The sequence below is a fragment of the Humulus lupulus genome, chromosome 2 (assembly GCF_963169125.1).
Source record: "Humulus lupulus chromosome 2, drHumLupu1.1, whole genome shotgun sequence".
Lineage (NCBI taxonomy): Eukaryota > Viridiplantae > Streptophyta > Magnoliopsida > Rosales > Cannabaceae > Humulus > Humulus lupulus.
Genome location: NC_084794.1, coordinates 19692122 through 19764210, shown reverse-complemented (window position 1 = coordinate 19764210; position 72089 = coordinate 19692122). Strand labels below are relative to the sequence as shown.

At 37.3% G+C, this 72089-nt stretch overlaps 5 protein-coding genes across 6 annotated transcripts; 1 reads left to right on the top strand and 4 right to left on the bottom strand.

Annotated features, from left to right (window-relative positions):
- Positions 1-1901: 1901 nt before the first annotated feature.
- Positions 1902-4101, bottom strand: LOC133815883 (uncharacterized). The gene is made up of 5 exons (XM_062248660.1): positions 3969-4101; positions 3521-3631; positions 3205-3323; positions 2480-2674; positions 1902-2416 (listed from the first exon to the last, which is right to left on the bottom strand). Exons 3-5 carry the CDS (start codon positions 3295-3297, stop codon positions 2045-2047), a joined length of 660 nt encoding a protein of 219 aa, XP_062104644.1. The 5' UTR covers positions 3298-3323; positions 3521-3631; positions 3969-4101; the 3' UTR covers positions 1902-2044.
- A 10609-nt stretch (positions 4102-14710) lies between these two features.
- Positions 14711-16761, top strand: LOC133817430 (uncharacterized). Its single transcript, XM_062249945.1, has 3 exons — positions 14711-15137; positions 15271-15710; positions 16168-16761. Exons 1-3 carry the CDS (start codon positions 14973-14975, stop codon positions 16601-16603), a joined length of 1041 nt encoding a protein of 346 aa, XP_062105929.1. The 5' UTR covers positions 14711-14972; the 3' UTR covers positions 16604-16761.
- A 354-nt stretch (positions 16762-17115) lies between these two features.
- On the bottom strand, positions 17116-28285 carry LOC133817429 (homeobox-DDT domain protein RLT2). Of its 2 annotated transcripts, none has more exons than XM_062249944.1 (19): positions 27334-28285; positions 26731-27204; positions 25904-25980; positions 24857-25055; positions 24622-24731; positions 24448-24537; positions 24209-24373; positions 23900-24122; positions 23372-23472; positions 22904-22990; positions 22559-22711; positions 22308-22463; positions 21747-21956; positions 20934-21626; positions 20269-20829; positions 19265-19885; positions 19078-19182; positions 18582-18845; positions 17116-18172 (listed from the first exon to the last, which is right to left on the bottom strand). In XM_062249944.1, exons 1-19 carry the CDS (start codon positions 27452-27454, stop codon positions 17324-17326), a joined length of 5259 nt encoding a protein of 1752 aa, XP_062105928.1. In that variant the 5' UTR covers positions 27455-28285; the 3' UTR covers positions 17116-17323. The 2 variants fall into 2 exon arrangements, with proteins under 2 accessions (XP_062105928.1, XP_062105927.1); XM_062249943.1 differs by having other exon boundaries at positions 17116-18175; positions 27334-28280.
- Positions 28286-32698: 4413 nt separating this feature from the next.
- LOC133817431 (protein DMP7) lies at positions 32699-33976 on the bottom strand. Its single transcript, XM_062249946.1, has one exon. The coding sequence runs from the start codon at positions 33694-33696 to the stop codon at positions 33013-33015; it is 684 nt and encodes a 227-aa protein (XP_062105930.1). The 5' UTR covers positions 33697-33976; the 3' UTR covers positions 32699-33012.
- Positions 33977-40523: 6547 nt separating this feature from the next.
- LOC133814003 (prefoldin subunit 6-like) lies at positions 40524-44013 on the bottom strand. The gene is made up of 5 exons (XM_062247027.1): positions 43719-44013; positions 43280-43350; positions 42853-42974; positions 42483-42547; positions 40524-40594 (listed from the first exon to the last, which is right to left on the bottom strand). The coding sequence occupies exons 1-5, from the start codon at positions 44011-44013 to the stop codon at positions 40524-40526; spliced, it is 624 nt and encodes a 207-aa protein (XP_062103011.1).
- Between the last annotated feature and the right edge of the window lie 28076 nt (positions 44014-72089).

Genomic DNA, 72089 nt, shown 5'->3' with positions numbered 1-72089 from the left:
TTCAAACACTTTTTCGCTTTCTCTTGTTATCCTTTTTAGTGTTCGTCGCATTTTCGAATGAAACTTGAGTTTTAGGACTCGGATTCAAGCAAGGATCTAGTTATAGCAATTCTAGGGAAGATTAGAAGCTTATTAATCGGAGGATTTAGCGAGAAACGACTCAATTAGAGGTAATCCAAGCTTTAAGTTTTGAGATTTTGAGTTTCTAAGCTTTGAGTTGGATTTTATGTGTTGATGAGTTGTAGAGTTGTTTGAGCCATGGGTTTTGATGGCTTTGGGTCATTAGAATATTTAGGAACTTTGATTTTGGGATTTGAATATGTTTGGATAGATTTTTGGAGTGATTTAAAATGGGAAAAATGGAGGTTTTTGGCTGAGTTCCAGGTAGGGCCGCGACCTTGTTCTTGGGTGTCGCGGCCTAAGCTTAGTGAAGATGAGAGAAAAGGCTGAAGGGTGTTGGGGCCGCAGCGCGTGGTGCAGTCAATTTGAGGCTGGCGTCTCTGTTTGGAGGCGATACGCGACTCAGAGGTGTGGGGCCACGACGCTTAAGGGCAGATTAGGCCAAAAGTGTGTTTTATTCGTGGGAACTCAAACCTAAGGCCTCGAGATCGTTCCTACTACCCAGTTTAGTAGGATTCGACGTCTCGGAGGTTAGGTCTTGGTCCGGGAACCTTTTGTTACTTATTTTATTGATGGAATTTTATATTTGGTTATAATTAGGTGGCCGATAAGGGGCCTAAGGACCAATCGTTCTCAATGGTCGTTCTTTTATTATTTCACGCTCGAACCAAAGGTAAGAAAAATGCACTCAGTATGTGACATGCATGGTTATTGATGAGGCATGTTGAGTGCTCTATATATGGACATGGATTGTATTGTAAATGCTTAGCAGCTTTGCTTATTTGTGAATGGTACTAACTTATTAGTCATAAATGGCATTGGTGTTAGTATGGGTCGGGAAGTCTTGACTTATTAGTCATGATCGGCAGTAGTACTGAGCACTAGTCGTATGGTATTGGCTTAAGAGTCAAGAGTGACATTAATGTGTTTAACGTAGACCAAAATGATTAGATATAATCAACATGAGCCTTAAATGCTTGATCGACCCAAAGGTCGAAGAAAACTAAAGCGCTGGTCTAGTCTAAAGACTAGTTACTTAAAGCCAGAGCCAAAAGACCCAGGTGACTGTAACGTCACATGGCTTAGGGTACAAAGCCCCAGAGAGTGACTAATTAGTCATTCTAGAGAGATATTTATTAGTCATCTATTCAGAGAGTGACTTATTAGTCATCTATTTCAGAGAACGGCTTAATAGTCATCTAATTAGAGATTGACTTATTAGTCGTCTACCCGGAGAGACTTATTAGTTATCTACCTCATAATGACTTATTACACTACAAGAAAATGGGGTCTTTACCTACCAATTGTAAGTGTAGGTAAAACTAGTCTAATGGTGGGTAATATGGTTTACCTACCAATATTGAATTGGTAGAGATTGGTAGGTAAAAGTTAGTAGGGAAAGAGTCTTTACCTACACTTATTAACACTGATAAGTAAAAGAATCAGCAGACCCCACTAAGTTATAAATCAAATTTATGAGTCATCAGATGACGTGTTTGATGACATGGCATCCTACGTGTATGCTGACATGGTTTTTGTAGTTTTGCGTGTCTGATGACATGGCATCCTGCGTGGCATCATATGTGGCATCCTGCGTGGCATTCTGCGTGGCATCATATGTGGCATCCTACGTGGTATCATTTTATTAGCCCACATAGAATTATTTTATTGGTTTGTTACACAATTTATATTTTTTTCAAATTTAATGGTTATGTGTAAGTAAAAGATAATAACAGTTATTTGTAAATGTTCTATATTAGAAATAAACTAGAAAAAAACCATTCAATAATAAAATGTTTAATGCTAAAATTCTTTATAATGGTCAATACTAAAATAAGTCATAAAGTTATCATTTTAAGGTTACCCCTACAAAAATAAAAAGAACTTCATAAAGTTCATTCCTTAGTAAATTAATGTAAATAAACTAAGAATCATCTTGTGACTCCCGAACTGAAATAGATGGCGACTCTCTTAAATTTGCATCTGAAGCTTGGTCTGTTGGAGGTGGTGGAGGCGGTGCCATCAAATTGTTATGACGAAGTATATCCACAACCACACTAAGTTGTTCGTTAGTAGCATTAAGGAGGGAAGTTGTATCATTAAGTCGTTCAACTAACTCTTCATAAGTTGGTTGATTACCCACAATATTTTCACGATGTGAAGTAGAAGTTGTGACACTAGGAGACCGCCCCCGCCCTCGCAAGTATACCAAATCACGTCCAAGTACACGCTCCATAATCTCTTTATCAGACAGTTCTTCTGGAGGATGTTGACCCCTTAACTCCATCATTTTATCCTAATAATATATTTAATTAATTATTAGTCAGAAATATAATAAATAAAAATTTAAACTACTTACATATAATGGCCCGAGCTCTATTCCAGTCCATCCTTTCTCAGCATCATAATGCTTTAGACGCCATGTCTCAATTTGACCGGTAGGAGAAGTTAACACCATTCCACGTCGAATGTGATGTCGTGGTGTGGAGACTGAACCATTTTTCGACTCCCATTTTCTCTTTGATCGATTGGTAGTATTCTTTAATGCTCTTTCCTGAAGAAATAAATCCAAATAAAATTTATTAGAAAAAATTTTGCACAACCTTTTCTTTTGAACAACACAATGTCTATTTATTACAAACTTTATTGAACAGTTTAACACTAAAATTTGTAAATCAAATACAAAACAAAATACTAGAAAGAGTAGATGATGCCAAAACAATAACATTAGCTTTCATTTTTTCATTCAAACATTTAACCAAACACCTTAACTACATCAACTACATAGTCAGAAAAAACTTCATTCCCACAACCAAAATGAAATAAACACAACAACTGATTGGGTATCACAGTCAAAGAAAGATAGAAATTTCAACAAAAAGGTCATCTATAGCCAATACAATATTTCAAAATTAAGCAGTATTTCGACATTTGTGGACAATCATGGAAACATACAACAATATAAATTCAATAAAACAAAAAAAATAGCAAAAAGCTAGATGTTAAGAACAATAGTAATATGTAAATAGTATGTTGGGTCTCTTGTTCCTATCATAATAGCAATATTATGATAAAAAATGTTACCTTAAATTCAAGAGAACACCATCGATCACACAAAATCATCCAATCTTCTTGATGTTCTTCTTTTAAGTCTGGATGATGTTTGCTCTTGGCCATCTCAAGATCATTTTCTCCTCCAATTTCTTTGAAATATAAGTGCAGCTTGTTAATAAGCAAAGCATGTTAAGTTGATTTAAATAGCAACTAAAAATGACTAAAGTTGATTTACATATTGAGAACAGTGCCAAGCATATTTATATCTTGTAAGAAAAAATCTCAAATTAAAAATAAGAATACATCTGCTATTTTCAAAATTTACTCTTTAAGAAGATAAATTTACCTTGTACCAAGTTAATATCGATGGATCAGCATCTGGAGTTAAATCAGTCCACCCTGCCTTTTCATTTTCTTCTGCAGCATATATCTTCAAGAATTCTCCCTTGTGCCCAACCTAGAACCATGTTAAACAATATGAAATCCACTTTAAATCCCAACCTTAAATATATCAAATAATGATAACTTATTAAAGGGTGTCTAGAATTTTTGCCCAAAAAAAATCAAATACAATTTTTTTTCATCTTTTTTGAAACAAAACATCGACTTGTACTGAGAGATGTCTACTAGATACCATTATCTACCTGAATAAAAAGTGAATTTAGGTGCAACACCATTTAACTGACTAACAAAGCATGCAAAATGGAGAAAACAAAAATATATTAGAGGGAGCCAACAACTTTTACTTTCACAACCAACACAAAGGAAATGAAACCTTGAAATTGAATACACACCTGGTAGGTCCATAAAGACTTTGAGAGGTCTATATCCCCATTTTGAAATCCAGTAAGTTTAACTTGCCATCTAAACCCTGCTCCGTCTTTCTCCAAGAATGCACCATAATTCTGTATCATAGATTAGATGCACCATATGAATATATGATAACAAGTGACAATAAAATGTCATATGTACTTGGAACTTCTATAAAGAGTACCATTATGCAGTATTAAGTCATCATCTGATTAGGGTTGAAAGCCCCATAACGATTTATTGATATTGTATATATGCAGTATTAAGTTTTATTGTTGAGTCTTGGCTCACGGGTGCTATGTGGTGCAGGTAAAGGGAAAGAAAAGCTCACCCAGCATTGAATGGAGAGCTTAAGTGGCAATATGTACATATGCGGCCGCTTGACCACCACGGCTAAGGTGTTTCTCAAAGGAACTAGGGGTTAACCATATTTTTGTCACTTAGGTCGGCGGGTTGTAACTTTTACACTGTAATGACCATTTTGGATTGTAAATAACTTTGTAAACACTTTTATGGGCCCATGTACGGTTTAATGTATTAAATAAAATATATCCATTCCTTTTTTATCAAGATTTTCACCCTGACCTATTAATGACACCTAGATGCACGTTTATAATCAAATAACTCGTTTAGAGAGTTAAACATTGTTCAAAGGCCACAGTAACGGTCCTGGAGTAACTCGGGCGTTGCAACTTGGTATCAGAGCCTTTACCCAGCCGGAAGTATGGCCAACAGGGACGTCAGACTCCTAGGGAGGGTGATTATGACAGTCAAAATCCCATCGCATGGGGAAGGTCAAGTGTGATGATTCTAAGTCTGTGTAGGTATGAGACTACACAGTTGAAGTTGACTTAACTGGAATGATGGGTACTACCTATGCCAACAAGATGTATCTTATTTTCAGTAGCCCATCACTTGAGAACTACAAAGTTATGAGGGAGTCATGATGGGTGACCTCCTAGGAAGTTTTCCCAGAAAGCGTGCGAGTGAGGACAAAGCACGCTGGAAAGACTCGTGTTGGCTTTGTAGGGCTAGTCATCATTCCAGGAAGCAAGCATAGTGACGTGGGGCGTTACATTAGCGTAGGAGAAGTCATCCATGTGCTATACCCTATTTAGGAGTAGGTAGTAATTTTGTAAAAAAAAATTTGATACAGTATATAAGTTAAAAATCTCGTGTACCTATATAAATGTTATTATTTTACAGTTTAAGTGTATATAAGAAGAAATCCCTTTAATAAATGAGATACTTGTTGTACCCATCCCCGTTGAGTTTGTCCCATCTAGGGGTGCACACGGGTCAGGTTTTCGGGTTTCGGGTACGGGTTTTGCGGGTTTCGGATTGGGAAATGGGGTGTTGAACCCACTCCGAATTTTTCAATTTTTTTGGGTAATTTTGGGTTTCGAATTTGGTTGGGTTGGGTTTCGGGTGGGATTGGGTTGAAAATGGATATTGGTAAAAAAAAATTCAAAAATACCAATTTTTTGACACTTTTTTTTTTTTTTTTACTTTTCACATGTTTTTTTTTAACTTTGTTGTTAGTTTTGTTCAATTGATTTTTTACAAATTGGATGTTGGTAAATTTTTTTGAAATGATAAGGGGTTAGGGTTTTTTTGTCATCAAATTTGAATTAAAATTAAAATAATTTCTTTTATTTGTTCGAGTTCGGGTTATACCCAAACCTGTGTATGTGTATGTACTAAACCCGTACCCGACCCAAACATACTCAAGTTCAGGTCTAATCCGACCCAAAATATTAAGGGTTTTTTTTGTTGCGGGTCGGGCGGGTTTTCGGGTTTTACCAGTCAAACTTCACCCCTAGTCCCATCCCATTCTGTTTATTGAAGAAAATTTGAGATATTGGGCCTTTAATGACAACATGCTTATAAAATATATTTTTATTTTAAAACATTTAGTTTTTTATATTTTTAGAAAAAATTTCAATAAAAATACCAATACCACTTAAAGATACATTTAATTTTAAAGAAGGAACAAAAAATACATTGGTAATTAAATATTAAAATATATATTGGAAATTTGATGAGAATTCCATTCTAGTGCAATTTACATGAATATTCAAGAAATTTAAAAAAAAATCATCTAAATTACATTAGAATGAAATTTCCATTGAATTTTCATCTTACTTGCATTACAATAAACTTTTTATCCAATTGCATCAAAAATTGACAAAAAAATTTTTTATCACAAAATAAATATATTTATGCTTTAAATTTATACACATCACTATATATTATTTACCTATGTTTTTTTAGTTTTTGTTATTTTAAGACCAATAAAATAATATTTTTTTTTTAGGTTTAATAGACTTAAATTTTGAGTTTTTAAGTGAATAATTAAATTTTTTGTTATTTTGCTGGAAATATTTTTTTTTTTCTAAAATTGATGAAATAGTAGTGAAAAGTTTAGGGTTTTAAGTTGTGAGTTGTGAGAGAAAAAGAGAATGAACTAAAAATAGAAAAAGTGAGTGAACATTATGTGAGTAATACTTTAGTCCAGATTTTATTTACAAACGTACTTTTTTTTAATTGGTTTTTTTTTTAAATTAAATGGGGTATTTTAAAATGCTCAAATTTCACTTGTAATACTCCAAAAAAAATCAGTTTTATATTGGATTCATGACTCACTTTTTTTATGATGTGTTATTTACGATGGGAAATTTCACTTTTTATACATACTAATATGTACAATTACAAAAAAATCTTAGCACTATTAACTTTTTCAAATTGATGCTAAACTTTTCCCTCATACCCAAAATACCCTTCTCATTTTTCCACACCCAAAAAATTCAACCTCAGCCTTCTCTCTCTATACACTCTCGGTTTCTCTCTCTCATTCTCACAAAAATCCCCAAAAAATCGTTGAACCCCCACCTCCGTCGAGCCCCCATCTCCGTCGAGCCCACATCTCCGTCGAGTTTTCGAGCCCCCACCTTCTCCGTCGAACCCCCACCTTCTCCCATTTCTCCGTCGATCTCGAGACCCACAGCGAACTCCCATTTTTCTGTCAAACCTGAGACCCACGAAGCATATTTCCTTCAAAGTTTCAAAAACAAAGGTAAAATCTTGAACCCAAGTCTTGTTGAATCTGTGATTTGTGGAATGGGTTCATCGATTTTGTGGGAAATTTTTTATGGGTTTGAACCAGTGGCTCGATAGGTTCGATAGAAGCTCGATTAATCTATGGAAATTATGAAACTAGCTCGATATGCTCGATTATGGTTCGATAGTAGGCTCGATAGGGTAGTTTGAACAGTTCGATGGTGGATCGATAGGAGCTTGATGGATAAAGCTCGATTGATCTATGTCAATATATGAAACTAACTTGATAGGCTCGATTATGGTTCGATAGTAGGCTCAATAGGGCAGTTTGAACGGCTCGATGGTGGATCGATAGGAGCTCGATGGATCTGTGGTATTATATTACAAGGGCTCGATAGGTTCGATAATGGTTCGACATTAGACTAGACTGTAGCTCGATGGTTATTTATGTAGACAGATTTTACTTAGCTCGATAGGCTCGACACTAGCTCAATAGGCTCGATAGATTTATGTTGTTGATATTTCTCGATGGAACTCGATAGTTTCTCGATAGTTGCTCGATAGGGTATGTTGCAGCTCGATTATAACTCGATAGAGCTCGATGACAACTTATTTCAATGTTTTTATGAAAAAAAAATTATTCTGTTTTCTTACCAAATTTTTTTCATATGTTGTTACAGATGCCTAAGTTGCTTATTCCGTTCAGTGATCACTTTCCTGGTCGAGTGACATATCGGGGTAGTAGTACTTTAAATCACATTAAGACCAGGTTTTTGGAGCTCGGGCTGCTTGAAAGGGCTAAGGAATCCCCTTTCAAGCAGTTCTTTTTGGCTTCAGAGTTTAATTTATCCAGAGTCTTGGTGCATCAACTGTTGCTGAGGAAAATTGCCAGCAACAACGAAGACGAGGTGCATTTTTTCTTGGGGTCGAAGTCTTGTAGATTCGGCATGGGAGAGTTTGCCCTGGTGACGGGGTTGGATTTCAGTACCTTCCCGTCACCAGAAGAGTTGGAAGGGCGTAATCTCAGCGACCGGTTGATAAAGGAGTATTTCAACGATGCTGAGAAAGTAAAGCTCTCATAGGTGGACCATGCTTTCAAGACTTGTATGGTTGTGGAAGATGTGTACAAGCTTGGTCTATGTCTGTTTGTTGAGGGGGTTTTGAATGCCATTGAGGGCAAGTTGCACATTTGGCGAGATATTCTAAAAATTGTTGAGAATGTGGAGTACTTCTTCAGCTATCCATGGGGGAAGTACTCTTATAGGAGGCTATTGCATTCTTGTAAGAATGACATGGTGAAGCAAAAGGCCAACTATGATGCCAAGAAGGATGCCAAGGTGCAGCAAGAGTCCAAGTACAGTATGTATGGTTATGCCCCGGCCTTACAGTACTGGGCATATGAGGCTATCCAGCAGCTTGCGTTGGAGCTTGTTGTGAGCTCGGGAAACATGTTCCTGAGGATGCTTAGTTGGTCGCATCGGAGGAACAAGGTAATCACCAAGTCCGTCATCGCACCAATATTATTGAAGAAGAATGTAAGTTATGTTTTTTTTTATCTATATGCTTATTTTTTATCATTATTTGAGTTAACCAAATGTTTTATGTTGTTTGCAGTTAATTGTTCTTCTGATGTTGAAGCATCGGCAACAGAAAAGACTATTACTTGTCTTTAACTGAGGGAGATCTTCCTCTTTATCCCGGGCTTGGCCAGGATCCCTCGGAGACTGATGAGGAGGAGGATGCGACTTTTGAGAAAATCGCGGAGATAGTTTCTCAAGCAGCCAAGGCAGCCAAGATATTTGTTGATGCTGCCCCGGGGGAGGAGGTTGTAGGTCCCACCACTCCTATTGCCCCAGCCTCAGCCCCAGCCTCAGCCTTTGCCCCAACATCAGCCCCAGCCTCAGCCCCAACACCAACCCCAACACCAGCCTCAGCCCCTAAGCTCGTCGACTTGATTGAGCGGTTGGATAGAGTCGAGGGTCGGCAGGAGACCCTCCTGAAGAACCAATCAGTGATCTTGGACGTAGTCAGTCAGATCCTGACATTTATTAAGGAGAAATCGAGGGGCTCCAATGAAGATTCAGACTCAGAGTCATTGGATATTCCTCTAGACTATGTTGATGATCCAACCACGCCTCCTACCATCATTGTGACACCTTATGTTGGGACTCCGGGAGTCGTTATTGTCAACCCTGAGGATGTTGCTGGGGTTCAGTTTCAGAGGGCTAGACGCCAAAGACGCAAGCCAGATTGGTTTGAGGACTACACCGATCCCATAAGGAAAAGACCTTGTACTGATGCAGCTGCACCAGTAGAGGAGGCTACACAAGAGGCTACACAGGTGCTGGACCCTCTCAAGAAGCCATATCCCAAACAGTATAGGGCAATGTGCAAGTGGCTACTTGGAGACATGCCCAACAAGACCCCACGGGATGTAAAGACTGGGAGTCATGGTCCAGCGTAGTTTCTGACGTTGAAGACACCCCAGTCATGGCTCAATGATGGGGTAAGCCATTTATACCTAATTATGGAATGTTTTCAATTTTACATGTTTTGTTTTTACTGACTCGATATGAGCTCGATGATAGCTCGATATGAGTTTGATAGGAGTTTGATGGGAGTTTACAGGATCGATGTGAGCTCGATAGGAGTTCGATAGGGATGTTAAAATAGGGTTTTTCTTTACTGTTTCAGATTGGCTTGATGTGAGCTTGATGGAGCTCGATAGGAGTTCGATAAGGATGTTAAAATAGGGTTGTTCTTTACTGTTTCAGATTGGCTCGATGTGAGCTCGATGGAGCTCGATAGGAGTTCGATAGGGATGTTAAAATAGGTGAGCTCGATGGAGCTCGATAGGAGTTCGATAGAGATGTTAAAATAGGGTTGTTCTTTACTGTTTCAGATTGGCTCGATGTGAGCTCGATGGAGCTCGATAGGAATTCTATAGGGATGTTAAAATAGGGTTGTTCTTTACTGTTTCAGATTGGCTCGATGTGAGCTCGATAGTAGTTCGATGTGAGCTTGATAGGGATGTTAAAATAGGGTTGTTCTTTACTGTTTCAGATTGGCTCGATGTGAGCTCGATGGAGCTCGACAACAGCAATTTATGATGGTCTTTGCTAATTTTTTTATCGTACTCTCTTTGTAGCATATTGATGCGTCAGAACACATGCTTCGTATGCGTCGCAAGTATTTTCCCAATATATATCGACAGAATGCAGTTGTGATGAACAGTTATTTCTCACAAGTGATACTTGCCCGATACGATCAGTACAAGAAAATAGTCGACAAAACAAAGTATACTTGGGATGCTGACGTTATGTCCATGTTGATCGGCATCGAGCAGCAGTTTCTGGCATCTTGGGGAGGAGTTGAGGATGTATATTGGTGCCAGAACTATGGACAACAACATTGGTTTGCCATTGAGGCTTCCATTTCTAGTTGGACTCTGACTGTTTACGATTTGGACAACTCGGTGATTAGTGACGCAAAGCTTGAGGATATTATGAGTCCATGGTGCTTTTTACTTCCTTCTCTGTTAATGCAGAGTAAACTGTTTACTGATAGCTTGATGTTGAAGATTCCATCAGCAGGAAAGAGGCCGCATCAGTTCACATGGCGTCGCAAACAGAAACACGAGCTCCCTCAGTCAAAGAGAAGGTAACAAACATCATCTTCATACTAATTTTGTTTCTAACTAAAATTATAGTAATGTGCACTTAATATTTACTTTTTTTTTACAGTGGGGATTGTGGTGTGTATGCTGTCAAGCATATTGAGCATCTAATGGTCGGTCTTCCATTGGAAACTATCTGCGATGAAAATATGGAGGTGTTCAGGAACAAGTGGACCACAGACTTGTGGTATCAAAATTTGTTACCTTGATGATTGTATATATACAGGGTCTTTACATGTACAGTTTCTTGTTCACATTTTTTTATAACTTTCATGGGCTGTTATCGAGCTAATATCAAGCTATATCGAACTATTATCGAATTATCAAAATTTGTTACCTTCATGATAATCTTGTATACGGGGTCTTTACATGTACAATTTCGAACTGTTATCATTTTTTTATAACTTTCATGGGCTGTTATCGAGCTAATATCAAGCTATATCGAATTGTTATTGAGCAATATCATTTTCATATCGAACCATTAACATAAATTTTAAGAAAAATCAAATAAAAAGAGTTTATTAATACAACAAGTTCAAATGGGAAAAAAGAGTTTAAAGCCTAGCTTTGCATGTAGCCCTGTTGTGGCCAAGACCACCACACATGCTACACTTTCGCTCTTTGCGAATGATTTCTCCATTCGATGGAGTGCAGTTTGTCTTCCTTCTTCCCACCTTATTCTTCTTCAGTCAACCAACTGGTTGTTTTTCAACGGGAACCCCAACTTGCATTTTCTCTATGTTCTCGGGTAGAACTTCCCAATCATCCTCGTTGCCAGTTGGGTAAATTGTTTCTTTGTAAGACTCCCTCCACATCTCAGTAGTGTAATATGGTGAACACAGTGAGTAAATGTTGACAATGCGCAACATGGCCGCAGCCAAACCATGAACACAAGGGTAACCCATTATTTGAAATTGACCACAAGAGCATGATTTGGTCATCAAATTCACCTCACCATCACCTTCTGGGTCTACCACATGAAATTCAAACTGTCCAAGAGGATGGACTTTCAAGTACCTTGCATCATCCGCAATGTATGAGACATCTTTCTCATATATTGTTGCTAATTTGGATGTGCACTTCTCTACCTCCTCACGACGCACGGCAAACCATGACTGAATTGTGAAACGAATGAATTCCACAAAAGTAGTGACTGGGAAGGTTCTTGCGTCTCTGGTTTTGTTGTTGAAACTTTCAACGTAGTTGCTTGTCATTACATTGTATCGATTCCCAGGAGAGTACGCACGAGTCCACTTATCGAAGTCAATACCCTCGAGATATTGAGCTATGGTAGGATCCATTTGCTTTATATTGTTGAAGAACCTGTGAAATTTTGACTTCCGAAATGCATATGCCGCATTCCACATCTCCTTGTGACAGTGATCGATCTTGAACTTAGCGATTACATTCATACTTATGTGATGGTAGCATGCGCCATGGTAGGCATCAGGGAAGACCAACTCAAGAGCATGAATAATGCTAGCATGCCTGTCTGGTACAAAAGACAGATTATCAACAACTCCAATGGTTTCCTTCAATTTTATCATGAAATACTTCCAAGAAGCCTGATTCTCACTGTCAACAATCGCGAATGCAATTGGATAAATGTGGTTATTCGCATCCAATGCGACAGCACACAACATGTGGCCACCGTACCTTGACTTCAAGAAAGTGTCGTCCACACATATAACAGGACGACATGATGTAAATCCCCTTCTACAAACTCTAAGTGAGAAGAAGCAGTAAAGAAAGCGACCGTCATCTGTGACAATATCAGTTATTGTACCTGGATTCTTTTGCTGCAGCATGTACAGGTAAGAAGGTAACTTGGAGTACGATTCTTCAGGTGTCCCCCTGACATAACCGAGTGCCTTCTCTCTACATCTCCAAGCCTTCATGTAACTCATATCGATCCCAAAATTATTCTTCATATCCTCTTTTATGCTGTTTGGTGGATAGCTAGTGCCATCAGTAGCATATTTGTTCTTGATAAGGTGCCCAATGACAGAAGGTGCTGCTTGACGGTGGTCTTTTTGTCGCAATTCTAGTGAGCAAGTATGTACATTATTATAAACAGTGATCTCAAACATCTCCGATCGCGCTACTTTTTTCCCTCTTATTCTCCAACCACAATCAGGATCCTTGCAGGTGATATACAACACATCAGTACCAGACTTCTTAACCATAAACTCAAAATTATTCTTCATTGCAAAGAGAGCCGCTTTGGTTTTCAATTCCATCTTGTTCTCAAATGTCTTCCCAAGATGTAATTCTCCCAACGCTACACCGGATGAAGGTGATTCAGAACGACTACAAGCCATGATATCTTCTTTTATAAACATGGGAGCACTCCATTTTCTGTGATCTTCTGTTGAACATATTGAAATGTTCCCTGTATAGTTATATTCTGTTCCACCAGGACGACTAGTGCTAGTGCCAGGTGTTCGACGTCCTTGACTTGGTGGGTTTGTCCGTGCAATATGACATATTGGTTGTTCTTGTGCTTGTTCTACTTGCAAATGTTCAGCTACTAGATCATCATCCACTGAATTGTATCCAAAGTCCTCATTGTGTTCAGCTACTGAATCGTCATTCACATAGGGGTTGTACTCATACTGATTGTCCCTCAGGTCACCAATAGGAAATCCTAAAGTCTGGCTGCTCCCTCAAGTCCGGGAGTGGAGTATGGGTCTGCAATGACAATTTTTTTAACAGGAGTGACACACAAGGCCAGCCTTTCTTTAGATGTTACTCCTAAGAATGCACGGATACCAAGATCACTTTCAACATGAACGGGTGTAAACGGTTGGTCGCCGCAAGTGTAAGGAACCTCCAATTTCAACTCATACATCTGTTTATCAACTTTAAGTTCCTTGTGCAATATGTCAAGAAGTTGCAAGTACGTTACAGTATCCTCCATCGGTATCACCATGCATTGAGGGTCCTTGAAAATCCACTTATTCCCTTGTAATTCTCAAACACCATTGTAGGATACAAAAACGTAGACAATAGAGCCTGTGTTGGAAAAAAAAAACATTAACATTGTCAGGAAAACTGTCATTTTTTTTCAGAAATACATTAAAAAAGAACATTATCGAGCTCTTATTGAGTTAGCATCGAGCTACCATTTCTTAAACCGAACATAAAACCTAACCAAACCCACCATCGAACCTTATCGAGCACATATCAAGAAAACCTAAACCTATCGAACTCAAATATTGTAGGGTCCAATCGAACCCTTATCGAGTTTCCATCGAGCACAATCGAGCACTAAAAACCAAACCTATCGAGCTATAATCGAGCTCACATCGAGCTCATACAAGACCTTCTTCTACATATCATCGAGCTCATATCGAACCGTTATCGAGCTATAATCGCGCTCATACAAGACTTTCTTCTACATATCATCGAGCTCATATCGAACCGTTATCGAGCTGCTATCGAACAAAAAAGTTGTAGAAAACACAGATCGCGGAATCTCTCTAAAAATCTCGAAAAATACACCAATATAGGTTCAGATCTGTTCAAAATAGCCAAAAAAAAATGTAAACAAATAATACCCAACACATAAAATGTAAAATCTTATTACCCATGGTTTTTCTCCTCCAAAAATTCTCAAAATAGATGTTGTCTTTGATATTAACGACTTCACAGAGACAATGGAGATGGCTAATAATGATTTTGACAAGAAAATTATACAAATCTGTAGGTTTTATGGATGATTTCGTGAGAATGAGAGAGAGAGAGGGAGGAGAAATGGAAGAGAGAGGAAGAGAAGATTTTATGATTTTTTGATATAGTGGGAGGGGTATTTTGGGTATAAGATGATTGTTTAGTATCAATTTAAAAATATTATTAGTGTTAGTATCTTTTGGTAATATTAGGTATCATAGTGAAATTTCCCAATAACAATTTAGTTTTTTATTTTTATTCATTTGTTGTTGTTGCTTAAAATGAGATGGGAAACCAAAATGAATAGAAAAAAGATGAGTCTGAAATATCTGTTTTTGGCTACTTCTGGAACCTTCTTCAGAATTCTCAAATAATCAAAACCAACCCAAGTATAAATCCCAATCCACCGCTTTCCACCATCCATACACGTATACACAGCAAACCAATCGTTCTGATTCTACTAGATCATCATCATCATCATCAACTTCAAGCTTTGATCTTCCGATCAGGAAACTTCAAGCTTTGAGCTTTCTTAAACTCAGTAGCAGAAGCTAAAGAAAGTAAGGATCGAGAGAAAGAAATGGGAGTGGATTACTATAAGATACTCAACGTTGATAGGAATGCTAGCGATGACGACTTGAAGAAAGCTTATAGGAAACTTGCCATGAAATGGCACCCTGATAAGAACCCAAATAACAAGAAGGAAGCGGAAGCCAAATTCAAGCAAATCTCTGAAGCTTATGAGGTATGTCTTTTTGACCGAAACCCATCTTTCTTTTTCTCTCTAAATCACTGAACTTTGAAGATATGACGCTTAAATTTTTCTGGGTTTCTTTTATTAGCTGTGAAAATTTATGTTTGATTTTCATTTTCTGCAGGTTCTGAGTGATCCCCAGAAAAAAGCGGTGTATGATCAGTACGGTGAAGAGGGGCTTAAGGGTCAAATGCCACCCCCAGACGCCGGAGGACCCGGTGGAGCCACGTTCTTCTCGACCGGTGATGGGCCGACAACGTTTCAATTCAATCCTCGAAATGCAGACGACATTTTTGCCGAGTTTTTCGGGTCCTCGGGACCCTTCGGAGGCTTGGGAGGGATGGGTGGTGGAGGAGGGATGAGGGGTTCAAGGTTTTCAAGTGGGATTTTCAGGGATGACATGTTTGGGTCCTTTGGGGAAGGAGGTGGAGGTGGTTCCATGAACCATGGTGCTCCTAGGAAAGCTTCTCCGATTGAGAATAGGCTGCCTTGTAGCCTTGAAGACCTGTACAAGGGGACTACAAAGAAGATGAAGATCTCCAGAGATATCGTTGATATTAGCGGGTAAGTCTTGACTTTTATATCTTTATGCTTGCTGTTTAATTGAGTTCATTATTCATTAGATCGATGCTGGTTATTGTAGTTTTGATCTTTATAAATTCAATAAGATTATGCAATTTATCATTGATTACGACTAGGCTAACATTTATGATGATATACAATGGATGCTTGGCCTAAAGAGTTCTTTTTTAGGAACTTAAGAGTTATCAAGTACACATATTCTAAAAAGCATTAGTTGCTTTATTGATTCTCATGAGATGTTAATGTTTGTTTGCACTGTCCAAATGCAACAGTTCTATTGGTTGGGATCACTTGTAATTAATACAATGCATATTGAAAGTATTGCTTAACAAAGTTGAATGTTGAGAAAACAAAATTAGCTGTCATTTTGGTTGGTTTTTACTTCATGTCATCAAGTTGATTACTCATTTTGCTGGGTCCTTGTTTCTGGTGGATGTAGGAAGACGATGCAAGTAGAAGAGATACTAACCATAGATGTAAAACCTGGATGGAAGAAGGGAACAAAGATCACTTTTCCTGAGAAAGGAAACGAACAGCCAAACATTGTTCCAGCTGATCTTGTTTTCATAATCGATGAGAAGCCTCATAGTGTGTTCACTCGCGATGGAAATGACTTGCTTGTCACACAGAAGATATCTTTAGCTGAGGCCTTGACTGGTTACACAGTTCATCTAACAACCTTGGACGGAAGAAATTTGACCATTCCAATCAATAATGTGATTCATCCAACTTATGAGGAGGTTGTTCCAAGGGAAGGAATGCCAATGCCAAAAGAACCAACAAAGAAAGGGAACTTGAGAATCAAATTCAACATTAGGTTCCCAGCAAGGTTGTCAGCAGATCAGAAGGCTGGAATCAAAAAACTTCTGAGTTGAGATAGATTATATGATAAGAAATATGCTTCAAGAGAGAGCATTTGTGAATACATAGGCTTCTATTTTGTAACCTATTATTTTTTTTCTTCGCTTTTCTTGTATTCATTTGTAACTTGTTATACGAGTTTTTAAGCTTAAAAAAAATTAGTTCCGAGAAATGTGCTAAATCTACCGGTTTTAGCTTTATGTTTGATTGCAGATGATTAAATGCAGCACTCACAGTACAAAGCTAAAAATATAGATAAGTGTGATAACATTCTTCTCAAGCTTCTAATAACTAAGTTACAGTAACATAAACATCTAGCTATAAAAATAACTCTTCTATAAACATATTTAATTATTTTTTGTTGTCATTTTATTTTTCTTTCTTTCTCTTTCATTTTTTTCATAGAGAATCTGGTATTAAAAAAAATAGAAAATTAGATTTTTGTGAGGTATTTTGAAGGATATAATACAGAAAGTATTGGTTACAGCTAATAATTAGTAAATATGCAATACCTCTCTTCTCCAGATAAAAAAATGCATTGCGTTGCCATTTTGCTTTTCCTTTGGCTGGGCTTTGCATAGCTATTTCATTCGTACCAAAAGACAGATTTGCTTATAAATTACATTATCTGCCACGGGGTTATCCCGCATATATATAAAAATTGCAACATGATTTAGGAGGGGACACCCCCGTACGTCAAAATGTACAACACTGTTTGCAATTTTTGTCTGTTTCTAGTCACTGTAATCTGACGACGTGGATCCCGTTTGTTGATCGATTTCCATGTCTTGCCCGCCTTCCTCCCTGTTTTCCTCTTCATCTGAATCGCCATTTATGAATCTGTCAACATTAAAATCCCCTTGTTCATCTTGTCTGACATCGTACTCATCTTGATCGTCATCCTCATCGTTGTCGTCCTCGTCCTCGTCAACCTCATCACCATTATAATCACTACCGTCCAAGTCACCAGCCCTGTCATTGAAGCCAGTGGCATAGTCATCCATTCCCATTTCATCAAATTCATCTCCTGATCCTTGGCCATTTCCCTCCTCGTACTCTGATCTTTCAGAACTGCTGCTAGCTGGTTCGGCATCTTCCAATTGCAAACCAGTTGTGTCTTCTGTATTCCAATCTTGGACCAGGCTTCTTGGGAACTTCTCATCAATGCTCTCTTCTGGGATATTTTCCCCCGCACCAGTACCAAACATCCTTTTTGCTGGCTTTTGCCTGCTTCTAACAGTGCGCCGACCACGTTTACATCCTCGTCCACGTTGACTACCTTTCCATCTGAGTTTGAGTTCTTGTCCCAATGCCCTATCATTTCTCTTCGCAGATTCACCTCTAGAACCAGTAGCTCTTTTCTGTGATCGACCTCCACGAGTACGAGTCGTAGTCACATGACTACGGCCACGGCCTCTCCCATTTCCACTTCCATTTCCACGGCTGCCTTTTTTGTGACCAGAGTTTTCCAGTCCTACCCCAAGATCAACCCAGCTATCTTTCTTGAGATTATCAGCTTGACATGGAGTTCTGGTTATCCCATCATCAAGGGGATTTTGCATAAATGCATATTTTGCAGACAGCTTCTGAGGAACCAAAAAACAGGATTAGCAACATTATTTTAAATTAGACATCATAATAACTTCTATAACGACTGATAAAAGCCAAAAGCTATCCTGATCAATATACTTAATCTCAAAATAGGTACGTCTTACCAGCTGAATCCAACTAATCTATCAGATACAATGTTATGCTACGAATATTACAACAATAGACTTTTCACATGTAAGCTTTATCTTAAAATCACAATTCCTATATGGGCATCTTATTAATTTATTGATAACATGAGTAACTTATGGCTAACAAAAAGCTACACTGAAACTCGGTCAAGCATCTACCAAGCAGGTAAAAAAAAATTATCCAGTTCCACTTTATAATAAGTTTTTCTTTTTGGCAGTCTGATATTTTCTGAGGCCGTATCAGATAACTTACAATAACATTTCCAGATCCCCTGTCCTTTTGAGAATCCAGTTTCTGTTGCATTATGTAAAAAATGGCTGCATCGAACTCCATGATTCTCAAAGCCACAGCAGCTGTTGTTAGGGGTACCCACGGAAGCACTGTAATTGTTTCAAAACAGGTAGAATTAGGAGCAACGCATCTTCTTGGATTCAAGGAATCCAAAAGTTCATATGTGGTCTCAAACTCTGAGAACAGATGCTCCCTCTTAATGGCACTTTCCAACAATGTGTGAACCTGAAATCAGAGACACATAACCTTGAGGAGGGCAAAGAACAGAAAAATACTTTATACACTATATTAAGTTACTTTAGCATTCTACTTATGTGAAACAAGTGAAGCTTGGAATAAAAAAAGCTCAAAAAGCACCATAAGAGGCACCCAGAAACTCAACAACTTGGGAATATATGGCTATCTTAAGAAGACATGAACATGTTAGAACATTTGATGAAGAGAACCAATAAATCACCTGGAGAAGGTCTTCAGCCGAGGAAGACGCATTTAATTTGGTACTCCATGATTTTCGATGGCTATCAGTCCATAGAGATTGAAGGGCTTCTGGAGGTACAGAGACCTGTGGCATAATGCACATTATGAGCTTGATTTTTGCAAAATAATCTTCAAAACTCGTAAGCAACTAAATTTACAACAATCACCTCTATTAAGGCTAACACTACTTTCAGCAACCTGATCCTCAGGGGAAAAGAAGGGGAACCATTCAAAGTACAGTATTGGTCCAGGTTAAGTTTATCTTCGCATCGAGTGACGTGCTCCGAAAAACTTGTACCGCTTTCCGAGGAAATAAAGGTTCTATGGCAAGAAGGACAATGATTATTTTCCGAAGAATAGACCCCATGACAAGCATCGCATACATCCAGAAGTTGCTTGCACCTTTTCTTCCCATGCTTGATAGCATATAACGCTGAAGAACTTAAGCATTCTTTCCAAATCCACCTCTCTAGATCTTGATATCTCTGAAATGCACCATTTTTCTCATTTTTGTTCCTCCCAAGCTCAATCACAAAAGAAGTAGAACTCTCCGACAAATCAGACTCAGCAAGACACAGAGTACTGCTAGGGCTATCAAAACCATTACTGCAATCAGAGGGAACAGCTGCTGTTTTCGCAGTGTCTTCACTTTGCCTCCCCATGTTAGCATGCAGCATCTTCTTCCTAACAGCTTTCTTGAAAAAGAGCTCAATCCTCAGCAACATCGCGTGCAATTGGGATTCCCTAACCCCACGTACATCCAATGATGCCAGCAGAGCATCAAAACCCTGCAGATAGGCTATAAGAATGCAGAATAGCAAATGCAAAATAAAGAGCGGATACAAGATAAACAGGAAAAAGTTAAAACATCAGATGTATTCTTTTTTAATGACACTTGAAAACAGAGAATGACGAAAAAATAACCCTTCTGCAACTCAAAAAAAAAAATGGAAAGACGTTCAAGCCTTTGTGCTTGAAATTACAAGATAGGAAATAATATATCATATCCTATTGTTTTGTGTGGAAAAATAGATAGAAGAAGCCATACAAGTAAAGCTAACTAGTCAAAATCAATAGAATAAGCATCACAAACAAACACAAAAACAAAAACAAATGAACAAAAAACTCATGAAACACTTGCAAAACATGAAAGATCTCAAGAAGATAGTACCTCTTCAGAATCAATAAGCCTCCAACGCCCATCATGCAACTCGACAAATATCCTGCTACAGCCAGGATCATTTTGAGAAGCAGATGTAATGAACTGCCAGTACCGATTACGTGTACGATCCTGACCAAGTGGCAATGATCTATACACGTACATCTCTTCTGCCTTGTGCCCAATATAAGATTTTAATTGCGATCGAGACCTGTCAGCAGCATATCCTGGTTGCTGAAAAAGGTTATTATCAGGACCAGCACAGACCTCTTGCATTTGCAAGTTTCCTTCAGAAAGAAAACCGCTGACACAAGGATTGTTATTCGATGGATCACCCATCTGCTCCCCCCGAACTGAAAGAACTCCTGTTGTTTCATTGTTTTTGTCATCAACATTGACCAAAGGACTTTGCTTTGCCTCTGCTGAAGAAATTGCAGAATTGAGCTCAAACTTGTTACCGATAAATGATGTGTAAGGCATTCTCAACACATAATCTTCTTTTATACGACGTTTATCTAATTGAACCTCTGCCCACATTTGCTTCTTTAAAGCATTTGCTGCTTCTAATCGCTCCTGAAACAAGCACTCACTTTAAATTACAGCCAGAAGAATCCACTAGGGAATTTTCAAGCTTGACCTCCCAAAGTGTAAGATTATGAAGGAAGAAAAAAGCATACCTCAAGAACAAGACGAACTGAGTTTCCTTCAATTGCCACACCGACTAGTGCAACAAGGGCATTAAGGCGCTCCTCAACACTCAGATCAGAGTATTCTCCTTCCACAAGTCCTTGAACCCACGGCTCACCGGGATTGCTTTCATCAATATCTGGATCTTCGCCACCAAAATTAGGTACATCATTGTTGCTTGCAACAACATTAACAGGTTGGGTCAAGAAAGAAGCACCATCTTCCATCTTTACACAACTTTCAGAGTGTACAGAATCTCCACAAGAATTCTGGAGATCTTTTTTTGGAGTTTCAATTACTTGAACAATTTCTTCTCCATTACCAGAAACAGATACTTCATTTAATTTGTTTACTTCTTGAGATACTAGTGCCTCTTTTTCAGGATTTATTTCAGTACCTAAATCATCAATTTCAGGGTCCTCTCCTCCATCACTTTCAGAATCTTCGTCTCTTTCACCTTCATCAGCATCTTCTCCATCCAAAAACCCATTCTTAAAGACACGTATTCTTTCCCTGGCTGAGGAAAGTATTGCCTCAGCATCAGCTGGGTCCTTCCTGTAGGCAGCACGCACACAATATGTTGAAGGAGCAGTCCTCTCAAAAAGCTTTGTATCCCTAGATAAAGCAGCAGCTATAGAGGCTTCTGGTGTCTTGCTAGTTGTAAGGTCCCGAAGTCCAGATTTCTTAAATCACAATTAATAAATGAGTTTGATGCAAACTAGAATGTGAAGTCAAATGAGAGTTTTATATTGAGCTCCCCTTTTGCACAAAGCAAAAACAAACAATAAACAACACAAAATTACCTGAATCCTGTCTGCAACTTCTAATATAGTAAGACCCTTGTCCCCCTCAAGAGAGAGAACATGAAATGCAGCAAATTTAACAGTTCCAGGAGTCAACCGATGCCTAGATTTACGTGGATTAGAAAATCCCCTCTCTTGCATTTTAGCAAAAGCATTTTCAACAGCTGCTCCACTTCGCAAATTGGAGACTATATCTGCACCATCATTACCCTACAAAAATAAAAAATAAAAATGTGATACAGGGGATCATTTGCAAAAAAAAAAAACACATGACTCATGCTAGTTCCATATTTATTGCTAAATGAAAGCTATCAATAACAAAATATAAGAAGAATACATATTGTATATGGTATTCTAACCCAAGCTACACTTCGGCAGTTACGTTAACCAAAGGAATAAACACTGAACATATTTATCCACAAAAAAAGAAGGGCATGTAAATGAATTTGTTCTGGGGAACATGAAAATAATCATAATAAAATTACTTAAATATCTGAATTAGAAAAAATTATACAACAGCGCTCCTTGAATGTTATAAACAGAGCTAGAGAAAAAGAATACTTCATAGTTGTCACGATGATATGATGATTCGGCATTCCTCTTCTTCAGTTGTGGTCCAAATCCCGCAGATAAAGCAAATTGTCGTAATATTTCAGGCCATGTCAATGGATTTAAGTGGTTTTGCCAGCTTCGAATATCAAAACCCCAAGCATATGCCTGGTCAATAATTCAAAAAGAGAAAAATGGATATCAGATCACCCAAAATAAAAAAACTAAGTAAAACTGCAGCAGTAACAACAGCCTTGGCTTACCCCTTCTACAATTAGTGGATGACCACCTACTGGGTGGGCAGCAGTCGTTTGATTTGCTCCCAGCCCCATAGATGGTGTTCTCGCTACATCTTCAATATCTTTAATAATAGATTTCAGAAGAGAAACGTGTATCTCACTCAACAACCTTGGATCCTGGCATAAAGTCAAGGTAACATAACACCATCAAATTAAAGGAAGAAATTTCACTTTGGTCTAACTTCAAAAATAAATAACTGATAACCCCTTCTAATAAATTATGTAAACAGACACCTACAATCTGTAAGAAAAGAAAAAGTCAACTCAATTGGGAAAAAGAAAATGAGAAAACAGAGTCGCCAAACTTACATAATCATGAAAAGCTTGAACAAATTCATCCAGAGTAAAAGGCCAAAGTCCAAGAACATCTGCAAACGTAATCAAAAACCTCCACACCTAGAATAACTAAAGATCTTAGAAAGATACCTAATGATATAACTTGCACAAATAAACAAGTAAATAAATACTCATTGAAATAATTACTTTCTAGCACAAAATTACTTTTTAAAAAAATCATATAATGCCTTCCATGTAATTGCAATAACTACACACTTCCATACATGTGTATAAATATAATCACAAAATCAGTTCAGAAAAATAATTGGTCTCCTTTCCGTAAACAAACTACTGATACAGTAATACAAAGCCATATCTCGTTGAGAAACAAACCAGATTATCTCGTATTCCAACTAATTGATAATACCATCCTAACCATAACAATAAAAGAGGGGAGGAGGAAACATAAATAACATGGAGAACATAAATTATCTAACTCACCATTAGAAGATTTCCAATGTTGTCCTCAGAATCTGTCCAGGGTTGGACTGCAAAAGGCTTTTTCAAATGCACAGACTTCGGCGGAAAAGCAATTCTCATGTCTGAATAAAAAGATACCATTGGTCAAAGAATATAATTAAATTGCATAGGCCAAGCAAAAATAGATGACGGAAAGGGAAAAAAAAAAAAGAAAAAAGTAGACAAGAGTTGCAACTTCCAAGTAGTCAAATATTAAGAGCAGGCAATAGATTTTTTTTCTTTTTCTTTTTAACAATAATCATGATGTGCATCCAGAGAAGGCTGCGTGGATTGTGGTCAATCCATTAATGATTAGAAAGTTTAATTTTAAAAGAAATAAATATATTAAGAGAAATGAATTTTGTGCTACATAAAAGATCTCAGAAGCCAAACAGTTTCAGTTAGATGTATAATTTTTCATTACAATAGGAAAAACAACAAAATCGAAATTCTTTGCAGCTCAGTAAAAAGTTGCACATGTGGTAAGGTATGCCAAGGAAATATGTGTACCTTTATATAACTCAAGATTCTGTAAAGTTTCATAATCAAGGGAAACTATTGAGGGCAGCCCCTTGCATGATGCAGCTAACTCCATGAGTTCCAAACGTTCATCGTCAATGAGTTCCATTGATTCTTTAGCAATTTTGCGAGCCATTGCTCTCTCATTGGCAGCTTTGAGCCTTGCTGCTTCCCTTTCTCTGCGTAATTCCTCTCTTTGCTTCATTTTCTCTGCCTGAGTACATAGCAAACATAAAACTTACCAACTCATACCAAAAATAAACAAAAGGAGCTGCAATATATTAACATATATATTCATACTCTTAAGGACTCCTTTTGCAAGAATTTCTCTCTCCGCTCCAGTTCACGCCTTTGCTCCCTCTGGTATCTCTCCTCCTCTCGCTGCTTCTCACGCAATAGTCTTTCCTCTTCCTTTCGCCTCTCACGGTCTTGTCTCTCCAATTCTTTCCTTGTTTGCTCCTCTCTCTAAATACAAAAACAATAGGAAAGGTTTAAGACAATGTACAGAATAAAATACAGTACTACAATGCATATCCAACCTTCCGCCTCAAAATATCTTGTTTCTCGAGTTCTTTTCTTATCCTTCTCTCATGAGCTTCAACCTCCCTGGCTACTCTTGCCTCTTCACTCTGCAAGGAGTAAACAAAATAATAAAAATTAATTATCCAGGGTCCAAAGACAAAATATAAATAGTTATATAGTGCAATAAATACCTTGCGCCTCCTGTCATTTCGTAAAGCATCCTCCTCAATGGTAGCTCTCCTCTCAGATGCTATATATGGATTTTCCAATTGACTAATCGGATGAGTACCAAAATAAGCATCTGTAAAAGTATAATAGTATAAATAACTGATCTTCTGTCTAACATTTATACTATCCCAAGACATATGGCAAAATGTGACTCCGTTTGCCTTGCTGGGGCAAAAGATTTCAGAACACTCATCTCACCTTGAAATCCATATCCAGAAGATAAGTGTTCATTGCTAGGCGCATATGGGTGCCCAGCAGATAACAATGAAGTCCTGGTACTAGGCCCTTCAGCAGGCGAACCATAGTGATAAGATGGGGCAAGTCTTTCATATGCCTCAGTCTTAACAGTTGGCTTCTCTGGAATGAACTGGTATTCAAGGAGAGCCCTTCCAGTACCCTAACAACGAATTAAAAACATAAGGCGATTATTTTATAATTATTTTTTGCCCTTTCGTAAAGGGAGAACAAAGTTACATGATATATATAGCTTCATTGAGCGTTAAATACAATATCAACAAAGGGTCGATACAAAAGCTAAAGCAATATGCTGGTAATTTGATAAAGTAAAATCTTTGAGTGGCTAAAACTGATGTATAATGACCCTTGATTTAGGGAAAACAAGATAGAGACAGAAGCAAAGAAGTAGCTTAAAAATTATATTTTCACTTTTTTAGAATTGGGCTCCTCACACAACCCTACAATATTTGAGGAAAAGATAGCATTTGCTATGTTTTTATGTAGGTATCCAAGAGAAACTTGAACCTCAAAATTATGGGAGCCCACAGGCCTGATTGTTCGAGCTACCCCTCGAGTGAAGTAGCTTAACATCAAATGATAAAGTAAAGTTCTAATTAATGTCACATCTTGAATATTTCTTGCAAGGAAGATGGCAAAGAAATTAAGCGAAGATGCAAGTAGCACGGCTTAAAACAAATGTGAAATGGTACATGTAGAATTTTAAATCAAATTGATTGTAATATTCATGCATTCCAAGGAAAACTTGTTTAAATCACAAATATGAATACAATATCATAAGAAAGAAAGAAAGATTTTTTTTATAAAAAAAAAGGACTTCATTCTGGGCAATTGCTGATTACAAATCAGCTAACATCACATGTCAATAGCACAGTCGGTGCATGGGGAAATAAACAATTATTAGGAGGGAGAGAGAGATGTCGATCACAATCAATTGTATCATTCATATCATGCCATGCACTTAAAATAAAGAAATAAAAAGCTTCTAACCTTAATTGATTTAACATCAGAACGTTCATATACTTTAGCATCATAAGGACGACGAGATTGCTTCTGCCCAACCGTTGCTGCTCCAAAAACAAGTTGACAGGTAATAAGCACTCAACCACAATTAAGGTAAGGTTAATATATACATGCAATGTAAGCAAGTGTTAACACTACCGTGCTAATTTAGAAGGCTCTTTTTCTAAAGCTAAAGAAGATAAGAAACAAGATACAATGACGGTTTTAAATGCAGCGAATAACAGAGTAGGAAGGATTAAACAAAATGACCTACAACTAAGAGACATGGTAGGAGAAAAGGGCGAACCACAACACAAAGATGTAACAACCATTTTTCATTAGAGGAAATTTAAAACAGCACATCTATAATTTAAAAGGGAAAAAGCATGTCAGATTCCCTGGAGAACTAAAATACAGAAGTTACACATGGAAGAATTCATATACTTTCCTAATGTCAAAATTACTTGGCTGGTGGTGGTCTACATTACCAAAAAAAAAAGCGCCAAATGCTTATATTTTCTTGAGTTTCTAATTTAGTAAGACACGAGGCTATGCATGATGCACCCAATGTGCTTGGTTCTGCATTTATAATTTGGCTGCACGAGAAACCATTGCAAATTTTTCCTTCCGGATGTAAAAATTGCTAGTGCATTGTTGCTTACTGTCTCCAGAACCATTTTCTTTGATTAAGCCAACACAAAAGACTCCGTAGGATTATCCCGTTAATTATCCTCCCCTAAATTGTTCATCGAACTTCAAAAAATATTCACACTTGAAGCTCGAAATCATATAAGCAACAATACTATAGGAGTTACCAATGGGTGCGCCAAAAGCATCCGGTGGCAATGTATCAAAGTCCATCCCCAGAATTGGCCCATCTTCTCTCAGTGGCTCCCCCAACTGCGCCTCAACAAAAGCAATAGCTCGAAGCTCGGCAATAGTCTGCTGTGATTCATAGTACCTCATTGCCATCACCGGCATTTCACCGCCTCCAGTTCTGGAACCACCCACCCGATGCCGTGGAGCACCTCGCCGAGGCTCAGCAACATGCCGGAATGGACTGTGTCTGGAGCCCGACCCGGAAGCATGTTCATTGCCCAAGTCACCCACCGCCATTTCCTCCCCACCACGGCGAGCAGGTGAGGAGTCCTGCCCCCCCAGCCGCTTAACCGGCGTAGCCTTCTTGTCCTTTAACCTCCTATGGCAAAACCACATCTGCAATTGCCGATCAGAAAGCCCCAGTTTCACTGATAGCTCAGCTCTTAGCGACTCCGACGGGTACGCCTCAGCTAAAAACAAAAAAAACCAACTTAAATTCACTCCACATTTTAACACTCAACTACGAAAAAACACGAAAAATGAAAAGAAAAAAAGATACAGACCCTAAAAACACAGAAATTTTCAGAGAAAAGCAAAACCTGCATAAGTTTTCTCAAGAATCTCCAATTGCGAAGCCGTCTTCATCTTTCGCTTGGTCTTGTTCTCTCCTCCCTCAGGCGGCTTCTTCTTCTCTCCTCCTTCCGAACCAGAAACCTCCATTGCAAATTGCTCAGGAAAATCAAAACCTTCACTTATCTGATCTCAAAAATGAAAAACAAAGCGCCAATCCCTCCTTCACTTCAGAACTAGGGTTCGTTCGCAGTCGTTGCCCCTTTTCGTGCGTTTGACGAGAAAAGCAAAGAAAGTAATAAAGAGACGAACGAATGAATGAAATGAAATTGAATATAAATTCCAAAAATCCAGACTTTCTCTCTCTAACATCAACAACAAAGACTTTTTATCCAAAAAAGAAAACACTCTTTCTCTCTCTACAAAGAATCAAAAATAAAAACATTAAATTGAAGGGAGAGTTTGTGAGTTTGCGTGATTGATTGAGATGTGCGGTGAGATTTGAGATTAATAACAAATAAACCTCAAAGCTTAAACTTAAGAAGAAGAAAAGAAAAGAAAAATAGAAACAAAAGCAGGTGGCGAGTAACGGACTGAGTTGAGTCAGAGAAATCGGTCGTGTTTGATTGAGAAAATAAAATATAAAAGATTGGATTTTGGTTTTGTTTTTGTTTTTGGATTTGGATTTGGATTTGGAATTAATGGAGAACAATAACATCTAGTACTACTACTACTATTACTAGTAGGAACAAATGAAAGAACAGTCTCTCTCTCACTCTTGCCCATTTTTCTTTTCTATTTTTTTTTTAATTTTGAATTTGATAAAATAAATAGAGATGGGGTGATGGTAATAATAAGTTTTGTTTGGTAGAGAAGAAAAGAAAAGAAAAGAAAAGAAAAATGAAAAGGAGTTGGTTTTGGGTATTGTATTGTCAGATATTATGTAGAGATGCCTTTTGAAATTTTGGGATTGTGTGAGAGATGACATAGAAAGAGAGAGAGAGATAATGGTTCTGACTGATTGATTCACAAATGGGCTTTGTGGTTTCAAAGTGCTTAGTTTTTCTTTTTCCTTTCTTTTATATTTATTTAATTTAATTAATATTATATTTTCTCTCTCCTTATCCATTTTTTTATTTATTTAGGTGGAATTAATTAAGACAATAAATCAGCTTCCACTAGCCAAGGAAAGGGTTTTGGGTTAATCTTATACTTCTTTAATAAAAAAATAATAATTATTATTATCTGGAGATATATATATATTCTCTCTCTCTCTGACTCTGTTTCGTTGATTTTGTTTTGATGTCCAAATCCGAAATTTGCTTTCTCGGAGAATTTATTTTATTTCTTTACTGAAAACGCATAGAGCTGATCTGGTCACTTTGCATCCCCACTTGCCTTAAGCGCGCGTAATCATGTACCTTCCTAATAGGAAACAAATTTACTCATTCTTTATGATGGGTTAAGTACGATCAATAAAATAAGGGGCCTCTTTCTTGTGTGGATTTTTTTTTTAAAGGACTGTACTTGGATTAAAACAAATAATTCAATATTTTCCTTTAAAAAAACCAAATGATTCAATAATAGTCGCAATTACGCTCACTAATAGTAACAAATTTTTATAAGAACAAGAAATAATCTCATCCAAATAAGTAGAATTATCAATCTTGGAACTAATGGTATTGTTTCTCTCAAACAAAAAAATATTTCGCGATATCCTACTCTAATGAAATTGATAATTCATTCTCTTTACCTGTTTTATTTGTGTTGTCATTATCGTCGATTATATGTTTTCATCGTTACTTATTAATTATTTTTTATCGTCGATAGTCATCTTATATTGTTATTGTTTGTCATCTCTCACATTAGTAGGTTTTGTACAATAAGCATAAATCTCGCTTCAATCCATTAAATTTGTCTAACTTGATTGAGCCCTACCCTATAACATTCGCATAAAATCAAGCCAATCTAAATTCAGATTTCAAGTTAGCCAAAAACGAACCAATATAATTCAACTAATACTATATCCAAAAATATATATATCATATTTGAAAGGAAAAAAAAACTAATATGTAAATATAGAATAGTTAAAACAAAGCCTAACATAAAACTATTTCATGACAATCGTTCCCTACTATTTCTCACTCACTCCCAGCCATTTTTTTCTCCTTTCATCTTCTTCCTCAATTGGATAAAGAGCTGCCACCATCCACCAACCTACCATGCTCTTCAATCCTTTCCTTATGCACTTACAACTCTTTTCCTCTCTATCGCATCCTCAACTACCTTCTAAATCTCTCTCACTCACTATTATGATTATTATTATAAAGCCTCATCTTCTTTCCTCCTTCTCATAACAACAATACCCATCAAGTCACGATTTTTTTTTATTTGGATTTTTTTTTCTCTTTCTCTTTTTTGGGTATAGTAATAGTTGAGCTATATTTTGTTTTTATGTGTATTATTTGATGAGTTGGTGAGATTGTGTGTAACAAAAAGTGGTTGGTTCTCATGTGAAATGAAGATCAAAGGAAATGGTGAAGAGAGTGTTTTAAAAAAAATGGTAAAACTGAAGTTTGTTGCAATAAAAGGCATTTTTTTCAAATTGTTTTATGAGCCCAATCTCAGCTTAATCCAAAAGTTAATCTCACTCACACAAACTCAACCTGAAATCTGACATGAATCCATAAACAAAATTCGAACAGTTTTGAACGGGTTTTGGTAGCCCATTTCCATAACCTAAATATGAAAAACCTAAAAAATTGAAAACAGGATCCATGTGGGTGAGTTTTTCTACAAATGAAATTTGGCCTCCAATAAATGTGATTTCATTTTATTAAGGATGTTGAGATATACCTCTTACACTAAGGTGCTAAGCATATTTCTATCAATTTACACAATATTATATTTATAAATAACAAATAAATTATACCGTAGGTGAGAAAAGTAAAAAAAATGATATGCCAATAAAATCACTCTAATTAGTATTAATTAATTAGGGAGGAAGAAATATATTTTGGGAATTACTTGTTAGTTTTATAAAGGAAAATGTGCGGCAACACTATTTAAATTTTTGTTACACTTAACTACTTAAACTTTTCTTTTTCTTTTTACGACAAAATTACCCAAGTACCATAAAATACTATTTCTGTTACTACCCAATTTTAACTATGTGTAACTTTGATGATGTAGCATTATTCATATGAGGTGAACCAACGAGGAATTAACACGTGTACACTTAATTAGCTTCTAAGGTATTGTTTGGTTTGAGGAATGAAATAAAATAAAAAAAAATGGCTTGTCCCATTTGCCTATCTCATTCTTGTCCCTCTAATGAATAGTTGACATATGTTTTTTTTTCTTTTTATGCCAATTAATTTTGTTTACTCTGATTAATTCCTCATATTTATCACCTCAAAATTTGAACCTTATTAATTAATTCTTATTACTGTTTTTATATAATTATATGATAATAAAATAATATATATAACAATTAAATTTTTAAAAAGTAGAAATTTAATAAAAAAATATTACATTTTTAATAAAAAATATTACATTTCATCTTAAAAAAATAAAACGGAGAAATCAATTGACATATAAATAGATAGAGTTTTTATAAAATAGTTTGAGCATATATTATTGACATATATTATAAAAGCTTTTATATATTATTTTATAAAATTAAAAGTATATGTCATTTAAAGAAAGTGAATGTAAACTTATTTTATTTTATTGATAAAATTTATGTAAAAAATATAGACGCCTAGGATAACATTTATAATACAAAAAAAAATTGGTTTTAAAAAAATAAAAATTAACATAACAAAGTGAAATGAAAAAATTTCTAGCTGCATTATCAATAATATAGTACTAATTATATATATGTAACACTTATATAATATTTTTTTAATTTTTGTAGCCATAATGATAATATAGAGATTTTATTCATCATGTATAATTTAATTTGACATAAAATATTAAAATTTAATAGTATATTAAAATAGTATTTCTTCAATATTAATTTTTATTTAAATATATTGTTATTTTTTTAAGTGGGTATAAAATGATGAAACTGGAAAGTTGGGAACGATTCACTTTCTTTAAATGACATATACTTTTAATTTTATAAAATAATATATGGAAGCTTTTATAATATATGTCAATAATATATACTCAAACTATTTTATAAAAACTTTATGTATTTATATAAGAGATGTGATGGATAGAGAATTACATGGGACCAATTGATTTCTTTTCATTTTTTTAAGATAAAATGTAATATTTTCTATTAAAAATGTAATATTTTTTATTAAATCTCTACTTTTTAAAAGTTTAATTGTTATATATATATATTATTTTATTATCATATAATTATATAAAAACAGTAGTAAGAATTAATTAATGAGGTTCAAATTTTGAGGAAATAAATATGAAGAGGGTAAACAAAATTAGTTGGGATAAAAAGAAAAAAAAAACATATGTCAACTATTTATTGGAGGGACAAGAATGAAATAGGCAAATGGGGATTGGCGATTTTTTTTCAAATAAACTGCATTTTTATTCCATTCTATTGTTTTGTTGGTAAAATCAAGTGGGAAATGATTTTCAAATAAAAAATCTTATTACACATTTTGATGGAACTATTAATCCACTTAAAATTAGGTGGAAAAGCAATTACATTCCATCTTTTGTGTTACTATATAATTTATATATTATTAAAAAATTATGATTCTTATATTATATTATAATCCTTATTTATTTTTACATCATCCTTATTATATTTGTTATTTTTACATCATTTTTATTATATATTTGAAAATACCTTTTTTATATATTTTGTAGTAAAAAATAGTGTTTATTATGCAGAAATATATTATTTAATTATTTTAAACATTCATCTTAAATTTAGTAGCCATCTTAAAATTTTATATTATTTAAAATATAACACCAATTACAAACTATTAAAATTTAAATATATATCTTACTAAGAGTTAAATTTAATAGAAAATTAGATTTTATGAATTTTTTAATAAAATAAAAATAACTCATTCAATTAAGTACATTTTTTTAAGTATTATTATAATACTTCTTTCTACAAAATATTTATATATAATATATATTATTTATCTATTTAATTTATATATAAGGGTAATTTAATAAAAAAATTGGTTTAGAATAAAATTGATGATTTGATATATAATGAAAGCTAACATTAAAAAATAATGATAATTTGTTTAAAAAATATATTTTATAAGTGTAGATGGTCAAAATAATATATTTTTATTCTATTCCATTTCATATTATACAAATCATAATAATCCTTATAAATAACAACGTCTCCATCAAACAAAAGAATCAAAATTTCTTCCCATTCATATTCATATTCATATTCTCATTATTATTATTATCATTATCATTAACCAATGAAACTTGAGTTAAGCAGACATTGAGTACTTAAAAAAAAAAAAAAAAAAAAAGGTGAAATTTACTAATTTTTCAAAACATTGTCTACTTATGTGGCTAATTCCCCTTTAAAAAATAATACTTAGAATAATTCTGGCCAAAGTTAAGACGGGCTCAGTGAATAATCATAAAATGCAATATCTTTCAAAAGAGATTATCCTAAGTACGCAAAACATTATTAAAAAAAGATAGTCGACATTATAAAATTTTCAACAAATTATACATGAACGAGAAAAAAAAAAAAACTAATGGCGAGACAGAGGAAAGCCAATACCATGGCGCCTACTTGGGAACGCAACAAAGAACAAACTGCACACAACGCCGACCGCCACCGGCACCGCCACAAGAAGCTCCTTAGCCTCCTCCGACGGCGCAGGATAGAAGCACTTGACCACATTCTGGTCAAACGCCGCCACAGCCGAGAAAACCAGCAGCGACGCCAACGCGTGGACGAAATCCATAGCCCTAAGGCGGAACTTGGAGGCTTCCTCCGCCGTAATGACGACCGCATCGGGAGAAGATGAGCCGTCCATGATCCACAACCCTCGGAACGTGGCGAGCCCGTAGCGAACCTTGCCGCGGTGGTCCCTGAAGCTGTCAGTGAAGGAAAGGAGGAAGCAGGAGACGGCGCAACAAGCGAGGAGGCCGAGAGTGATGGTTTGGCTGACGGGGGAGCGGCACTGGCCCCGGTGGGTGATAGCCGGGGAGAGAATCTGGAAAGCGAGGACCGAACCGGTGGGGAGAAGGTTGGCCAAGTGGGCTGTGCCTTTGAAAGTCTTTCTCACGGCCTTTTGCGTCGGAGTTTTCGGCTGTTTCGGTGGTTCTTCTGGAGCTCCATTGCCGGTGATGAGAAGAGGTTGCTGTTGCTCTATGAGGTCTCTGATCGCAGCTCTGCATTCTTCGCTTTCTATCTTTGAAATATTTTCCATCACTAAAATATATGTAAAATAATTAACCCAAGTTTTGATTTATTTATTTTCCCTATATATATTTATTAGGTTTTTTTTTGTGATCTTTATTTGATGTTGTTTTTGGTTTTGGTTCATATATAGGAGCTAGGTGGAGGAGAAATAATATATGCTTTGGAAGTATTGGAAGTGGAAACTGAAATAACAAAAAGAAAAGCGCAGAGCCTCATATTATGTTGAAATTTGTTCTTCCGTTTGGTTTTTGGTGAGAGGGTTTTGTATTAACCTAACCGTTAACCGTTCTTTAATTATAATTATACATATATATAATTAACTTCTTTATTAATAACTGAAAACCAAGTTTATAAAACGAAATGACCAACATCATGAAACTTACTCATTTAAATAAGAGTAAATAGTCTATTATAACGGTTGAATTAATTAATTAGTGGGTGAGGTGGGTGAGACAACATAACATATGATGCTCCTGCTAGTTCATCTGTGATCACATTTTGTCTATGATAAATCGTATTTAGGTCTGAAGAGAATGTTTAAGAAATGATCAACTACTACTAATCATCTTTTTTTCTTTTTCAGATTTTATAAACTAGTGTGATGACATGTTATTAGAAAGTAAAACCGTTGAATCTTTGACCTCCTGAAGGTCAAAAGCAAATTAGTTTACATGAAGAAAGGGTTTTTCTTGAGGAGGAAATTACATTTTATATGGGATTTTTAAAAGAGTGTCTAAAAATATGATTTTTTTTTAAATGAAAAATTAATATATGATTTTTTTTTTTTTTAGAATTTTCACTTTTATAGGTTTATTTTCCTATATTTTTGTATAAAAGTTGGTTTATATTATAGTTTTACTTTTAATCAAGTTCTATTAATTTGGAAATGTATGTTTGTAATTTGATTTTTTTTTTTTTAGCTTATTTGTTTTTTTTATATATATATATATTTTTTTATGAATAAGATCATTGTATTGCTCAAATTATCATGTACAAATACACCAAGAATTCTCAACAAATAAGGAAACCAACTTGGCTCAAAAAACCAACGGCCAAGAACAACACTTAGCTCCTATACAAAACAATCCCCTGTACAACATTCAGCTATAAGCTATAAAGAAACTCTCTATCTTTAATTGAAGCTTTACATGGTAATACACTAATTAATCGCAATTTACACTCACTTTGAATCTTACTCACTGTGTGCTTGATGTGCCAAAGCTTCTGGTTCCATAGAACATCATTCCTTACCCTCCAAATATTATAGACAGTAGCGGCAAGGATGGACAGCAACATGCTCTTGTGTATTCTCGAGAACTTGGCATGAGAAATCCATTTCAGCAGACTAACCAGGTTAGTTGACTGTGCATTCCAGTTGAGCCAACTTTTAATGGCAGTTAGGCATTTCCTGCTATATATACACTTGAAGAAGAGATGCTCGATGTTTTCATTTGCTTCCCCACAAAGCAGACAGGCCTGATCAAGAGTCGGATTGTATTTAACAATTCGATTCTTTGTATGTAATCTCTCCCACATGACTGACCACATAATGAATCTATGTTTAGGAGTAATAAGTCTATCCCAAACAAACTTGCTCCAAAGCACTTTAATTTCAGGAACAACCATCAGCTCTAAACCATTTTTGATGCTATAGTTCTGAGATAAAAAAGATCCAAGCGAAATTTTGGCTTTGAATCTTTCTTTCACAACAACTATACGCTTCCAATACCAACTGCAATCCATAGGTAATTTTTGCGAAATTATTTATAACTAATTTTATATTGAATTTTTCTTTGGTTGTTTTGCAAAAAAAATTTGTAATATGAATTGTGTTTGTTATTTTTTTATTTATTATAAATATTTTTTTTTAGATTGTACGTTTCTTTTTTTAAATAATGGGTAAGGTAATCAGTAACTTGATTGATATTTGACAATTATGTAAAAAAATCATAGAGCTAGGTTAAATAACATTAGGGGTGGCAATTTGGGTCACGACACGATTAAGGTAAATACGAACACGACACGTTTAATAATCGTGTCGTGTTCGTTTTTACCTTAATCGTGTCGTGTCATAATCGTGTTGATCTGTTTAATAATCATGTCATGTCATAATCGTGACACGATAACACGAATAATTTGCATAGGTTTTATGATTTTTTTTCATATAGTTATGATTAATCGTGTCATAATCATGTTATCGTGTTCGTGTCGTGTTGACCTGTTTAATAATCGTGTCGTGTTCGTATTTTTTACACGTTTAATAATCGTGTCGTGTTCGTATTTTTTACACGTTTAATAATCGTGTCGTGTTCGTATTTACCTTAATCGTGTCGTGTCATAATCGTGTTGACACGAATTTGACACGTTTACACGAATTGCCAGCCCTAAATAACATGTATCAAGAGGAGTAATCAGTTACCCTGAGAGGAGTAACTTTCTACCATAAGAGGGGTAATCAGTTACCATAAGAGGGGTGACGGGTTACTCATATCAAATATGAAAAGAAACATCAAATTTGAATGAAAAATAGGAATAACACTTCATTAAAAAAGGAAGAAGAAGTAACTATGATTTTAGTAACATAGGTAAATAGTTGACATAAAGAACCCGGAAATATACACACACATCAGAACGTGAAGGTAACCAATACCCCCAGAAATATACACACAAAGAATGGAAAGGTAACCAATTATCACAAATCTGAAGATAGAAAAAAAAATCATATCCAACCCCTTTCCCTTCTCTCCCATCTTCTTCATATAATTTTTTTTCTAGATTTAAATGTTCCTATCAGGGTAACTGATTACCCATTCACATTTTCATATTTTTATTAGTTTTCTTTCCAAATTTTGGTGTTCCTATAAGGGTTACAGTAAAAATAAAATGCTGAAAAAATTGATTTGAATTCTTTTACATATAGTGGAAAAAACTATAAAAAAAATTACAATAATAAAAGATAATAAATAAAAAATAGTAAAATAATTATGTAATGTTAAAATATATGTGTGAGAAATAGGGGAAAATAGAATGAGAAAATAATAAGTACAAAAAAAAGGAAAAAAAACTTAGGAAAGAAATCTAAAAAAATATGAAAAAAAAAACAAAATAAATGATGAAGGAAAAAAATAGATGAATGAATAAAAATGAAAAGAAGAATACAAAAAATAATGAAAAAATGAAAAGAAGAATACAAAAAATAATGAAAAAATGGAAAGAAAAAAATATGAATGAAAAAATTGGTAGAATAAAAAAAGAAAAAATGGAAGAAGAACAAAAAGAAAGAAAAAAAACCTCATATGTGTGAAAAAAGAAAAAAAATAGAATGAGAAAATAATAAGTACAAAAATTGTTGAAAAACTAGAAGGAAAAAATGAAAAAAAAGGGGAAAAAATATGAAAAAAAAAACAATACAACACAATATAAATGAAAATGAAAGAAAAAAAATAGATAAATGAAGAAGAAGAAGAATGGAAAAATAGAAAGAAAAAAAAAAGATGAAGAAAAAAATTGGTAGAAAAAAAAATAAAAAGGAAAAAATGGAAGAAAAAATAAGTAAGGAAAAAATGGAAGAAAAAAAAACTGAAAAAATAATTACAAAATGACGAAAAAAATAAAATAAAATACCTTCAAAATCAAAGAAAAATAACTATGACAAAAATGTGGCATTTTTATATTTTAGTTAGCTACTAATTGTGTTTCACATATTTTAATTTTTTCTTTAATAAATTTTCCAATACAAATTAAAAAAAGTATAATTCCTAAATTTTTACACATTGATAATATAAAATCCATATCATTTTTTAAAAAATTCATTCTTAATGGCACCCCAAAATCTAGGCCTAGGAGTAACATTTACCTAATTTTTAGTGCAATTTACAAATATACATTTTTTAAAATTAAAATAAAACATACATACCTATGATAAAAAAAATTTACAAAAATTCGAAATTGTTTTAATACTTAAGAAAATCAACTAGGAAAAAAAGTTTGAATTTCAAATGTCATTTGAATAAAAATGATATTAACAGAAAAAATTAAAAAAATAATAAAAATGAAGATTTAAGGTGAGAATGAATGACATGCCCGCATCTGACCATGGTGAAAAATGACTCATTTCCTTAGAGCACTCCCAATTGGTGCTCTAACTTCATCATTTAAAATACCTCTAAAAAACACACATTTTTCTATTTTACTTCTAAGTTTTACATTTCACCAAACATCAGATTCTATATTTTTTCTCTATATCATTTAAATATTATATTTTCAAACATTTTTTATTCATTTCAAATATTTTCTATAACTATCAATAATATCCTTATATATTTTAATGTTTACAATATCTACCCATATGTAATATCAGGTAATTATATTATAATTTAAATTTATCCAAATTTACAAGATAAACTAAAATATCAATTAATCTAAAAAAAATTACAACTAAGAAATTTTATTATTCTCGTATTTATTGGAAATATTTAAATATAATATAATATTATGAAGATATTCTTTGGTATATTCTATGGATATTCTTCTTTGATATATATATATATATAATATTTTGAAGATATTTTTTGGTATATTCTATGGATATTCTTCTTTGATAATTGTGAGAGAATATTCTTAGCATATTCTTCAGTATATACTAAGAATATTCTTTTGATTTTCTCAAAACTTCAACTATAAATAATATCATTCTTTTACAAAATTTTACAATCACTTTCATTTCTTTCTTTACACACTTTTTATTTTTCTTGTTCTTGTATAGTTCCTATGGATCCTGACTTTGAGATATTTGACTCTTCGCCATCTGAGGAGAAGGAGTTAATTTTAGCTCTTGCTATTAAAGAAGAACGCTTGGGTAATGAAAGAGGCTCAACATCACATCGAAGCTCTATTCCCTGTTGTGCATTCATTCGAAGAAATTCGCTTGAAGGCCATCAACGCCTCTTTTCAAGATTATTTTTCTAAGTCCCCAACGTATCCACCGAATTTATTCCGCAGGAGGTTCCGAACGTCATCTTTTCTTGCGTATTCAAGCCGAAGTCGAAGCATATGAACCATATTTCATCCGAAGAAGAGATGCTGCTAAAATTCTGGGTCATTCCTCGCTTCAAAAAATAACTGCTGCAATGAGAATATTAGCTTATGGAGTCTCTGGAGATTTTGTAGATGAATACTTGCGGATTGCAGAAAATACAGCAACTGAGTGTTTGAAAAAATTTGTTAAGGCTATCATTGGCATATTCTCCCATGAATACTTAAGATCCCCAAATGAGAACGATATAGCTAGATTGTGCGCAATTGGAGATAGTCGTGGGTTTCCTGGGATGTTAGGAAGTATTGATTGCATGCATTAGAAATGAAAAAATTATCCAAGTGCTTGGAAAGGAATGTATTGTGGTCATATTCACGAGTCAACTATAATTTTAGAAGCTGTAGCGTCATATGACCTTTGGATATGGCATGCATTTTTTGGATTGCCAGGCTCCCATAATGATATTAATGTCCTAGAACACTCTTCTATTTTTAGATAGCTTGCTGAAGGACATGCTCCAAAGGTCAACTACTCAATAAATGGAAATGACTATTCGATGGGCTACTATCTTGCCGATGGTATATATCCTTCATGGTCGACGTTTTTCAAAACAATTCATGCTCCACATGGCCGTAAAAATAAACATTTTGCAGCAACTCAAGAATCAGCAAGAAAAGATGTAGAACGAGCTTTTGGAGTACTTCAAGCTCGATTTGCTATTGTAAGTGGACCGACACGATTTTATGATTGACAAACACTTAAGGAGATTATGATGGCATGCATTATTTTGCATAATATGATCGTAGAAGACGAGCGGCATACTTATCTTCGAGTAGAAGACTTTTTTTATGAACAAAGCGATGGAATAAGCGAAGAGCCTATGTCCTATGAGCATACAAATGAATTTGTAAACTTCATTCAACGCCATCATCACATTCGAGATCGAGGAATTCATTTTCAACTCCAGTCGTTGAACATTTATGGGAAATATACAGTAAATCTTAAGTACTTGCATTTTATATATTACTATGTTTAGGCTAATATTTGTGTTCTTATTTTGAGGAAGATATAACTTTAGTTTCTTTCTTTTCACTATGTTAAGCCTAATATTGTATTTTTGTTTTGTTTTATTGTATTTCTTTGGAATATAAAATATGTAACCTTATATTCAAGATATTAATCATCAAGTCAACAATATTGCCTTTTACATTAGGAAGCTTTTACAGCCAATATAAACTATTGCAATAAGCATTTTATGCAAAAAAGTTTCTTTCAGGAATAAACATTTTCATCATTCAAGTGTTCTATACAAAAAAGTTATCAAAAGTAACCATCATTGAGCTTTTGTTTTGTACAATACAAATTTCTACATAGAAAAGCTATGGGTAATTTTCTATACAAAAAAAAAAAAAAAAAATGAAGTTATTGGGCTGCTAGTTTATGCATATTTATATGCAGAAAAACTATGATAAAAACTAGTAAAAGAGAATTCCCAAAAGTAGTTGCATTGTTACCTTTCAAGAATACCGAAAATACCAGCCCAAACACCATCTAAATCATGGCTTTCTAGACTTTTGCTTCTCAAGTATTTCCAATTGGAGGCTACGGAAATACTCTTGTTGCGTTGGAGATAAAAGTTGATACATCTACTCTCATAATTTCTAACTCCCTCCTCATGATTTCATTCTCTTCTTTCTGTTTATCCAATTCAAGCATTTCTTTTGCAATGCGGGCATACTCTTTCCTAATTTCTCCATTCTCAGCATTTGATTTGTTTCTCTCCCCTTTTATTTCAATCACTAAATCAGTAAGATTGGAAGAGTTATCCTCTTGCCTCTTTCGCTTCTTTGCAGCCTTCTTTCCAATTGGTCTCTGTAAATTCGCATCTAAAGATGGTGCTGCAGTATCTTCATCTATGAACTCTGGTGCATGACCATCTTGAATTATTGATCTTCTTTTAGCTTTCATACTGCTACCCTCAGCCACAGTTTCTTTCCATTTTGGATGGTGTCGTAGAATAGTCCAACAATGAAGAAAGTTGAATGAAGTGGGATGGATACTTCGGTATAACTCTTTGGCTTTCTCAATCTAAAAAATCAAGTAAAAGAGATGAGAAATATATAATTCAAAGTGTTATAAACAATATAAATTATATTATATTATTCGTGCACCTTATCTTGCTCATTAGCCCCACTTGGAGACCTTCTTTCAATTTGAGCTAAGGCCCCACAAAACTTATTTGTAGCAAGTTAGATAGCAGACCATCTATTTCTAATAGAGCATGAACTATGTTAAGAAGATATAATTTTTTTGTTTTTCTCATAATATTCATGAACTCTAGACCAAAATGAATATTTTGATTGATCAACCCCATTGATTGGGTCCATACTAGTATTCAGCCAAGCTAAAACTAGCAAGTTGTCATTTTCAGTGCTAAAATTTCATTTTCTAGATTTACTTTTTCTACTACTCCCATCTTCTGGATTGGATGGAGTATATTGCGACTCTAAGTCATTCAAAGATGGGAGAGAGTCATTGTAGCTTTTTTCCCCCTCTTGTAATAGTGTAGTGAAGGAATGAACCCCATAGAGTTGTGAGTCCATCCTTCAAAATCTGATAAGAGATAATCATAAATTTCTTCCATATATAATATGTATGTTGCAATGCTTTAAATGCCAACTAATTCTCAATAATTTAAAAGAGAGAAGGGTAATAAATTATAAATAAAAATTATACAACCATTCTCTAATTCCTGACAAAACTAAAGTGGCATCAATCAAACAAAAGTTATACCCAAACCCCAAGGGGTATTAAAAAGAGTAAAAGACTAACAAAATCATTAAAATTTTCACAACTTAAATGTCAATACTTTGCTAATATAACCAATTAACAATTAGATAGAAATGTAAAGGCTAAAAAGTCAAATTTGACTAGTAGAGCAAGGTCCTTGCTTTTTTTCCTCCCTTAAATTAGCATAACTACTTTTTGCTCCATTATGATTTCTCATCAACTGTGTTGGGTCAAGCATGGAAATTTTGTTGAAATTTGAGGAATTATTAGATCAATTTTTGTGGTGGCATGGAATACTCTTTCACGATATGACAATAATGCCATTATTTTAACCTTCAGATCTTTAATGTGCTATATAAGATAAATATTGAGACAATGTTGAAAAGAATTTGCAAGACTTAATATGCTTAAAACCTATTAAATTATTATGAAGCTTAATAAAATTTAATGATGATTTTAACCATATAATTAAAAATTATTTGGAGACACAAAAAGAGCTGGTGGCTTAGCTTTCCAGGCCATTTCGAGGAAGCTAAAAGCTACAAGAATAACTTTTCAGGTAAAGATTTTGTTGAGACTACAGGAATGTTTTCAAATTCTCATTCCCATCCTTATAATACCTCATAACAAATGCACCTTAAGAGTACTAAAGCCTCTGCATACCTAGATACATTCTATTTCAGATCTATGAAAAATAAACCTTGAATGAGAATCAACATATAAATAACCAATACAATCACAGCTAACATAACAGTTCACAATAATAAATCCTTGAAAGCCATACATATATATATATATGATTATATCATCACAACCTATTCATAAATCAATCTACTGGAAAAAAGAAAAATTGCACTACTTAGAATAAGAAGAATGCGAAAAAGTTCAAACTACCCCAAAATCAAACGATTTAAACCCTATTATAAAAAATACCAAATAAGACACATATGAAGTAAGAGAAAGAACACAAACCGCTTCTGTTTTGCTATTTTGCTTCTCTTCTAAATCTTGAAGAGTTCCATCAAGTTGCTTCCTGTTTTGCATAAATATGTGAATTTACCGTCAACAATTTGCAGTGACAACTAGAAGAGATTAAAAAATATAGCATTGAATGCAATTGTACATGGTATGGTATGTTATGTTATGAAACAAACGAAGGAAAAGACCCACTGCTAATATCTCAAACATTTCACCCTAGCAAAGACTTCAACTCAAAAAAGAATGCATGACAACTTAGATATCATATCTTAGTTCCATGACTATGAATTTCATATAGCAAGAGAAAGCTCCAAAGTTTACAATGATCCATATAACAAGAAAAGAGAGGCAGAAACATACAATTCAGCAGAGATGTATTCAATTCTCTTGCGCACATTTGCATTGGCCTCTGCCAATTCTTGCTTTACAAGAACTGGAGCAATCAACTTGTACACATTTGCATCTTCTTTCAAAATGTCTAACTCTTAAACCAAAAATCAAATAAAATCATATTAACAATCAGAAACCACATATAAAAATATACATAAGTGCAAAAGAAAAAAATGATAACAAAACTGGGCATCTTCTTCATTTCTATCCTCAGTAATGGGTATTGAAGAATATGATTATGAAAATCAATATAAAGCACTTCCAACAATGAAATATACCAACAGAACTAAATTGGGTCAAGCTCTAAATATAAAATATCACCTCAAAAACAATTAGTTACACAGGAACCAAACATAAATTTTAAAATAGAAAACGAATTGAAAAGAGTGTAAATGACCTTGAGGACAAGCTCATTCTCGCCAAGCTGAATGGTGTACTTCTTTCTCACTTGGTGATTCTTTGAAATATCTGATATGCACAAGAGAAATACCATTTCAGATCAATATTTGAATGTAATGATCTCCATGTGTTTGTAGAAATGCATGAAAAGAAATTTCTAAGATAATTAGATCTAAAGGTGAAATTTGAAGAGGGTAGAATGGATTTGCCTTTTTTCCTCCCTTAAATCAAGTAGTTCCATGGTCAAATAATCAGTATATATATATATATTATATTTATGCAAGACTTGCAGTATCAAAATAAGAACTTGAGTGTGTCATTTTGTTATCAAATTGAGAGAGAGTGGGCGTGTTTGAGATGCTAAAGTGGTTGGTGTGGGTGTAATGAGGAGAGAAGATAAGCACTGAGAGGAGGGGAGGGGAATAAGGAGCACGAACCAGACAACTTTTGAGCTCCGTCGTGGTCTTTGGCAACCTTGAACACAGAGTGAAGACGAGCACCAACCCTTTGAAAGAGAGAGGTTGAGGACTTGAACTTACCCAAATCAGAAGTGCTAAAATAGTTTCTAGCGCCAATCTTGGAAGAAAACGAGGGAAAAGATTGAGATATGGGAAGAAGTGAAAAATTAATAATATATTCGGTTAAAGGATGAACAGTGTACATTAGATATAGCTTTTTACTGTAGCTGTATCTAAAAATATTTGCAACATGAATCATCCGATGTATACCCATTTTTCTTAGTTTTAGCTATTTTTTTTACAGTTTTTGGTAATATGCTTCACCGGTTGGGAGTGCTCCTATCAGTATACTTCAAATTTTGACACTTTGATATATAAAATGCACTATGATATGTACAAAGATTCCATACCATCATCTCTACTAGTTTGATTAATTACCTATACCTTTTTGTGGTATAATAAATATCCTAATCAATTGATTCACACATATAACTATAAATTAGTGTAATATACTTTCTAGAATATAAATTAGTGTAATCAATTGATTTATTCTAAGCTTTGCTAATACAAAAATGATTACAAGCTAACATTGTTTTAGCTAACATTTATAATAAGTGGAATTTACACTTCCTATGGCTTCTTTTTGCCATTTATTTATTTACTAGATATAAGTAACATGCAATATGCACGTTTGTTTAGTTTTATTTATAAAATTTATTAATTATTTTTATTAAAGTTATATTAATGTCATATAAATTTTGAAATAAATATCAAATTTTAATTAAATAATTTATTTATTTTTGTTTTAGTTTTTGAATTTGAGACTGACAACAAGAGATTATATATTATTTATTTAATGTAATATTAAATATTATACGTGATTTTAAATTTAAGTTTCTTGCTAGTTTTTTTAAAAAAACAATCTGTTGCTAATTCACAGTAGATTATATTATATGTTTAATATGACATTATTCTAATAAGTGAGTTTAAGTTTAATTAAATTTTATTTAAGTTATAAAACGTATGATTTTATTATTTTTAAATAATTATCATTGTAAAATATCTCAAAAATATCATATTTTAATTTGTTTAATTATTTATTATTTAAAAATAATTATCATTGTAAAATATCTTTAAAATATCATATTTTAATTTGTTTAATTATTTATTATTTTTAAATAATTATCATTGTAAAATATCTCAAAAATATTATATTTTAATTTTTTTAATTATTTACTTTATTTTAATTAAGTTTAAGTGTTTACAAACTACCGTTAAATATGAAAATATTCTGTTAAATATAAGAATATTATGTTAAAGTTAACATTAAAAAAATAAAAAAAACCGTTAAAACTAATCATTTCCGTTATCTACACATTTATTATATAGAAGAGATATGGAGTTTGTAATTTGTTATTCTTTCTATCATTTTTTTTAATCTTTTCAAATATATGACTTTTTATTCCCATATAAATAAAGATTTAGAAAATAAGTCATAGTTAGTGACTTATTTAAGTTGTAATATGTTTAATAATACTTTATTTATTGCTATTTCTTCTTAGTGTAAACGCATATTCAAATTATTTTTAAATATTTTTATACTTAACATATTTAGTAAAATTATTTTTCCACAATTTCTGATATTCAGTTTAATGTAATAATTTAATAAATGAAATTTTTTTCATTTTTCTATCATTTTTTTAGTAAAAAAATACATGTTTTTCTCCAAAAAAAAAAAAAGTTCAAACATTTTAATTTGTTATTTTTCCCACTCTTTTCACACTTTTTTAATATCATATTTCTACTAATTAATTCATCATTACATCACACAATTAAAAAAAAAAAAGCATAAATGCAATATTGAGCGCAACAAATTATTTGTTCTGCCATATTGCATTATTTGTAATTATTCTCTAGTAAAATTTCTCAATCACCAAAGTATATTTTATTTTGCAGACACACAATTGAAATCGAAGACTAACATATTATGAAGAACTTTGTATCAAGAGCAGCTCTATACTGCAGTTCCTCAAAAGATATTATTTAATCTACATAACAAAAAAAAAATACTTGAGAAATATAATGAATTTGTGCATTTGGGAAATGCAAAATAATATAGGGCTTTTATTTTACTGGATTGTGTTCACCTTCACCTTCATTCCATTCGTATCACACATATACGTATGGAGACAAGTTTTGAGTAGAAACTTTATTACAAAGTCATTTCTTAAGAAATAAATTACTAATGAAAAAGAGATAGAGCAATACATACATAAAAAATGTGAGACAAACTTAATAATTTAATATTATGACACTGATTTGTATTATTATGTGTGTTACTAAACAGTTGTGAGACCAACTAGTTAAACACAACATTAAAATCACTTAATTAATTGATGTTATTATTTTTATTATCTTGTCACTATAACCAGTTATCACTTTCTCAATTTGACAATGGTAACCAATTATAACATTCTTAGTTTGAGAAGGGTAATGAGTTACAAGTTTGGAACTGAAAGAAAAAAAAAAGTTTTCACAACTTGCAACCAATTACAACTTTCTTTCAAACAAAGAAACGTTGTAACTGGTTATCGTGATGTGCATGCTTAAAATCAACTTAGAAATCAATTGTTAGTCTCAATTATATTAATAAAATTGTAGAATGACTAATACTAATATTGGGTAATATAAAATTAATCAATTACACCATTCTTAGTTTGAGAGTGTTACAGGTTACAAGTCTAGAACAATTTTTTTTTTTTGCAGACTTGTAACTAGTTACAACTCTCAAACAGAGAAACATTGTAATGGGTTACAAGTTATAACTGTTTCTTTGTAATTGGCTACAGTTACGTAATTTCAAGATTTAAACAAAAAAGGACTATTGCATATTTAAATTCAACTCACAAATCTATTGTTTGTCTCAATTATTTTAATAGAATTCTAGAATGACTAATACAATATTAGGTAACATAAAATTAATTAACATTGTGGATGAACTAAAGATCCTATTTAGAAACATTTCCAAAGGAACTACTTCACCACAATCTCCCTTGCTTATGCATCAATGTTAATGAGTTCAAAATTGGTTTGCCAATGAATTAGCTTATTTTTAGATTTCGAGTCCTTTTAGATTGTTATTCTTCTATTTTAATAATATATATGTGAAGAGTATCATTAATTGGTTTTGTTTAACTTAAATGCTTTATATTTTTTATTGCTATATTATTTTTATTGTTTTTCTTTTTAAAAAATACTATATATATATATATAGATGTTTACCGAGTTTTTCGGAAACTATAATTATCAAAGATAAGACGGCAAAAAGAAATGATTTAAAGAGAACCACACAAGGGGTTTTACATGGTTGGGGCGTTAAAGAGTCTTAGTCCATGAGTCTATTGTATTAGAGCTTAGAGAGCTTTAACAATGGAGTTTTCTGCAAGTTTAAGCAGAGTATGTGCTTACAAAAGAAAACTCGGATCCTTTCTACAGTGCACAATTGGTTCTATTTATAGGCAGTTGGATGCACTGGACTTGGGTCGGACTAATCCGGGCCCAATGTGGATATAATTATGATTTGCACTAACGGAGGCTTAATACAAAGGATTCTATCAAATAAAATACACTAATCAGGGCCCATTGGGCCGGCTTGAGCATAACCACGCTATACAATTGACTACAGTACGCAGCTTCAGTCTGGTCCGCATGGGCTTCTAAGGAGATCCTGGGGACAGGATCCGTCAAAGTAGTGGCAGTACTATTCTGAATAACGGTGTATATACCGTATGTAACCTCTTATGCTGATTAGTTGAGGAGACAAAACTCTGTGTTTCTCGGGGTGATGTCAGTGGCGGGGACAGTCTATCATGCCTAACCCATACGCCTTGTTCGGGTTCATTTACCGACATCTCGGTCCATTTACCAGGGCCCTGTTTTGTTTACTAGAGCTCGGGTTCATCCGCTATTATCCTGGTCCATTCTTAGACTTGAGTCCATCACCTTTAATCGCATTCCGGATGAAACATTACGCTGGGTCCGGGAGGACAAATTGGGCCCACGTCATGGTCCCGGTTCCCTCGTGTGGGGGCGCCTAGTGGACAATGCTGGGCTTGTTGGTAATTAGGCCATCCAGACTTATCCCTTCCTTATCCATCAGGCTCAGCCTGGGCCTTGGATCTCTTTAAAATAACCCATGGACCCAGTGTGTCGTGCCATGTGCCCTGGGGGAAAACAGGGATAAATTTACCCCCCCAAGCGTTCATATGTGCTTGTACAATGGGGGATTGCTTCATTTTCTTGGATCAAATTCCGATATCCCGATTCGTTCCCCGGGAGACGGGTCCATTTCCATGGGGGGGCACTTGGTTAAACTCGCATGAAAAGAGTTTGCGCCAATTTCCCTTATCAAATCCCAACAACCCGGTTTGTTTCCCAGAAGGCGGGTTCATTTACTTAAGGGACGTTCGGGCGACCCCTATCCTTTCACATTCATCATGATATACGTACGTGTTTCCCTATAACTGGTGTGTCCTTATTACTCGCGCATGACAGATTTGGCAAGAATCTCTTGATGATCATGTTGATAGCCAAGCATCAACATGATTTCCGAGGCGTCCCGTCTGTACAAGTGATGCTGATAGGGTAATTGAGTGGGTCATTTAATGTTTATGCACCAATTGGGACCGTCGGGTGAGGAAACTTCTAAAATTTCCTATTGTGGATCATTGGATCGGGTGGGTACAAATCGTCCATTGACGAATCCACGATCCGATACTTGAGTGGGCTAATTAAAGACTCTACGCAATCCACGACCGTTAGATGAGGGAAGTTATTCTAAACCGTTGGATCAAGCAGTATGCTTTTTGCCCTATAAATACCCCCAGATTTTCATTTGTCACTTTACACATTTTGAACAATCATAGCTGAGAGAGAGAGAGAGCGTTTTATGTCCGAGTTTGCTGACGAGATTCTCCAATGACTGCTTCACCTCTGTCGCCGCTTCTTCCCAGACCACATCTTTTCCGTGCCACCATTAGACAATCCAATCCCGGTTCAGCCAGTGGACAAGCTCTTGCATCGCCTCTGTTGATTCAAAGTCGAGATCATGCCGACACTATTGCCGGAGACCCCAAGACTTCCAGATCCAGTCCCCCATAGTAAGTTGCTTGGTCCTTTACTCCTTTTTTTTTTTTATTTCCTTTGATACCATAGGATTGTTAGGGTCGGGACCACCGCATTGGGTGGTTATGAGCAAAATAAAGACTTGTAGAATAGACGGTCTAGGTAGTATTTCCAGTAGAGTCGTCCCGGATCCTTTTGGGCGTCCCGGACTTATTCGGGAAAATCGAGAAAAAACCTTTTTCGTAGTTCTCAATCAAGATTCTCGGGATCTCCTTTGATCCCAGATCTGGGTTCGGAGGGGACTTTTCCAAGCAGTTCTAGGAGAAAACCCCCGTACCTTAACCAAACTTTTTGGGTTCTAGTGCTAACTGCTTGGTTTTCTTGTTTCCTTAATTGTTCCCAAATCATCAATCATGAGCGGCGGCATCACCCTTCACTCGGAGGACTATGTACAGTCTGGCCCCATCGCCTGGAAGGGCGCAAACCTCCCAATGGTAACACATGGGAGATGGACGGGGAGAAAAAAGAATTCTAGAACTACCGGATGTTGGACGCTTTGGAGAAGCACTTGGGAGTAGAATCGACTCCCGGACTCTTCTTTAACCAGTTGGCCAGGAGGGAGGAGAAGGCCCACACTAGTGTGGGTGAATTCGGGGCTTGAAGCATAGGCCACATTAGTGCGGGAGCCACTCTCCCGCTTCATGACTACTTCACACGATTCCTTAAGTTTGTGGGGATCGCGTCGTTCCAATTCTTGCCCCAGGCTTACAAGTTGCTCGTGGGGTGGCGCATTTTCTGTGCGTCAAAGGATATCTTGGCGCCTACTCTCGCAAAGGTGTTGTACTTCTACAAACTGGAGCCACGACTTAACGTTAAAGATAAGACCCAAGATAGTTTCTACAGCTGTGACAACTTTCCGACTCCTTATAGTTCTTGGAAGCACCCCCCAGATGTTAGGCACGACTGGTTCATGACATCCGGGTTTCTCTTGGAGAAGAACATCACATTGGGGCTAAACTTCCAGCACATAGGTAAGTTTTTTTCTCCCTAACTCTTTTTCATTTTCCTTTTATTTCATGCTCCTGGAAAACAGGACTGTATGCCCAAACTCTCCTCACCAAGTCCATCCTGAATTGGAAGAAGTATTGCGCCAGCCTGAGTATGGAGGAGCTGGACGTGGGGGACTACATGAACATGGAGAACTTACGGCTGGTTAGAATGCTCGCGACCAACCAGATGATCGTAGCCCTAGCTTCCGGGGGCCGTAGTGCGAGAGAGATCCTGCCCTGAGGGTGGAATTGGCCCTCGTGCATATCGAGGTCGTTGAGGCCGCAGCCCGCACTGATGCGACCAAGAAGAAAAAGAGCAGGCCCGCCAAGCGGAGAGGGCCACATCTGATGTAACGCCCTAAACTCCAGGGACTGTAACGGTGTGCATTTTAAACAATGTTAAACTCGCTAATTGAGTCATTTGGCCATAATCATGTAACTAAGTATGATTAGCGGTTTAGGGTTAAAAAATTTGGTTAAGATATAACGTTTCACTAAAACGTTTACTATATACATTGGAATCCCAAAAATATAATTTAAAGGTTAATTACAAGAGAATATTTACAACCAGCCGACCTAAGCAGCAAAATAGGGTTTAACCCTAGTTCCTCTTTCAACCCTTGGCCGAGGTGGTCGAGCAGCCGCATATGTACACATCGTCACCTAAGCTCTCCAACTCAAGGATGGTCCAGCTTTTTTTTGCCTTTACCTGCACCACATAGCACCCGTGAGCCGAAGCTCAGCAAGAAAACTTAATATGCTCATGAACAGTAATAACATGTTACCAAATCATAATAGGCATGCCTAGCAATAATAACCCTATTCAAGCATTCAAAGCAGTCCAAATAATGATGGTTGTGGGCCATGCCCTCATGTATGGATGACTATCAAGTCAATCCTAAACAGATGAGTGATTAACACTAGAGGTTCTGATAACCATGCTGGGGCTTATAGCCCTAATCAAATGAGTGACTGAGGAGTAAGTCACTTACATGGGTTCTACACCCTTAGATGAGTGACTGATGAGCAAGTCACTAACTCAAACCAAATGAGAGACTAATGAGTGAGTCACTAACATGGGTTCCGCACCCTTAACCATATGACGATGCAGTCACCTGGGCCTTCTGGCCCTGGCTCTGAGTGACTAGTCATGAGCCTAGACAAGCATTTTTAGTTTTCATCGAACTTGAGGTCGGTCAAGAATTAATGCTTATGTCGATTAGATCTGATCTTTTTGGCTTGCGTTAAACACGCTAAAACCGTTCTTGACTCTTAAGCCAATAACATACGACCAGTGCTCAGTACTACTGCCGAACTCTACTAGTAAGTCATAGCTTCACAGTTAATACTGACACCATTGCCGATTCTGACTAATGAGTCAGTGCCATGCACAAGTAAGCAATGCAACTAGACATATATCATATGTCAAATATCCAAATGTAGGGCATTCAACATGCTTACTTAATAGTCGCTAGAATAATTATGATCATGCACAAATGCAGAGACTCAAGCTCTGATCAAACTCATATTCAACATTCATGTCATGCCTTAATCACATGTTTCTCATGCATCACATAATGGGTGCAGTTTTCTTACCTCTGGTTCGAGCGAGAAATACGTTAAGAACGACCCTTGAGAGCGATCAATCCTTTGATTCCTTAGCGGTCACCAAGTCATAACCAAATATAGCCTCCATCAATGAAAATCAACCATAAAAGGTTCTTGACCTAAACCTCACTCCCGGGACCCTGAATAGTACCCAAACGATGAGTGGATTCGATCCCGAGCCTTAGGAATTGAAGCCCCGAGCCAAAAACCCTCAAAAGTGCCCAAAATATGCATCAGGAAAAACAGGGTAGCACTACAACCAGGGAAGTCTGGCCCTGGACAGCGCTATAGCACCCTCCCTTGGGCGCTACAGCGCTAGGACCAGGCTGAAACAACCCTGGTTCTTCCTCCTTTGAGTTTTCCTTTTCCAACTTGAAAAACATGCTTCCAAACTCCATCCAAACCCCCAAATGAACCAAAATATCTACTCTACATGTTCTAGGCATCATAACCTAACCAAACTTTGCCAAAAACCCCATTGAATTCTCAACTTTCAAACCAAAATGCCAACTGAAACTCAATAAGAAAACAGAGCAAGAACTAAATTTTAAATGGCTAGAAACTCACCACAATCTCAGAATCATACCCTCTTCAATGGTAGAACATAACCCTATATCATCAAAGCTTGGTTCCTCAAAAAGAGCTTCACAATTCAAAGAAAGAAAGAGAGAAAATGATGAACGGTTGAAGAAGGAGCTATGCTCTGTTTTGGTTTAGTTCTACAGCCTTAGGTGAAAAGACTAAAATGCCCCCAAGCCTATTTAAAACCCTTAACAGTCACCAAGGGCAAAATCGTCCTTTCCCACCTATCTCATTAATCATAATTAACACCCTCTAATTCTCGTTATTCCTAATATTCTCAAATGCTAATAAATCATATCCCATTACCCTTTAATTCCCGACAATGTTCTAATCCTCAAATTACCCCGAGACTCACCTCGAGCCATGAAATTAACCCCGTTATGACCAAACCGATAACTTGCATTATGAGATCGTCTCATGCCAAAAAGCTCAAAAAAATTCACATATAATGTGGTCTTACTCACGATTCACCAACATGCATGAAAATACACAATTACGCCCTCAACGAGCCAAATTACCAAAATGCCCTTATAATTAAAAATGGACCCATATGCATGCATTTATCATCATATTATAATATAATTCACATAAACATGCATATAATCATTTAATGGCATAATAAAGCAATTATGGCCCTCCTGGCCTCCTAATCAAGGTCCTAAACCTTATTAGGAAATTTGAATCATTACAACTATCCCCTCCTTATAGAAATTTCGTCCTCGAAATTTATCTGAACCACCCGGAATATAAATTCTGCACAACTGATTCCAGTTTCTCAGGTCGTTCCCTCGACCTCACTGTTTCTGTAACATACCTTAACTCAAGGTACAATTTCGTTCCTCAGAACCTCATTCTTTCTGTTAAAATCTGATCTGGCTACTTCTCAAAGGACAACTTAGCCTCAATCTCCAGATTCTCATAATTCAACACATAAGTTTCTTCTAACCCATGTCTTCATCCTGGAAATATAAAATACACTGTGTATAGCTGACAGTGCCAAAGATAAGGCCAATCCAAAGGCAACTTGACCGATCCTATCCAAGATTCAAACAGCCATATTAATCTAGGGCTCAACTTTCCCTTAACTCCTCACCCCTTTCCATGGTGATACTTTAAGGAAGATACAATCTTCTATTTGGAGCTCCATGTTCCGGCTTTTCAATTCAACAAAACTTTCCTATCTATTATGAGAAGCGAGCATCCAAGCTCTAACATTTTCAATAGGATCATTGAGGCTATTATACCAAGCTCAGAATCTAGATATACATCTCACCCATCTCATTCCAATGAATGGGTGATATACACTTTTTACTATACAACGTTTCAGAAGGTGCATCTCCATTACTTGATAACTCTCTCTGATTTACCATCAGTCTGAGGATAATGAACTGTACTAAACTCCAACTGTATATTCATTGCCTTTTGTAATCTTTACAAACCCTAGAAGTAATAATAGAGTCTTCATCTGATAAGATAGACCTTGAATTCAATGAAGGCGTACTATCTCTCTCACATAGAGATTTGAATACTAATTAGTTGTGTTACTTGTCCTTATTGATAGAAGTGAACTTACTTAAAATACTGGTCCATAATGACCCAATCCAATCATGCTAGCCCACTATCTCAGGCAGCCCCACCTCGAAACCCATCGCGATGTTTCCTTATTTCCACTATAGAATATTCAAAAGGCTACAATAGCCTTACTGGTTTCTGATACTTTGTCTTGACCTGTTAACAAGTTAAGAATGTGCCACGTATTCTGTTACGTCCCTCTCCATCCCAGGCTATCAATATAAAGCTTTCAAACTCTGGTACCTTTTCCTGACGCCTGGGTGAAGAGAATAAGAAAGTAGTATGAGATTCATCCAGAATCTCCCATTTAATCCTAGTGTCCATCGAATCCCAAGTCTGATCCTTATATCACAATAAACTCATACCTGACACTGCATAATCCTTAGCTAATCCAGCTGGGACATTCTTCTCAATCTTCCTATCTGTGGTCATGTAGAGTCCCAGAACTTTACTTAGCTAGCTAGATAGTTAGTAGTAGTTATAGTATGATTATTACTGTGAATTTTGGTTCAAGCCGGGACTTAGTTGAACACTCGTAGCAACACTTATAGATTTTATAAGTTTAACCTATAGTTTAAGAATATTAATTATAACATAAGGTTTGATTAATATAGTTAATTATAAAGATGTCATTTATTATACTATAAGGTTTAGATAGAGTTAATAAGAACATGACACTTGTCATGTGCAAGTTTATTTAAGGATTTAATTATAGTTCAAGTAAAAAGAAAGTTCAAGAAAGCTCTAGAATCTTCCAAGGCCATTAAGAGCATGATATTTGTCACAACCTTGTTTATTTGAGGATTTAAGCATTTAATTCAGAAATAGAGGTTTCTAGAAGCTCTAGACCCTTCTAGAACCTGCTGGAATCTCGTATTACTCAGTCAAACTTGTTTTATCATTTCAAATTAAGCTAATAATGTGCAATTACGTGTTTAATATATTCACGTATGCCGATATATCGCAACTAGGAGCCGATATATCGCCACACGGGGAATACAAAAAACAGGTGAACTTCACACAAACGCTTCGACGAACCCTCGGGATATGAGCCCAGGTGATATATCGCCTACAATGGGCGATATATCGACTCTAGGGTTACATTTTCAAATGATTTTGAAATTAAGCTCAATTCAACACTCAACCTCTTGATAAGCCTCGGAACGTTTTGACTGAGTCTTAAGCCTCTGTTGAACGAATATTCAAATATTTTTCAATTAATATCCATTATTTTTATTCAAGCTAAAAGAAGATCTTTCCACGCCTTGAACTCTATAAATAGGACCTAGTACCATTTCTCTCATTCTTCAAGCTGTGTTTAGAGCCTTCAAGTTGCTAGGTTTGCTATAGAGTGATAAACACTTGGGTTGGGGTATAAGCTTTATCATCTTAAGATTTATAAACACTTGTGAAGTAAGATAAATAATGTGTTTTGCAATATCGAGGTGTAGTTCGGTTCTAATACATCCAAAGGTATTCCTAATCTTAAGTTCATTTCTGTATGTTTCTTAGTTTCTTTACTCAAATCCCAACTCGCTGTTTTCCATTCTTGGTTAGGTATTTAAGTTCTTTGAACTTAAGGTTTCTTTTCGGTAAGTTTTATCTTGGTGGTTTAGTTCATTTCTTGATCATCTCTTTCTTTTAGAAATACTCATCTTCTTATTATTGGTTTTAGGAGTGTTCCAAATCCCGTCCTTGTTCTCAAATCCCGGTATTGGTAAGAAAAATAGGATATAATTTATATGTTTATATGATATGTTATGCTATCTTATGTTATGTTATGTTATGTTATGTATAGTATGTTTATAGACCTTGGCCATATGACTTGCTTAGTTAACAAGCCCCAAGTAGTATAATGGCCATTGTAGTAGTATATGTTCATGATATAGTTTATGTGTATGTTTTATGTTTTTAGTAGATTTTCCTTACTGGGCATTAGGCTCATTCCTTTATTTTTATGTATGCAGGAAAATAGTTATGGAGGTGGAAGGATTCTTGGCAGCTTGGGGATTGTGTATTGAGGAAGAATGAATTTGGTGGACTGCGTGAACGATTCGAGGACGATTTTATTTTCAATTTTTTTTTTAATTATGTTTCTATGTATTTTCCGCACTTGGTTTTGTAAACAATTTTAATTAAATTAAAGTTATATTTTATTTTTCAAACAATGGGATCCCATACCCCGAATTTATGAATTTCAACATTTACCTTAGAGTTTTTAATAAAGTTGTGAATGTTTCGTATGTATGTTTTCTTAAGAATAATGTCTATGTATAGTAGTTTTAATGGTTCAAAGTCTTAGAATTAGTTGGGTCATTACAGGTCCACTTAGATGTCTTCCTTTAGATCTTCTCTACAAGAGTAAACTCAAGTATACAGCTGGCCACCTGGCCCACCAGAAACTCTACTCTAGTTTTGGTCATATCCTTTAACCAACATGATGCATAGGCAGTTCCTTTTCCCTGTCACTAAGGTGTCATAACAACCGACAAACTAATTTTGATCTGTAAGAAGACTCAGAACTCTTTCCCAAAGTACATATTGTAACGCCCTAAACTCTAGGGACCGTTACGGTGTGTAATTTGAATAGTGCTAAACTCACTAATCGAGTCATTTAAATATAATCGTGTAACTAAGTATGATTAGCGGTTTAGGATTAAATTTTTTGGTTAAGATATAACATTTTACTAAAACATTTACTGTATATATTGAGATCCCAAAAATATAATTTAAAGGTTAATTATAAGAAAATATTTACAACCAGCCGATCTAAGCGGCAAAATAGGGTTTAACCCTAGTTCCTCTTTCAACCCTTGGTCGTGGCGGTTAAGCAGCCGCATATGTACACATCGTCACCTAAGCTCTCCAACTCAAGGATGGCCCAACTTTATTTTGCCTTTACCTACACCACATAGCACCTGTGAGCCGAAGCCCAGCAAGAAAACTCAATATGCTTATGAACAGTAATAACATGTCATCAAATCATAATGTGCATGCCTAGCAATAATAGCTTTAATCATGCATGCAAACAAGTTCAAATAATGACGGGGGATTCATGATGAGGAATCCTACCCTCCTGAATGGATGACTATCAAGTAAATCCTAATCAGATGAATGATTTAACACTTTGTGGTTCCATTAACCATAATGAGTGACTGACGAGCAAGTCACTACAGGGCTCAGCACCCACAGCCATGTGACTGATGATCATTATAATCATACAGAGCTTATAGCCCTGAACAGATGAGTGAATATCACTTCGAGGTTCTGTTTAACCATAATGAGTGATTGACGAGCAAGTCACTACGGGGCTCAACACCCACAACCATGTGATGGGGTAGTGAGTGACTGATGGGCAGTCACTACGGGCTCAGCACCCATAGCCATGTGACGAAAAAGTCACCTGGGCCTTCTGGCCCTGGCTTTAATCAGATGAGTGACTGATGGGTAAGTCACTACGGGCCCAACACCCATAGCCATGTGATGAAGCAGTCACTTGGGCTTTCTGGCCCTGGCTTTAAGTGACTAACCATAGGCTAGACAAGTGCTTTTAGTTTTCATCGAACTTGAGGTCGGTCTGGAATTAATGCTCATTTTGAGTCATTCAATGCAGATGTCGATTAGATCTATGTTTATCGGCTTGCGTTAAACACGTTAAGACCATTCTTGACTTATTAGTCAATACCAGGTGACCAGTGCTCAGTACTACTGCCGAACTTGACTAATGAGTCACAGCTTCACAGTTAATACTGACACCATTGCCAATTTCGACTATTTAGTCAGTGCCACGCACAAGTAAGCAATGGTACCAGGCATATATCATATGTCAAATATCCAAATGTAGGGCATTCATCATGCTTACTTAACATTTGCTAGCATAATTATGATCATGCACAAACATAGAGACTCAAGCTCTGATCAATCTCATATTCAACATTCATGGCATGCCCTAATCACATGTTTCTCGTGCATCACATGCATCACATACTAGGTGCAGTTTTCTTACCGCTCGTTTGAGCGAGAAATAATAATTGAACGACCCTTGAGAACGATCAATCCTTTGATCCCTTAGTGGTCACTTAGTCATAACCAAATATGGGATTCCATCAATAAAATTAATCAATAAAAGGTTCCCGGACCAAGACCTAGCCTCCGGGACATCGAATCCTACTAAACCTGGTAGTAGAAATGATCCCGAGGCCTAAGGTTTGAGTTCCCATGATCAAAACACATTTCTAGCCAAAAATGCCACTAAGGGCCGCAACCCTACATCCACCATGCTGTGGCCCACCTCCCAAGCAGAAGCAGCCACCCTTCAATCCCCAACACGGGCTGCGACCCTACCTTTCCCATGCCGCAGCTCAACGACCTTCTTGCACCCACCTGCTTCTTCATCAAGCTTGGGCCGCGGCGCTCTAGAACAGAGCCGCGACCCCACCTGAAACCTAGCCAAAAACCCTTGTTTTTCCTCTTCGAACTCAATTTAAAACCTCACTAAAACACTTCCAACATCACAAAGCAAAGGTCCTAACTATTACCACAACTTGTCTGTCATATAACCAACAATACTTAAGCTTTAAACCAATCAAAACCTCATCAAATTTCCATTCCTATGATCAAAACTTCAACCTCAAAACTAACACAAAAAACAGAGTAAGGAACTAGGAAATTTATGGCTGAATCTTACCTTAAGCTCAAGATTAAACCCTATTCAATGGCTGAACACAAGCCTAGAACCTCAAGCATCAATTTCCAAGCTTGAGCCCTCAACTTGAGCTTCAAAATCCAAAGAGAAATGAGGAGAAGAAGATGAACGGGAGAGGAAGAAGAAATGCTATGTTTTCTATACCCCTCTTAGTTTATATATATCCTTTAGGTCCAAAAGACCAAAATGCCCCTAGGCTCATCTTCTTTCCTTAACAGCCCCAAGGGTAAAATTGTCCTTTCCCATCTAATCCCGCTAATCATAATTAACGTCCTCAAATTCCCATTACTCCCAATATTCTTAAATGCCAATAAATCACATCCCATTACCCTTTAATTCCCGGCAATGTTCTAATCACCAAATTACCCCGAGGCTCATCCCAAGCCTCGAAACTAACCCCGTTATGACCAGACCAATAACTTACACTCAAAGATCATCTCATGCCGAATGGCTCGAAAAAATCCACATATAATGTGGTATTATTCATAATTCACCCACATGCATGAAAATGCACAATTACGCCCTCAACGGGCCAAATTACCAAAATGCCCTTATAATTAAAAATGGACCCATATGCATGCATTTATCATCATATCATAATATAATTCACATAAACATTCACATAATCATTTAATAATATAATAAATCAATTATGGCCCTCCTGACCTCCTAATCAAGGTCCTAAACCTTATTAGGGATTTTGGGGTATTACACATATAATATCCTGCCCGTCCAAGGAAACTTTTTCCTTCCAAGGCATTCCTTGACCTTGGAAAATTTCCAACTGAGAGTATACCATAATACCATTGTTCAAGATGATCACAAATCCAATTAGGATAATCTTGAATACTTTGTTCATCTGATTCATAAACACAACTTGGCATTAACCAAATTCTCAAAACATACTCATCACTCCCAGTGCTCTTATCTAATATAACATCAGTCTTTTGCATATCCTTCTCCTTAATCTTTAGCTGGTACTAACCAGATCAAAGATCCACCTTGGAGAATACCACCTTATCTAATAACTGAGTCCTTTAGGTCTTACAACTTTGCTGAAGCCATTCAAAATAGTGCTGTTTACCCAAAAATGGTTATCGATGATGTGGCAAAGATTTATCACATGTGGATTGACATGTGGTGTAATTAAAGGGCAAAGGTGCTGTTCTACTATCAACTAGAAGCACACATCATCGTCAGTGTTAATTTTTGATACGTCCAGGCTGATCGTGAAACCCAATTTATTTCCTTCTTAAGTTGTAATCTAATATTAATTGTATTTGAATATTTCTTCATAATTATCACTGATACGCGATTATTAAGGAAAGATAGGACACGTTAGCATGTGTAACCCTCCTTGAGCCTATAAATATGCATGAAATAGCTCAAGGAAATGACTTTTTTGGGAATTCATTAGCTTTTTTGCTTGATATTGAGAGAGAAAGAGCTACAGTGATTATTCATCATTCTATTGTAATCCATCTAAGGTTTGTGAAACTCAAGAACCCTAGTTCTTTGATCACGACTTTAAGATTCAATAATAACAATATCACTAAGTGGACGTAGGTCATTACCATTCTTTGGGGCCGAACCACTATAATTCCTTGGTGTTTTTTCCTTTTCCATTAGATTATCTTTTCAAGTGTCGTTCCATAATTTGTCGTATATTTAACTCCGTGTCATTGGCCAATTCGAGGGTCAACATTCTGGTGCTCTCGTTGAGAGATTGGGAAAGAACTGTAGAAGAATCTAATGGCGAAAACATCCAAGAAGACTGGACAGGCTGCTGACGCTGCACCATCCCAACCTCCTCCCCTAAATACGGCCGAGAATGAACCACATTTGGAGTTTGAGGAGGAGGAACTGGACTCCGAAACGCTGAGGGCAACGCTAGGAGTGTTGCAGGATGAGTTGGCCAATCTGAGGGCCAATCAGGAGAATGTTGCGGAGACAATGGCACTGCAGCAAATAGAAATAGAATGCCAACATCAGAAGCTAAGTGAGCGACAGGCTGAGATGGATCGTCGGCAGAGGGATGCCATGGCCACCCTTAAAGCAGCCATTCAACTGGCTAGGGGTCAAGCTATACCAACCTCCCAGCCAGAGCAGCCACCAAACGCACCACCTCAAAGAGGTCCTAATCCAAGCCCTCAAAGGCCAGAGCAGCCGCTTATGGCCCAGGATGATGTCCCACCTAGGGATCCTGAGTAGCAACTGCCCTCCCAGGTTGGTCGAGGCAATCCCTAGCGCCCGAGGTAGAATAGGGCTGGGCAACTACCCCGCAGCCCTAGACGCCCAGGGGTTGAAGAGTCGAATCTACCGAGCAGGGGGCAGCGTCCTTCTGCCAACAGGAGGAACTCCGAGACAGGCTCTGCGGTCAGGGGCCCCCCAGGGCATAACAATGCACGGGGACCCACTGACCAACACAGGCCTCCCCCTTATGCTTGGGAAATGCCAGCCCGAGGAGGCAACAAAGTGAATAGCCGGTCACACCATAGTCAGCTACAATTCAGAGATAGCCATGACTACAATGAAGCCGATTCCGGCAGAAGAAATGCTGGTCGGAGAAACGAAGAAAGAGGTGGAGGTGAAAGCCCTCCACTTAGAGAGGAACGACTAGCGAGCCATAACGCTGGGGGGCAGCAAAGACAGCAGAACGTCTTTAGTCGGCTGGGAGCTAGCTAGCAGAGACGAAGAGCCGATGATCTAAGGGACGTACTTAACGATCTCCGTGAAAGGCACGATGAGTATGTTCCCCCGGCACCAGTGGCCCCGGCAATCCCAGAAGTTGTTCAAGCTCAGATCGATGCCCTAAACTAGGCGGTGCAGCAGCTGGTCGGGGGGCGAACATCCCACATTGAGTACGATCGAAGGAGAGGCACCCCCTTCGAACAGAGGATTGTTGTGGCTGAAACCCCCAGTAAATTCAAGATGCCAACACTACCAAATTTTAACGGGTATGGAGACCCGGTATCTCACATTAATAAGTTTGAGATACAAATGGATATACAAAAGGTGTCAGAAGATGCCCGCTGCTGCATCTTCCCTGCAACACTGTCCGACACCGCCCAGGAGTGGTTCTTTAAGTGCCCTCCTGCTAGTATAGTATCATGGGAAATGTTCATAAAGGAGTTCTACGGACAGTTCTATGCGGGTCGCGTGCACCCCACTGAGGCCAATCAGCTGGTCGAGATACGCCAGAAAGAGGGCGAACCCTTGAAGGAGTATGTTCAGCGCTTTATGCGAGCTGCAGCTGGAGCCAAGACTGTGGGCGATGAAGGAAAGATGATGGCCCTAACTGCTGGGGTTAGGCGCCATTCACCCCTCTGGAGTAGCCTTAGAAAGAATGGGGTAAGGAGCACCCAAGAGTTCTTAGATCGAGCTAATCGGTACATCAAGCTCGAAGACGCGATTGCCAACAAAGGGAAATCGCCAACAAAAGACAAGGGGCCCAAGGAAGAACTCGCCAAAGCCGCCAGTGGGTCGGAAAAACCCAATAGCAACGGTAAAGGCAACGGGAATGGCAATGGTAGAAATGGTGGAAAGCGGGCGAACAATGAACCCTCGACCTCTGAGAGTAAGCGCCCCAAAGGCAATTGGTATGAGCCGAGATTCACCAACTACACTGCCCTTGTCGAAAGCCGAGCTGAGGTCTATCAGGCGACCTGCTCAAACGTGCCTTACAAATGACCCGCACCTATAAGGAAAGATATCTACAAGAGAGATACAACAAAGTTCTGTCATTTTCACAACGACGACGGGTACGACACCAACGAGTGTAACCAGCTGAAGGATGAGATTGAGTTCCTGATAAGGCAGGGACATTTAAGAAGATATGTGCGAGCCACAGGAGGTTCTCAGCGAGAGGCTCAAGGTGGCAACGAGCAGGTGCCTGCATGCCAATGCTCGCCACCTTTACAGCCAGCTCCTGTGGCAGGCACTCTACTCACCATCTGCGGAGGCCCGTGTCTTGCAGGATATAGTGGGAAGGCAAGGGAACGATATGCTCGAACCCTGCGCCATGACCAGGACATCGAGATGATGAGTGTCGATTATCGAGCACCAAAAAAGGCTCGTACAGAGGAGGAATTGATAACCTTCTCTGACGACAACGCCCAGCACGTGCGATTCCCACACTCCGATCCGCTGGTTGTGGATGTGCAGATTGCAAACATGATGGTGAATAGGGTATTGGTCGATAAAGGAAGTTCGATCAATATCCTATACAAGTCTTCGCTGGAAAGAATGAAGTTGTCTGTGAAGGACCTGGAGCCATGCAACCAAACCATTTACGGTTTCTTTGGAGAAAGGCTCGCCCCAACAGGGTCAATTAGACTCCCAATTACAGCAGGCACTACACCTGCTAATAGGACATTACTCATTAATTTTATAGTAGTTGATTGTCCTTTGGCATACAACGCTGTAATTGGGAAACCAATTTTGGTCGACCTACGAACCGTCACCTCGATATGGCACCTCGCCATGAAATTCCCAATGGATGCAGGGATAAGTTGCGTATTGGGAAACCAGAGGGAAGCGAGGGAGTGCTACAACGCCTCGATCACTAAGGAGAAGAAGGGTGTATTGAGAGACGCCACCGGAAAGGAGTTGCAAATGGCGACTGATGTTCAGGCCCACTTGGGTGATAGTGTCACCAAATAGGGCGTTGCCCAAAGTGAGGATAGGGACTTAGATCCTCGCTTTGGGGATTTTAAAGAAGAAGTGCGACCCATCGAGGACCTTGAAGAGGTCCAACTCGATGAAGAAAATCCGACCAGAGTTGTGAAAGTCACTAAAAACTTAGAGACAATAACAAGACAAGCATTGGTGGAGTTTTTAAGGAGGAACCAGAAGGTCTTTGCCTGGTCGCACACAGACATGGTTGGGATAGATCCTGCAGTCATCAGCCATGTCCTAAACATCAACAAGAGTTTTCCACCAGTGCAACAAAAAAGAAGGCTGCTCGACAAAGATAGATCAAGGGCCTTAAAAGAAGAAGTCGAGAAGCTGAAGGAGAATGGGTTCATCAGGGTGGCGTTTTATCCATCGTGGGTCTCTAATCCCGTACTAGTGCCCAAGCCGAATGGCAAGTGGCATACATGCGTGGATTTTACAGACCTAAATAAAGCCTACCCTAAAGATTGTTTCCCACTCCCAAGGATCGACCAGCTGGTCGATGCCACTGCAGGACATGAGATCCTCTCATTTATGGATGCGTACTTTGGGTATAATCAAATTAGTATGCATCCCCCTGATGAAGATCACACTAGCTTTTGGACTGATATAGGGCTCTACTGTTACAAAGTGATGCCCTTCGGTTTGAAAAACGCTGGTGCAACTTACCAGCGACTTGTCAACCACATGTTTAAGGAGTTGATCGGCATAAACATGGAGGTCTACGTCGACGACATGCTGGTCAAGTCGAAGAAAGCAGAAGGGCATGTAAGGGATTTGTAGGAGTGCTTCAACGTCTTGAATAAATACCAAATGAAGCTAAATCCCCTTAAATGCTCCTCTGGAGTAGGATCAGGGAAGTTCTTGGGATTTATAGTTAACTCGAGAGGAATTGATGCCAATCCCGAGAAAATTAAAGCCCTGATCGACATGAAATCGTCAATAAAGATTAAGGATGTTCAAAGCTTAACCGAAAGAATTGTTGCTCTTAGTAGATTCATTTCAAAGTCAACAGATAAGTGCGTCCCATTTTTTAATCTACTTAGAGGCAATAAAAAGTTTGAATGGACGGAGGAGTGCAAACAGGCATTTCAAGCACTAAAAATACATATGGCGCAACCACCCATCCTGTCAAAGCCGGTCGATAAAGAAACTTTATTCATCTACCTGGCGATCACGGAATACGCTGCTAGTGCCGTTTTAGTAAGGGAAGAAGAAGGCGTGCAGAAGGTTGTTTACTATGTGAGCAAAAGGCTGATTGGAGCAGAACAGCAGTACCCGCCCATTGAAAAACTAGCCTATTGCCTAGTTTTGGCCTCCCAGAAACTGCGACCTTACTTCCAAGCTCATCCAATTATGGTCTTGATCGACCAGCCTCTTCGACAAGTCTTACAAAAACCAGAGGCTACAGGTAGATTGCTAAAATGGGCAGTCAAACTCGGGAAATTCGACATATCTTGCCGCGAGCAGCGATAAAAGGACAAGCCCTGGCTGACTTCATTGCAGAGTTCACTGAACTTATGAGTAGTGAGCAGATTGAAGAGCCTAACGAGCCTGAATGTCAAAGCCAAACCTCCCACGTGGAAATGATTTACAGACGGTTCTTCTAACGAGTGCCACGCTGGGGCAGGAGTGATATTGTTAACGCCGGAGGGGCATCGATTTCATTGCGTAGTCAGATTTGACATCACTGCTTCTAACAATGAGGCCGAGTATGAAGCACTGCTCGCTGGATTACAGTTAGCCAGGGACATGAATATAAAAGTGCTTGACATCTATAGTGATTCTCAGCTAGTGGTGAATCAGGTCCTGGGAGAGTACCAAGCCCGAGGTTTAAGGATGGTTGCCTACTTGAACAAAACAAAGGATCTATTGACTCAGTTCGACAAATACAGTCTCCAGCAAGTACCTCACGATCAGAATTCTAATGCAGACGCTTTGGCCAAATTAGCAAGTGCGAATGATGCAGATACTCTGAATATAGTGCCGGTTGAGCGGCTAACAATGCCAAGCATCCAAGCAGAAGAGACCGCTATGGTGATCCAGATGACAGATGCATGGATGACACCATATATAGAGTATCTAATGGAAGGCACATTACCAACGGACAGAAACAAAGCTAGGACCCTTCAGCGGCAAGCTGCTAGGTATATCCTGGTCGATGGAATCTTGTACCGAAGGGGATACTCAATGCCACTCCTCAGATGTATTACAAAGGAGAAAGCCAAAGAATTAATGAAAGAGGTACACGAAGGTTTTTGTGGAGACCACGCTGGGGGGCAGAGTTTGTCAAAAAAGATCCTAAGGCAAGGATATTTCTGGCCAACGATGAATGAAGACTCGATGGAATTCGTGCGGAAGTGTGACAAATGCCAGAGATTCTCCAAAATCCCACGAGCAACCCCTAATGAGCTTAAGCAGATGCAAAGCTCATGGCCATTTGCAGTTTGGGGTATCGACCTAATCGGATCTTTGCCCACGAGAAAAGGCGGTGTCAAATATGCTATGGTTGCCGTCGACTACTTCACCAAATGGGCCGAAGCTGAACTGCTTGCAACCATAACGACCAAGAAAGTGCTGGATTTCGTGATCAAAAACATCATTTGTCGCTATGGATTTCCAAGGAAGATCGTCTCAGATAACGACCCCAGTTTGACAGTGATTTATTCACGGACTTCTGCGAGCGGCATGGTATTATTAAGAGCTTCTCTTCAGTTGCCCATCCCCAAGCAAATGGACAAGTTGAAGCAGTCAACAAAACATTGAAGGATACACTGAAGAAAATATGCTCCAATGGAGAGCCAAGGCACCCTGCAAGACCAAAAGATGATAAGGCAACTGCCTTAGAGGAAAAAACAAACATGTGATGCATAATGAGCAAGAGATGCAAATGGCAAGGCTAACTTCCCATGAGAGCCATCCCCAGCGAACACTCCATCACGTTCTCCGGGCTCCTTGTCTCGATCGCCCGCAAGTCCCTCTCGGCGGCATTGTAGTAATGGACCATGGTGTAGCTCGCCATCTCGTAGACCGTCCTCCGAAAGACGTCGGGGATCTTCTCCAGAGCCTGGGGGTTCACCGGGACGCGCACCTCGGGGGTGGTGGTTGACAAGGTCCCGGGGGGCACCTCCGTTGCCCGAGCAGGGTTGGGAACTCGCGGGGGAGGAGGAGGCATCTTCATTACAGGAGGGGGCGGAGGCACTTTCTCCTGAGCTGCCGGAGCCTGGTTTTTCCCCTTTGCAGGGGACTTAGAGGTACTCCCGATGGCCTTCTTCGCCAGCCGGAGCTTTTTCACCATGAGCCCGGAGGCCCCAGAGGAAGGGTTCCCTCAAGGGAACATAGCTCGCAGATCGTTGCTCCCGGGCTGAGACATATCCTCTGGCAAAACAAAGAAAGTATTAATATACAAGTAGAAATATTTATGCAAGACAACAAAAGTTGGAGGGAAAAAAGATCTCAAGTATATATTGAAAGGGATCCTACCCTCCGAGCTAGAGGAGGAATCTATGGTCACGACCACCGGCCCCGGAGCTGCAGCGGGGGAATCTAGGATAATGACTTCACAAGCTGGAAGAGGCTCTGGGTCCGAATCTGGCTCGGGACTAGACTCTTCTACGTATTGCCTAAGACCCGGAGCTACTATACCCTCCCGAAGGGAGGGCCACGACTGAAGATTGGTCCCATACTCCTAAAAAAAACCGACCTAGGGCGGCTACTTTCATAATCCAGCACGAGCTGGTCGACGCATTGGAGTAAGGTTACGTCGCGGTCTGGGTCACTTCGATGGCGATGAACAGGCTGGCTGGGATTGAACCTAGCTAACCGAAGGTCTACAGTGGCACTATCTAAGTCCCTAAACATATAAGGATTACCTTGCCCGGAGGGACCGGCTGCTGCTCCGGACCGGGCCCTCTCCACTTCTGTTTCTTGGGCGACCTCCAGCGCCCGCTTCCGCCTCATGAGGGGCACCTCGTCCTCCTTGTCCTCTTCGTCTCCCACGACCTCCTCCTTGGGGATGGGAACCATCTTGCGAGCTGGAGGGAGGCCCCACGGTCTCCTCAAGGCTAGAGTCTGGCCTGGGGAGATTAGCTTGCACGCCAGCATCGTCTCGTCTAATACGAGCTGGCGATAGTCCTTTTCGTTGGAGGGCAGCCCTGCCAGTGTTTCGTATTCACCCCCGAGGGTCACAGACTTGGCCGTCCTTGCGAAAATGGCTGCATGATTGTTTCTAAGTCAGTAACTAATAAAGGAAGCTAATCAATAATCAACTTACGAGCTAAGAGCAAATGGTACTTACGAGGGCGGTTGAAATAGTGATATTCGCAATTGCGAAACCCCTTGGACATGAAGAACTGGTCTTTAAAGTCATTAGGGTGGCTGGGCAGCTCGATGACCGCAGCCGTGTTTGGAAAATGGGTCAGATAGTAGAACCCGTCGCCTCGCCCCCTCTGCTCTGGGCTGGCCTTGAGGCAGAAAAAGTAAAGGATGTCCGCAGGCGTGGGGACCTCCCATTCCTGCTTCAGGAATAAATATCTCAATCCCGCTAGCAAATGGTAGGAGTTAGGGGGGAGCTGGAAAGGAGCCAGCTTCACGTAGTTGAGAAAATTCGCGAAGTACTGGTCAAGCGGAAGGAAGGCCCCAGCCTTGAAGTGCTCGTCGCTCCAGGCCGCATATTTCTCATCAAGTGGCGCACAGCTCTGCTCGCCTTCTAGGGGAGGTCGAGTGTTTAAGGCACCCCTCCCAATCTCAATATTGTGGGAAAGGAATATCTTATTCACTTTCCCCTGGTTGGTGATCTTCGAGACGATCCTCTCGGCCTCGAAGAAAGTGTCGGATCCCACCTCGATCTCCTGCTCCACGGCCAGACCGAAAACGGGGATTGGAGAGTCCATGACCACCTCATTTCCTTTGGCTTGCTGAGAAGACGAGCTGCCAGCGGTCTTCTTAGGGGCGTTCTTCTTTGGTCCCATCTGGTGGCCTAGCAAACAAAAGAAGAAAATTTAGAAAAGGTGACCTAAGCATAAGAAAGAATCTGACGTGAAGTGTTTCCTTTACACAGGCTGAGGTAATCTCAGCCCGTGGAAACTGAGACCACGCGGTTCTATGAACACGCGCCTGTGCTCCCAACGGATCCCTGATTACTCGGAATCCATGTGTCAGGAGGGTTAGGATAAAAGTTTTCCTTGGAAGGAAAGTTTCAGTAGGCAAACAGTGCAAAACCGCCTGTGAAGCGTGTCCCCTAAGCTACCCGGTTTTGCACCCTAAAAGCTGGTTATTTCAAACAGGCCTACAAAATTTCTACCTAGGAAATTTCCCCAGAAAGTGTACCCTTTGAGTTGTATTCCTAAATGGTTTTTCTACGGTCGATACCCTGGAATAAAAACCTACGCCTATCATACCCACAATAACCAGCAGGATACTGCATGCGGCTACAAAAACAATTTACCTAAGCAACAGTGAAAAGGAAATTTAAAGCATGCATAAGCGGAGAACTTACAGAAGGTTTTACTGTGAGGAGGCTAAAAGGGTCGTCTGGGTTGGAGTCTTGTTGAAACTGTTGGTGCCAAATCCACAAAGGAGCTCTCGCGCCTGAACTTCTGGAACGCTGGGAACAGTAGCTGGAAGAAAGGGAGGGTTTTTTGAGGCTGAGAAGGAAGAAGAAAATAAGAAAATTTCCAAATGAATGGGTGGCCCATGCGTAAGGTGGCCACCCCTTTTATATACGTAAGAGGCCAAGTGAGGAGGACCGTTGGATTGCCTTGATGTAGGATTCGAGGATCACTACTCGAAAGGCAAAACGACGGCCGGGTATAGGCTAGGCCATTTAATGCGGTTCTCGAAAGACGTACTGTCAATAACCACGATGCTCCACGTATTCGATGCCTATGTAATGGGCGTGATGTGAAGAGTCCACAAGGAAGCCTAAAAGCTCCCACTGTTATATTATTTTATAATATAATGTAAAATTATATTATATTATAATGTAATGTTTTAGATTAAATAAATGTGACAAAGCGTATCACATATTGTAACATATAATAGAGAGTTACAATATTTAGATATATGAGATATATCCAAATAATGTAACATATTTGGTGTTACAAATTTGTAACTTCCAAATATTACCCTTTATTGTGTAAATTGTTGTTACACAATATTGAGATGAATTTCATAAAGCCATATGTGATATGGCTGTTAGAGATATGATTTTAATCCCAATAATGTGTTTTGGGAGTTACAAAATCATTTGGGAGGGTTTGGAAACGTTTGGAAAAACAACACATTTTTTGTGCTGAATTTGGTCAGTGGCCGCGGCCTGTGGGTCAGAGATCAGTGGCCGCGCACTAATGTCTTTGGCCGCAGCCACAGGCCAAAACTGACCAAATTTTTAGTTTTTTCAATCTTTGTTGAACGGCTCAAAAACCAAAATAACTCCCAAATCTCTTTTTTAATTCCATATTAATCCAATTAAACATTGGTAACAGCCATGGGGGTTGGTGGAATTTGAAATTCAAAGGGTGCCTCTAAACTCTATAAATAGGAGCCTATAGCTCACTTGTAAGACACAACATTTTAAATCCACTAGTTTGGCTAGAAACACCTTGAGGCTTGATAATTCCAGAAAGCTTTTCCAATATCTGAGAGAGATTCCTTAGTGCTTGAGATAGGGGGAAATAAGCTTTTGGACAAAGGTTTTAAACCTTGTTCAAGTTGGTGATCCCCAACCCTCTTCACTTAGGTTGTGTAAGTGAGAGTTTACTTGTGTTTCTGTTCTTCTTTTTATTCTATTGTTCTTCTTCTTATTCTTTTGTTCTATTTACTTGTATATTTTGTTTAAGAGTTGTAATCTTTTCATTTGGTCCAAACACTTTATTTTATTTGTAACCTTTTGCTTAGAGTTGTATTTTACTATTCTCTTCTTCCTCATCATCTTCTTCTTTGTTTTATTTGTATTTTCAGTTATAAAGTTGTAACACTTTATTTAATCAACCTTGTCTATTGTAATATTTTGCATAGAGTTGTAACATTTTCTTACCATTTCCATTAAGGCAATTTATATTTTCCTAACACCCACTGTGGCCCCAGATGACGTAGTGTGCCACGTCCAGGGGTTTGGGGGGCAAATGTACGCCCTAATTCTCCACGGGATATTAGCGAGCTGAGGTATGGCATAATTATATCAGCCACGTGGATGACATGTACCCGGAGCTGCTGTTACCAGGTCCCACCTCTTTAGCTCGAGGTAACCAAAGGCTTACTAAGGTTACTAAGGAGCCAGGTCAGAGGTATAGACATCGCGGGTTAAGAAGACATCCAGCTCGAGGTACGAGCTTGAGTTGGAAGCTGTGACCCTTTATAAAGTCAACCACGCAATGTAAACGTGCATATATCAGACATCACGTGTCTGATATATCCCTGAATTCTCGGACACGCTGAATAAACGTGTGTGTTCAGGCACCCACGACTGGGTTGGGCCATGCGGCCCATTATCCCCCTTACCTATTGATTAGACCACACTTCACTTGTCAGGTTTTAGGAATTAATCATGAATGTCACAGAAGTAACATGATGGGTAAGAAGGTCACGGGATGGCCCCCTTGCTAACCCCCAGGTTCCCTCTCCTATAAATATGGAGACCCTGGGAGTTGCAAAGGGTTGGATTCTATTGTGTAAAGAAATACCCTGTAAAGAATACCAGAAAACTAGCAATAATATTGGCTGGTGGAGTAGAATGATTTTAACCTTTGAACCACCTAAAAAAGTATTCGTATCACCATTTTATTTCAAGATCATTCATCTGTTACGGTTCATTACTTAGCACTAATCCCATTCTCTTATTCTATTAATTACCTGTTGGCGAAGAACCGCGTCAACAGAAAGTAATCCTAACAAATTCCCTTGAAGCACATCAAGAAACTCACAGACTAGTCTAGTCTGTCCTAATCCCACTGGCACAACCTAAGTGGCATCCACCACACTAGCTAAGAGTTCTATGCATCCTCCTGCAATAGATCTCTAGCTCTCAATACAGATGTCATCAGCATACTAAATCCATGCACAGTGCCAACTACCACAAGGGCTTCCCACTCTCAAACCCAAGAGTTACTATCCTTTCCTTGCAATTTAGCATTGCCTCACACTTGGTTAACCAATCCACATCGAGGATCATACCGAAGTCATTCATAACCAACTCTATCAAAACCATTGATGAGTCCTTTCCACCATAATCTAACTCATCCCTTAGAATTTATCAATAGAGTATCACATTCTCTTTATAACATATCCATGCAATCTGCATATTATCTTTATGTCTCTCTATATGCAACAAACAAAGAAACAACATGGTACCAAAACCAGTCAGCATAATACAAAAATCAAAACTAGAAAGCTGACCTGCCACCCCTAAGGAATCAGCCTCAGCCTTAGTCTTTGAATCTGACTCTATCAGAGCGAACACTCGAGCTGGAGTTGAGCTATCCACCCCCTTTTGCTCCTCCTTCCTTCGCCTCGGGCAATTCCTCTTACGGTGCCCAAATAGTCTACATAAGAAACATGCCCTTGCTCGGCATTCTCCCAGATGATGCCTCTTACACCGAGTGCATTCTGGGTAAGTCCTCCAGATTTTTTTCTTACTCGCTCCAACAAATGGAGGTATCGTTGCTTGAGCTCCATGCTCTCCAGCACTCTTCTTCTCAATCTGATTTCCTCTGCTCTCAACAGTAAGAGACTTCCCTATCACCTGAGCGCAGGTAGAGATTTCATGCACTGGGGCGACTCTAATGCCCTGAGCTATTCTGGGATTCAATCTTTGGATAAACATTTCCTTCCGAGTCACATCTGTGGGTACCATGTCAAAAGCAAACTTGGACAACCCTTCAAATATGTTAATATACTCGGTTACTATTGCATTGCCCTGAACCAGGTTCATAAACTCATTCATCTTAGTAGTCTTGGCTGCATCACAGTAATATCTCTCATTAAACAGTTGCCTAAGTTATTTCCAGACCATCACAGCTGTATCTCGCGTCTGGGATA

Excerpts from the sequence above, each read along its gene's own strand:
- LOC133815883 (XM_062248660.1), bottom strand. The coding sequence starts at position 3,297 with ATGGCCAAGAGCAAACATCATCCAGACTTAAAAGAAGAACATCAAGAA. Across the intron at positions 2,675-3,204 it reads GGTGTTCTCTTGAATTTAAG|GAAAGAGCATTAAAGAATAC; the intron begins GTAACATTTTTT and ends TTATTTCTTCAG. Across the intron at positions 2,417-2,479 it reads TAGAGCTCGGGCCATTATAT|GATAAAATGATGGAGTTAAG; the intron begins GTAAGTAGTTTA and ends ATATATTATTAG.
- LOC133817430 (XM_062249945.1), top strand. The coding sequence starts at position 14,973 with ATGGGAGTGGATTACTATAAGATACTCAACGTTGATAGGAATGCTAGC. Across the intron at positions 15,138-15,270 it reads AAATCTCTGAAGCTTATGAG|GTTCTGAGTGATCCCCAGAA; the intron begins GTATGTCTTTTT and ends CATTTTCTGCAG. Across the intron at positions 15,711-16,167 it reads GATATCGTTGATATTAGCGG|GAAGACGATGCAAGTAGAAG; the intron begins GTAAGTCTTGAC and ends TGGTGGATGTAG.
- LOC133817429 (XM_062249943.1), bottom strand. The coding sequence starts at position 27,454 with ATGGAGGTTTCTGGTTCGGAAGGAGGAGAGAAGAAGAAGCCGCCTGAG. Across the intron at positions 23,473-23,899 it reads GAATCTTGAGTTATATAAAG|ACATGAGAATTGCTTTTCCG; the intron begins GTACACATATTT and ends CTTTTTATTCAG. Across the intron at positions 19,183-19,264 it reads TAGTGTTAGCCTTAATAGAG|GTCTCTGTACCTCCAGAAGC; the intron begins GTGATTGTTGTA and ends ATTATGCCACAG.
- LOC133817431 (XM_062249946.1), bottom strand. The coding sequence starts at position 33,696 with ATGGAAAATATTTCAAAGATAGAAAGCGAAGAATGCAGAGCTGCGATC.
- LOC133814003 (XM_062247027.1), bottom strand. The coding sequence starts at position 44,013 with ATGGGTATACATCGGATGATTCATGTTGCAAATATTTTTAGATACAGC. Across the intron at positions 43,351-43,718 it reads CGGAGCTCAAAAGTTGTCTG|ATATTTCAAAGAATCACCAA; the intron begins GTTCGTGCTCCT and ends TGTGCATATCAG. Across the intron at positions 42,975-43,279 it reads AGAATGAGCTTGTCCTCAAG|TTAGACATTTTGAAAGAAGA; the intron begins GTCATTTACACT and ends TTGGTTTAAGAG.